The 68742-nt window shown below is 62.2% G+C and overlaps 1 protein-coding gene across 2 annotated transcripts; it reads right to left on the bottom strand.

Moving 5' to 3' along the window:
- Nucleotides 1–42187: 42187 nt before the first annotated feature.
- Nucleotides 42188–63645, bottom strand: CPZ (carboxypeptidase Z). 2 transcript variants are annotated; one of them, XM_079154007.1, is made up of 11 exons: nt 63458–63645; nt 57530–57562; nt 56365–56739; nt 54032–54244; nt 52085–52281; nt 51558–51719; nt 50749–50907; nt 47543–47678; nt 45941–46080; nt 43029–43128; nt 42188–42639 (listed from the first exon to the last, which is right to left on the bottom strand). In XM_079154007.1, the coding sequence occupies exons 1-11, from the start codon at nt 63546–63548 to the stop codon at nt 42272–42274; spliced, it is 1974 nt and encodes a 657-aa protein (XP_079010133.1). In that variant the 5' UTR covers nt 63549–63645; the 3' UTR covers nt 42188–42271. The 2 variants fall into 2 exon arrangements, with proteins under 2 accessions (XP_079010133.1, XP_079010134.1); XM_079154008.1 differs by lacking the exon at nt 57530–57562.
- Nucleotides 63646–68742: the final 5097 nt, after the last annotated feature.

Raw genomic sequence — 68742 nt, 5'->3', positions numbered from 1 at the left:
TGATCTCGTCCTGTGCCTGATTTATAAACGGAGCTCCTCCCAGTGCCGTGTGTGTAGGGCAACAGCCCACAGGGCGGTGCTGCGTCTGCCGGGGGCTCGAACGTGTGCTCCCTGGATGAGGGAGACCCCTCCATGGGTGCACGTGAGACCCTCGCGAGGCAGGGCGAGGCCACGAGGCTTCCCAGGAGAGAACTGGTCTGCGGGACGGAGGGGAGGGTCTGGACAGGTGGGTCCAGGAGAGGTCCAGACGTCCAGGGGCCAGGCCCGCGGCCCTGCGTGCTGGTCTCCCACAAGGTTAGCAGGGGCCCCTGGACAAAGGGACTCACTTCCCTGGGGCTCAGGGCAGCAGCTGGAGGACCCCCAAAGGCTTTCCAGCCAAGGGGTGAGGGTCCCATGGCAGAGCGTGGGCCTGGGAATGCAAGGAGGGGGGCCAGGGCCTGCGGAGGTCAGGAGAGGCCACCACTGGACCCTGCCGCAGGAGAGGAGGAAGCGCCCAGGTGATCACGAGCGTCCTCGCGGTGCTGGACGCGAGGCTCAGTGCCTAGGAAACCGTTTTTAAGGAGTCGCGGAACTGCTGCTTTTAAACAAAGGACAAGGGCAACCACTTTGGAAACCAAACGCTGTTGCTATCGGGGCCGTGTTCCGGCGAGGGGGCTGAGGCCTGCCCGGGGGAGGTGGCCGTGACTGGTCAGGGTGCTCAGGACTAGACGCGGGAGTGCTCCCTGGGGGAGCCCGGGCTGGCTGGAGGAGGGGTCTGGAGTCGTGCAGGCCCCGGGAACCAGGCGGGGGCCTTGTCTGCGCAGCCAGCCCACGCCATCTCTTGACACCAGCGTCTCCCCGGGACGGCGTCCTGCGGGTCTCCACAGCCCAGAGTCCTGCAGAGCCTGGCAGTCAGCCCAGGGCCGGTGGTTCTCCGCCCAGGAGGACGTGTGTTTCAGTTAGCTTTTCTGCTGCTGTGACTAAAAGACCCAACCTGAACAGCTGTAGAGGAGGAAAGGTTTACTCAAGGGCTCACGGTGTCAGAGGTCCCAGGTCATAGACAGCAGGCTCACTCCTGGGGGCTGGAGGTGAGGCAGGACACCGTGGAAGGGCGTGGCAGAGGGAGCAGCGCAAGGTGATCAGGAAGCGGAGACTCCACTCACCAGGTGCAGAGAGACACCCAAAGCCACGCCCGATGCCACCTCCTCCAGCCACGGCCACCACTGCAGCCACCACTTAGTTAATCCCATCAGGGCTTCGTTCGCTGATTAGGTTAAGGTTGTAACCCAATCATTTCTCCTCTGAACCTTCTTTCATTGTCTCAAGCGTGAGGTTTTGAGGGAGTCCTCACATCCAAACCATAACAACTACAGAGTTCAATCCACCACCTGCAGCACTGGGAAGGGGCACTCCAAACCTTAACAATGCAAATGTACAGGGCAGGACTCAACCTAGAGCAATCCGGGAGGGCTTCCTGGAGGAGGGGGCACAGGCCCTGAGCTACCGGGGAAGTATGTTCAGGACAAATCACTCCCCGTGGGACTTTGGGAAACCACTTACAACTCCTCCTACTCCCTCTGTGGCAGAGCTGATTAAATTAGTCGTTTTTTTTTCCCCCTTTCTAATTGGATTTTTAAGAAGCAAATGGTTTAGGGGGAAACCTTTCCCTCCCCCCTTTAGAAAGCGTTTGCATTGACAGAGTGAGAACAGTGGGGTGCCCTGGACTCACCGGGTCACCGGCTCTGAGGAAAGGAGACTGCTCTGCGGGCACACGTGAGCTTGTGTGCGCACACACGTGTGCGCCGTGTGGAACAGCCAGTCCTGGACAGATGGACTCCTCTCGCTCCGCGGACCCCGGACTTCCCATGGCTCCTGCACGCTGGGGTGGGCGCTGCTGAGGCTCCGTGCGCGTGCACAGCCCCTACAGGGGCAGAAGCTCAGGTCTGGCTCTCGGGCCTCACCCCTCCCCGCCCTTCCCCTCCCGTCTTACAGAGAAGAAAACCAGGGCCGCTGTGGCAGATCGCCTTCCGTCCCAGGTCCCAGGCGCAGGCGCAGGTGAAAGGTGGGGGAGCAGCCGGCTGTCCTGGGAGGGCTTCTCACCCCACCAACGCCCGGCCACAGCATTCCTGGGTGCCTTCTCCTTTGAAGTTGGCCATGGAACCCCAAGAGGCTTGCTGCAGCTCCCTTCCCGCTCGGCTGCCTGCCTCCAGGAATCAGCCCGCGGCCAGCAGCGACCGGCCCGAGCGGCCAGGGCTGAGGCTCCATGAAGCCGCGGGCGTCCTGGTCCCTGTCCAGGCGGCCTGGCTCAGGACTCTCGCTCCTGTCTCTGTGGCCACCCGAGCCACTTCCCTCTCAAATGCTACCCTGCCAACACCAAAACTGGCTCCTGGCCCAGGGCCATGCCTAGTGCTCACCTTAGGAGAGAGAGCCCTCTGGGCACCTCCGGCCGTGGCCCCTCAGGCTCCACCCCAGGCTGCCACTGCCCTGGGCATCTCTGCCATGTCCAGCCGTGTGCTGGACTCTTTCACCCGGGGTCCCACGGGCCTCTCAGTTCTTCAAGTGTAAAGCAGCGTGAAAGGGGTCATAACTGGGGTGGGCTGTGCCCAGGAAGCCAGCAGTGCCACCCGCCCTGCAGAGCACGGCCAGGCCACGGTTCCGAGGCTGGGTCCTCACTGCCTCCTCCAGCCCTCCCTGGCGGCGACAACCTGTCCCTCACGATCACGGTAGACGATGGTGCGTGCCCACTGCCCTTGCCCAGTCCCACCTCATTCTCCAGAGTGTCCCCTCTGGAGACACCAGCCCCACCGCGTGCCCTGCCACCTGCCGTGCGCCACAGGCCTGTTCGTCCCCGGGAGCTCTCCCTAGCGTCCTGCTCCCGCTCCCCCCCGCCGGCCCCCGCTCCCCAGGCGTCCTGACTGCAGCCTGAAGGAGGAGCGTGGTGACGGGTGCTCCCAGGACAGCGGGGAGCCCTCTCGGGACCCAGCCCAGCCCTTGAGCCTCCCGGGCAGGATCCTGGTGGAGTCAGCCTCTCTGGGCAGCCTCCAGATTTCTATCTTTAATATTTTTGCAGCTGTAAGGGACACAGTACCCTTATTCACGTTCACGTGTGCTGAGGACCAGACCCAGCACCTCCACCAGGAGCCCCCGCCTCAGCCTCCCAAATCTTTAAGCCACTCGGAAAAATAACCAGAGGAGAAGCCTGTGGAAATCAGTGACTTTGGTGCCACAGGACTGGAGAGTGACATTTGTCGTTCGAGGCCCAGAGCAAGAGCTCCAGGAAACACCCGAGTTCTCAGTCGGTCCCTGCTGAGATTGACTCTGGAAGCGGGTGACCCTGGGAGCAGGCGAGGTTTGCGGAGACGCCGCCCAGCCTCCACCGCTGTCTGGGCCGCGAGCCACCTCAGCACCCAGAGCGCCCGAGGGGGCTTCGCCGAGGTTCATCCACAGCCACCAGCAAGGCTGGAGGAGCGTCAGGAAGAGCAGACCAGAGCCACGGGCTCAAGGAGACGCACCACGGAAGGCCTCTGACGAAGGCGTTCGAGAAAACAGAGCACGCGGCCTGAGGAGCAAGATGGGGCCGTCAAGGGGCAAGGCAGAGGGGACTGAAAAGGGACAAGGAAAGGAAGCCGTGTGTCTGACTGGGCCACTGCACCCTAACCCAACACAGGCACCGCACAGGGACAGGACTCCAGCGGGATTGTGGGGATGGCCATCTCCTAGGCCCCAGGGAGGAAGAGGACACAGGCGGTTTACTAGTGTCCTCAGGGGCCCTGCCCCATAGTGTGGGGACCCATCTGCACCCTGACCCCCCGGCAGCCAGTGGAGCCAGAGAACTCTGGAGCTGTCAGCATGGGGACACAGGTCAGGGCAGGGCCTGCAACTGGACCTGGTCCCAGGGCCTGTGGGAACTCGGGAAGATGGGGGCAGGCAGAGGGCCCTGAGTGACCACTCCTCCAGGGCCACAGGGAACTCACCCACAGAGAAGTGGGCAGCACTGGGCAGAGGTGGGCACCCTCCTGCTCCCCCAGGGAGAGAGGGGACCCCTTCCTGGGCAGGGAGGAGACAGTGGACTCCTCCGGGGCCTCCGGCACCCTGGTCAGCACTCCCTGTCTGCATGCCCCCCAGGTGCCAGCCGCCAGGGGAGCCGTCACCAACCCCGTTTCACAGAAGAGGACCCGGCCTGGGGAGGGGAAGGGTGACTCCCTGGCGGCCCAGCTGGGCAGGATGGAGCTGGACCCGAGCCTGGGCCCACCGGGCATCTCGCTGTCAACCCCACATCTGCGCTGGCCACCGTTGGCCTGAGTGTCCCCACGCACTCCCGCTCCCTGGGCCTTTGGGCACCTGACCTCGCCCCTGTCCTTCCCTGCTTCCCCCGGCCGGCTTCCCAACCCGCCTGCTTGAGGATTCAGCCCACATCCCTGAAGCCTGGCTGGCCTTGTGGGTGGGAAAGGGCCTCTCACGCTGCCGGGGGCCGAGGACCCTGGGACTGGGCCGGAGATGTGGCGACTCCTCTGCTGTGCCCTGCAGCTGCCCCCGAGCTCCCTGGCTAGGTCCCGCTCCGTCCCCAGCACACAGTGGGTCCTCAGGAAATGACTGGAGTGAGTGAGATCAACTCCTCAGATGCCTGTGTGCCTTCCTTGTGGGCAGGTGCACCCAGATGCCAGGCTTGCCCTTCCAGCCACACTGGCAGATGGGATCTTGTGGTGCCGGGCTGCGCCAGGTGCCAGTGCCCCCAAATCCCAGGCTGCTGCCCAGACTGCTTCCGGCCTCCCTCCTGCCTCCAGGCCCCAGCAGAGAGGTCCCCCAGCCGGTCGGAACCAAGCCAGAGCCCTGCTTGGATGCCCTTCCGCTGCCAACCACGAGGAGACATGCCCCTGGGAACTGGGAAATGGACGCAGCCATTTTGTCTGGGGAGTTTCCATCCTTGTGTTTTTCAGTTAGAGGAACCTGAGCTGTACTGGGGACAGGTGGGAGACCCTGCTGGAAGGAAGGCTGACCCGCCTCTCTCCTGACAGCTCCCGCGGGTACAGGGTGCGCCCGGAGGCGTGCAGCCAGAGGCCGCCAGGAAGGGAGCCAAGGAAGGGGACTGGGGACAGGACGCCCCACAGAACCCCACGCTCCCTCTCTGTCTCTCTCTGTCTCTGTCTCTATCTCTCCCTCCCTCTTTCTCTCTCTGTCTCTGTATCTCTGTCTCTCTCTCTCTATCTCAGTCTCTCCCTCCCTCTCTCTGGCACCCTCCTGCCCGCTCCGTGTGCGTGGCTGTAGCCAGCGCAGCCCTGGGCGAAGGGTGGGCAGAGCCGGCAGGCAGTGGAGGAAGCCGCTGCCCCTCCTCCGCCCACACTGGGCGCCTTTTCCTCCCGCCCCACCTGCCCCACCTGCCCGGGAAGAGGCTGGGAAGGGAAGGAGCTGCCAGTGCCCGCCCTAGTCCTTCCTCCTGCCACAAATGCACGTGGCAGGCTCCGGGGCCGCCTCCCTGAACCTCGGCTTCCTCCTCAGGGGCGGGTTCTCCTGGACGCACAGCTGGGGTGCAGGCGGCTCCAGGCTTGAGGACGACACCGAATCTTGTGGTGACGCCCCGTGGGGGACGGCGGGTGAGCGTGTCAGCGTGCACACGTGGAGAGGACGGCAGAGCTAAGCGTCCACACGCCGGCCGCACAGAACTGGAGAGGACGGTGACCCACGCGCTGGCATCCTGGCCAAGCTGTCCCCTGCGTTCACAGAGTCCCGTGGGCAGGGCGGATGTTGCACGCCGTTTCCAACCGCTGCCCGTGACCTCAAAGCAGGCAAAGTCACACAGCTGTGGAGGGTTGGTGCCTCTGGCCGCTCCTGGGTGGCGTCTCCAGCCGTGTCCCGAGGCCTCCTGGAGGAGTGTCCTAGGTCTAACGGCCAGGCACCGCGCCCCATCTCGCCGCACCCCAGAGGGCTGGTCAGCTGGTGGCCACCCCGCCCTCCCTGGCCGCTCGCCCGCCTGCACTCCGAAGCTCCACATTGGGGTTCTCCAGCTGCAACCATGAGGGCTGGTGGCCTGCTCAGCTGGTCTCCTGGAGGACGAGATGTCACAGGCTGCAGGTCGAGGACCCAACTCAGGGGTGACACTTGCCTAGCACGAGCATGAGGCTCCATAAGGATCCCTGCACTACAGAGAAAGAGGAAGGGAAACACGCATCCGGGCCCCACAGGAAGCCTGGGACTCAGTGCAGAGAAGAGGCAGGGAGGCCGAGCCTTACACGTGTTCTGGCGAGTCCCAACGCCCCTCGGGTGGGAGGCAGTGGGTGCTGAGTGGCTCAGCGGTCCTCCAAGCTGTGCCCCCACTGACAGTCACTTGCTGCTTCTAGACAGAGTGGGGGAAGCCCTCCACCCAGGTGGGGCTGCCTGCCACTCTGCGGCTGGGCCGCTGCACCAGCCGGGGACTCTGCAGGGCTGCAGTTTGGCCAGCCTCAGGGCGTGTCCAGCAGGGTCAGGCAACTGCAGCCTGTGGGCCACACCCGCCTGCCCCTGCTTGGTGAATAGAGCTTTATGGGAACACAGCCACGCACGCTCCAGCCCCGTATGGAGGCAGAGACCCTTGGGGTCCCAAAGCAAAGATGGTCGCCAACCCCTGCACAGAGGCTGGGGACCTGGTCCAGGGACGTGGGGCCTCCAGCACATTCCTCTCCTGACTGTGAGAGGGAGGGCCGCTTGGCCACAGTAGCCATCACCCTGGCTTCCCGTCTGGCCACTGCAATATGAAGAAAGATGAAGGGAGCACAGGCAGCCTTTCTGGGACCATGAGGAGAGCTCAGCTGGTGGGTGCACTTATGATCTGGGGACTGGATCCCCAAACAGCGCAGAGTAGGCGGGCGCCACCCACCTGCCCGAGCTGCAGAGTGAGGGCAGCGAGACGTGCCCCGACGGCCTCCCTCAGCAGGTGGTGCTGCTGATTCCACGTCGCTTAAGGTGCTCGGCTTAGTACCGCCCACATAAAGAGCCTGCGGGACTTCGGCCCGTGGGGCCATTACACCCCCCCACCCCCTGTCGTGGCCTCCCAACAGCCCGCGGGACAGGGTGAGCTGCAGCGGCCACCCCTACTGTGTGGCGCGCCTGAGGTCCCTGTGATCACGTCCTCCCGTGAGTGCTTCTCTCTAGGGTCACTGTGAGCCATACTTGCTGGGGACTGTCAGTAGGCTCAGGTGCCACATGGGGCACAAGGACAGATGTCAGCAGGCACACGCTTCTCACAGGGCTGAAGGAGGGTGGCCCAGAAGCAAGGTGGCAGCCAGTGGGCTCCTGGCGAGGCCTCCAGGCGCAGAGGTGGTGGCCCTCCCGCTGTGTCCGTGAGGCGGAGAGAGTGCTCTGGGCCACTTCTTGTCGCAGGGACCCACCCCCACGAGGGCCCCAGCCTCAGCACCTCGCCTAAGTCCAGCTGCCTAGTCAAGGCCAGCCCCACAGGCGCACGGCACAGGGCCTCAGCACATGCCCTGGGGGCCACGCATCGGTGGTTGCAGAAGAGCCACGGGGTCAAGGCCCTTGCCCACTGCCAACCAGGGGCTCACCCCGGTTCACAGGGCAGCTGTGCAGAAGCCCAGTCTGACGCCAAGCCCCTGCGTGTCTCAGGACATCACACTGGCACCCCTGGCCTCTCGGACCTCTGCCCTGGTGCCCCTGGGAGGGGCCAGGACAAAACGCGTCGTCACCCTTACAGAGAGGAATTCCCTGTGCCCTTGTCCAGAAGCCAAAGGAGGATGGAGCCCATCCACCACGGGAGTGGACCCCTGGAGCCATCTGGTGACGATGCTCTGGGCAGCCGCCAAGCCCAGGCCTCCCTCCCCCACCCTGGTGCCTGCCCCCGGGTCTCCACCTCTGTTCTGCCCGCTGGGCTGCTCCTCAGAGCAGGGCTGCACCTCTGGGCTGCCGTGGGGCCACGGTCACCCGCTGAGGTCTGCGAGACCTGCTGGGAGCTCTCTCCCTGGAGCAGGTCCACCTCTGTCCCCTGCAATGTCCCTGCCTCCCGGGCGCTCCCAGAGCCGGCTCGCTCCTGGAGGATGGGCCGCCAAAGAGAGGAGGAGGAGGCCCTTTCCTTCCTGCTCATGGCTCCGTCTGCCGGGGTCTGAAAACCGATCTTCCACAAAGGACGGCCCAGCCGAACTCAAAATGGAAAACAGACCCTCAGCGGCTGGAGAGTGGCTGGCCCAGACGGCCGGGGATCAAAGGCAGCCGGGCTGTCCACGGGCCCCAGCACGGTGTCTGGTTATCAAATTTGCACTTGGCAACGCATCTCTTGCTCACACTCCTGGAGGGAAGAAAGACCAGTCAAGCACAGGTAACCCCACCCCCGGTCGGGGCTGGGACGTTGACCCGCCTGACCGGCCACCTGCCGGCCCTGCCTTCTGCAGGGGCACTGCTGAGGGGCCTCGGGGCCAAGTGTGTGCCCACCGCTCGTCTCCAGCCCACATGACCTGCACAGAGACCTGGCGGGAGGTGCGGCTCAGCAGCCAGGAGACCAGCACTGCCCTGGTTCTCAGAGTGGCCTGAGGGGAGGTGGGCACGGCCTCAAGCCCGGTGTCTCTGGGGCTGACGGTGCCTCCCAGTGCCACTTCCCGTCCTGGGTCGGGCGGCGTTCAGGGTGGCGGAGTCGGGAGGGGCGCGGGACCGCGGTCCTCGGTGTGATGGGGGAGCAGAAGGGGCCCAGGCGGCGCGGTAGGTGCTCTCAGCGGCTTGTGGACCACTTAGTTTCTGCTGCTTAACAAAACTGCCCAAATCCACAGCACGGGTCACTCACCAGTCATTGCCTGTGTGTGTCCAGTCAGCCAGGCCTCGGCCAGGGCTCCGCAGACCTCCGCTGGCCTTAACCCAGATGCCCTGGGGTTTGAGGATCTGGTCCTCCCGCAGCTGGTTGGGTGCAAGCCAGAGAGCAGGTGGGACGGCTTCTGCAGGCGGGGGCCCGGCCTGGCTTCGGTCACTGCCACTGGTCCTACTGGAGAAGTTCAGCCAGGGCAGAGGGACAGGCAGGAAGGTGCCACCACAGGGGGGAGAGGGCATGGCCATGCTGCAGTCCACCAAGGCGCCCGTCCCTAGGGCAGAGGCAGACTCAGGCTCACCCCTGCCCAGACAGGCTCCAGCCCGGCCTCCCACTGTCGGGTCACCTCAGAGCCCATCGCGTCCACTCACATGAGTGTCATTTGCTCCACAGCGCCCTCCAGGGTGGGGCGGCCCCAGAGTCCTGCCCTGGCAGGCCTCGGGGAGTACCCGCTGTCCGCTCAGTGATGGCGGCTCAGCAAGACGGATGGCAGCGGCCGGGCCTCGCCTCCCGGGGCCGTCCTCGTCCATTACAGGCGGGGGCTTGTCATCACGCTGCGGGTGCAAATCGGAATCAAATGCAGCAGATGCGCCCACAAAAATGCTCGGCTTCCCATTTGCACAAATGCTGGGGGGTCGGGCCGAAGCGCCAGCGGTCAACTTGAAAGAGAAGCCGAGGCTGGAGACGCGAGGGGCCGCGCTCGCTGGAACCTGTCTTCTCATCCCCGCCCGCCCCTCGGCCGGAGAGGACACAGATCCCACAAGAAAGCCGCCGTCAGGCCTAAGCGAAGCCACGTGTCCGCAGCTCCTCAGATGTTCTGGAATGTCTTCCAGCGTCTGGGCCCCGGAACACCCCAGTGCGCCGGCTGCGGAACGCAGCTCCAGGTGGGAGCACCAGCCTCCGCTCCCCAGCCAGCTCCTGGCAGCAGCGCAGGCCTCGGGCGCCTGCACCCTGCACCTGGCTGCCTCCTTCCTCCCCTGCCCGCAGCTCCAGCCCCTGCTGACCCTGACCACGGCCTCACCTGCCCCACCTCTGGACAGATTGCTCCCCCGACAGCCCCACCCGCCAGCAAAGGCAGCAGCTAGGGCAGCGGAGGGTCCCCCAGGCCGCATCCAGCTCCCCGGGCCCCTCGCCCACGCCTTTCTGACCTGGACCGTGGATGGAGCACCTGTGCTCTGCTCGTGGGCATCCAGGAGCTGTGCCTTCCAGTGGGTCTGGCCAGGAGGAAGGGTGGGGAGGGAGGCAGGATGCCAGAGCCCTGGCTCTTCCTGGGCTGCCATGGGCCAGAGTGCCCCTCACTGCAGGTGGCTGCCTGTCTCTGTCTCTCTGGCCTCCCCCGGGCTCTCTGTCTCGGGCTCTGTCTCCGCCCGTGTCTCTCTCTTCGACTGCTCTCAGGGCAGCACCCAAGGTGGGCGCAGCGTGTCCTTGAGCCCTGTCCTCCCGGGGCCTCTGTTCCCCTGTGCTCCAGCCCTGTCCACCCTCCTGCCTTACAAGTATACCTGGTTCTGTGGGGACCCGGACATCCCTCAGTAATGTGCATGGTCAGCAGAGAACCCTGCGGTGGCCAGCTGTGGGGACCTGCTCGGCGGCTGCCCTGACAGAGCCAGGCTCAGAGGCCCCGTCAGCCGTGTGCTCTGCAGTCCCCGACCACGGCCGCAGCCCCCGTGCCTCTCAAGCACAGATGAGGGAGCTTCTCAGCCACGGCCCTGCAGGTGAGACCAGAGGCCCAGCCAGGGCGCAGGAAACCAAGGCTGGCAGCAAAGCCCACCCCGAGGCAGAGGCACCACCAGGGTGAGTCGTGGCTGGGTCCTCACCAGTGGGGTGGCAGCTGGGGTCCGGTCTGTAGTGTCCCCAGCACCCATGTTGGAGTCTTGGTCCCCAACTCGGGATGCTGCTGGGAGGTGGTGGGACCTTCAGGAGGCGGGGCCTGTGGGAGGAAGTCGGGCTCGGGGCACGTCCTCGAGCGGACCGGCCCCTTCCGGCCTCTCTCTGCAGCTTCTTCTCCCATGTGCTCCCGCCACGATACGCGGTGCGGCCCCAGCCCACAGAAAAATCGATAAATGGAACCATATGACAATTCAAAGCTTTGCCCTGCAGAGACCGTTAAAGAAAGTCAGAAAGCAAGCCAGGAGGAGATGTCCGCAGCACACGCCTGGGGAAGAGCCGGCAGCCGGGACGCGTAGGTTCAAAGTCTGGCCGACCAATATTAAGATGGCTGGATTTAAAAGCGGACCAGAGATTTGAACAGGAAAGAACCACAGAGGCCAGAACCGGAAGAGAAGCTCTCGACCTTAATCACTAAGCACATGCCAGTGAAAGCCAACGCAAGGCCCCGGCACTGCCGCAGTGGGCTGAAATCTAACACACCAGTAATGGAACCCGTGCGGTGGCCACACCTGCCTTCCCAGGGACTCAGGAGGCTGAGGCAGGAGGATCGCAAGGCCAAGGCCAGCCTCAGCAACTTAGGGACACCTTGGCTCAAAACAAAAACTAGAGGGCTGGGATGTGGCTCAGTGGTAGGGTACCTGCGTCCGATCCGCAGCGCCTCGGCCAGGGCGCAGAGCGCTCTTGCCCCCCAGGAGGTGTGGCAGGAAAACTGGCCTCTTAAGAAGGAATCTTGGCAGTTTCTTATACGTCGAACAGATTCCTAAATGACCCACAGCAGCGTCCTCTAAGTGGTCAATAAGCACTTTTAAACATCACCTCAAACTCAAGGATTTCGACTCCATCTTTGCTGATCACGGCAGCTGCGACACCCGCTGCCCTCAGGGAAGCTCAGACTTCCATATTCCTGTGGGAGGACCTCGTCTGTTGGCCTCCGAGTCTTTTGTCTTCAGTGTCTTTGGTGTGATGTGTACGCACAATCTGCCATGGCGACCGTGGTCAAGTGCAGATGTCCACACACCCACATCACGCCGTCACCCAGTGTCACCCAATCTACCTCCTGAGCTCTTTGGCTTTGTGTTACTATAACTAAAACGGGGGATGAGCAATTGATAAAGAAAAAGAAGTTTATTTTGACTCACCAGTTTGGAGACTCCAGCCGGAGGTTCCATGGCCTGTTGGCTTTGGGCCTGTGGAGAGGCAGCTCTCGGTGCAGGAGCACAGGGCAGGACAGAAAGGACTCAGGAGGGGCTGGGCGGGGTCCCGCTCTTCCCTCCTACAGCATCCTGCCAGAGACCTGAGGACCTGCCTCCCGGAGGCCGCGCCTCCCAGACTCCAGCCTCCTAAGTGCTGCTCTGGAGACCAAGCCCTCCACACATAGGCTTTGGGGACGTTCAGGATCCTGGCCTCAGCATTTTGGCAACATAAGGCTCTGCCCACTGCATGTCAGCCCCCAGCCCTGTGGGCCCCATCCGCTCTCCCTCTCTGGACTGGCCTCTCCTGGACATTTCACGGGCAGGGAGTCCAGCAGCATGCAGCCTTTTGTGATGGCCTCCCGGGGCCGAGCCGCAATCCGGGCACACTCAGAGCAACAGATGGCCCCCCTACCTGTGTAGGCTGCGCTGTCCACCCATCCGCAGGTGGACACGGGCTGCTCCCATTTGGCAGCCTCGGGGACCCATGTGTCGGGAACATGTCTCCGCCTAGCCGCTCCTCCCATGACGGCAGGCATGTATCTGGGAAGGGCTGCTGGTCACTGGCCACTCCATTCTCAGTGTTGAGGGACCACTGAACTGCTTTCCACTGCAGCTGCGCCCTTGCACTTCTGCTCCGACCCGTGCGAGGGCTCCCCCGGCTGCTGCACCCGCTCCCCAGAGCTGCGGTTTCCGGCTTCGATGGCACGGTCCTAAAGGTGCTGGTGGCCTGGGCCTTTCTGATGTGACCTTCGTAGCCTGGACACCACCCCCGCCTACAGGCCAGGCTCCCGCTGTCCTGTGCTGCCCAGCTGGGCGGCTGTTGCGCACGTGTGGGGCATGGCATCTCAAACCTCGTGCGGGTGTGGGACTGTGGAGGAGCTCCGGCCTCCCTGCCTGGCCAGTGGACGGAGGGGGAGCCAGGAACTGAATCCAGCAGAGTGGTGCCCAGGACAAGGCCCGAGAGGCCCCAGAGGGGACACAGCGGGCACTCCTTGGTCAGGAGTCTCGGCCAGGAGTCTCGGCCAGGAGAAGCATCTGGGTGGAGGGCTAACTGGTGGGGAGCCGGGGGGACCTAGAGAAGAGGTTCCAGAATGAGGCCGCAGAAGAGCAGGCTCCCTGCAGCACAGAAGGAGAAACACAGGAGGCCAGAGGTGCAGGGCCACGCAGAGGAGTGAGGGGAGAGGCCCCCCGGGGAGGCACTGCCGGGACTTCGCTGCTGCCCTTGGTCTGCCAGGGGCCCCTGGGTGCCTAGCAGTGGGCCAGGACCTGGCGGGGCTGCAGGAGGCCCCTGAGCCTCCGTGTGCAGAGTGTCTTGGGGAGCAGAGGCCGGAGGGAGGAGAGTGAAGGGGCCATGCCCATCTGGAAGTGGGGGATGCGTCCCCAGGAGACGCCATGCCCAACGCCATCCACACGCACCTCTGTGAGACAGGTGCTGTCCTCCCGGGGCCCAGATGGGCGTCTGAGGCGACCAAGGAGGCGATCATCCCGGGGTCCTTGTGGGATGAGGGGCTGGATGCGGGGAAGGCCTGTTTCTAGTGACTCCGGGGAGCCCAGGCGCGTGGAGAACGCTTCCGTCTGAAGCCAGCGTTCACCCTTCGCAGACCCCGCCTTCCAGGTGCTTCCTGTGTGGTGACCGTGGACCTTCCGCTCTCCCCCAGGGTCTTCGCGGCGTTGTTTGTTCTTCTCCACAGATAAGCAGCCAGGGCTCAAGGATGCGGCTCAAGATCAGCCGCAGAGAGTGTTGGAAGCAGGCCTTTGGACTGAGAGGGGCACCAAATTCAAACGTGTGAACACGGGGAGCCAGGAGGAGGCAGAGCCCTCCAGTGCCTGGGGAGTGACCGGCGCTGCTCTCAGGCACGAGATTTCAAATGAAAGAGCAGCCGAGTCAGGACACCCGTGGGAGACTCAGTCTCGCCTCCTCGAGCTCTGACCCCGCCTCCCAGGTCACCGGGCCACTGAGAGCCCAGACCCATCCTTCCCTACACACCTGCCCTGCGGCTGGCGACGGGCTGTCGGGCTGGCATGATGACGCTGAGCAGGGGAGGGAACCGCGTGTGGGATCAGGAAGAAGGCAAGGCCCACAGACGTGAGGAGAGAGCGAAGGTGGGGAGGCAGCTGCCTGGCTGCCGGGGAGCCCAAGGTCAGCACCGGGGACAGCTCCCAGCACCGCCCACCGTCAGAGGCCTGGGGCCCCAGAGACCGCAGGCAGGCAGCCCGGGTTCTGGTCTGCGGGGGTCCCAGTGCATGTCAGAGGTCACGTCCCCTTTCCAGGAGGACTGGGGTTCAGCTGGTAGGTGCCCATCCCCAGAGGCACAGGGAGAGGCAGGTGGGCTGGAGGTGTTCAGTGGCCACAGCTTCTCCTGACACAGGTGACTGAGGACCAGACCCACCGAGGCAGGACCACCTCTACCAAGAGAATAATGTCTGGTGCGGTCAGGGGCTCCATCCCGGCCTGACCTTGGGATGACCTTGGGTCTCAGAGCCAAGACCCCACTGGCCACTCTGGAGAGTTTACTATTCTCCCTGTCTGCCCAGCCACCTGCAGTGATGGACTAGGATCCAAACCCGGGTGGACCTGGAGAGACTCAGCAGAGAGGGGGGCCGTGAGCCAGCTCTGGTGAGGGCCTGGGTCTCCCTGCTCCCTTTGCTGCTGGGCAGCCCTGGCACAGCCCACCTCTCTGAGTCAGGCTGATTCAGCTGCAAAACAGGCACAGCTACACCCAGGGCACCTTGTCACCTGAGGGCCCTGAGCTGGCCTCCTGCAGCCAGGCTCCCTGCCTCACCCTGGTCCCAGGGCTCCTGGCCGCCAGCTCTCTCCTTCCTCCCAGAAGAGCCTGCCTGGCCCTCTCCTCTCCCACGGTGCGCCTGCTCCCCACCTGCCACAGGACAGGACTCTGGGGGTCTGAGGAGTGGTGGCAGAGGTGGCAGGACTGTGTCACTGTGCTCTCTCTTCCCAGAAGTGTTTCTGACCCTACGCACGAGTCATTTCTTTCTGACCAGCAAGGGGATGCCAGTAACCACAGCAGCTCCCGGCAGGGCCGGGGCGGGAGGGGCCAGGTGGCCCCGCGCTGCCGCCCCAGCAGGCAGGCCCTGCTGATCGATGGCTGTCGGGTTGTTCCTGGAACAGGTGGGCAGAGAGTTCCTTTAAACCGCTTGCTGTCTGTGCCCGCCTCCTCCCCACACAGGAAGCCTCGTCCACCTCAGGAGGACTTGGGGAGACCACTGACGGGATTCCGGAGCCTCCTGGGCAGCTGGCCTGCCTGTCAGGCGGCGTTGGCACTGTGCCCGAGCTCTGTTCCTGCTCAGACCTGCTCCAGCCTCACCGATGCCAAGAACCCCTTCCCTGCTAGGTTCTATCAGGACACAGGGATGTCTGGGTGGCTGCCACCAGTAAGGTAGGCATCGCCTGCCTGGTGACTGGCAGCATCTTCATACTTGAGACAGACCCGGAGGGCAAATGCTGGTCTGCTTCTAAGCAAGCTCAGGCTTAGAGAGGCAAAGTAACTTCCTTTGGGCCACAGCAGAAGTGGCAGAGTGGGCTTTGTCCAGGCCTGCAGGGCGCCCATGCCTCCCTTCTCCCAGGATGCCTCTGGCTGTCCTCACAGCACCTGTCAGGCCACAGGCCCTGTGGCAGTGCCAGGGTGCAGCCACCAGTCGGAACGGCTCATAGCCCAGCGCAGGCTCTGACTAGCAGGGCTGATGAGTCTGGAGCCTGAAGGAAGAGTTGGCCCGGGTTGAGGGGCGACCCCGGTCCACACCCCCCTGGAACCTCAGAATCGGACCTGCCTTGCAAATAGGGTCTTTGCAAATGCAGTTAAGACTCTAGAGCTGAGGTCATCTGGGATTGCTCTAGTGGACCCTACAGCCGTGACCGACATCCTTACAAGAAGGAAAGAGGCATGAGCGGGAGGAGGCCCCATGGAGGAGCCAGAGACCTGAGTGACGTGCCACAAGCCAAGGAGGCCTGGAGCAGCCAAGTGCCATGAGAGGTAGGAAGGGCCCAGGCCTCTGAAGGGCACAGTCCTGCCCAGGCCCTTCCTGTGACTTCTGGCCTCCAGAACTGTGAGAGGGCCATGCCGTCTGCAGACCTGTGGCCACCACAGGAATCTGCCCCTCCTGGAATGGGACCCAGCCCAGCTGCAGGTCCTGATGGACAAGCTGCCACCACAGTGACAGAGACAGGGTGGCCGGGGTCCTGTGCACTGCCGTGACATGGAGTTTCTCTGCCTCGGCGCCTCGGGACCCCAGGGGCCTTGGGACCCCAGGGGCTTTTAGAATCAGACTGCAGGTCCAGACCCGCCAGCTCTGGAGGGACTGGGTCTGCATTTCAGCAAGTGCCAGTGGATGGGGAGAGCAGGGGAGCGAGGCCAGTGACCCTGAGCGGCCCTCCTGGACCCTTTCCCTGGGCACCCAACCCTCCCTACAGCACCCTCAGCTGCTGGAGACCTGGCTGCAAATGCTGGAAGCCGCCCTTTCTCTGAACTCCCCCATCAGCCAGGCTGCTCCTGGCCCAGAGAGGCCAACTAGGCCCGCTTCCCTCACCAGGGGTCTGCAGCCCCTGCCCACTGACACCCAGGCTGGGTTGGCCCACTGCCCAGGACAGCAGCGCAATGTGCGTCCTCCATCTCCCGAGCGCACTCACACACTGTCCCCGTGGGCTCTCCCAGAGAAGGGCACATGGCAAATCTGTCCCTTCCTCTGCTCACACCCAACAGAGGGAGCCGGGAGGTCCCAGCTGCAGTAGGCTCCAGCCTCCAGTGAGCACGAAGATGGAGACAGCGCTGTCGGCGGGGACGACGCAGGACCCTGCTCACTCAGCTGTGGCAGCGCACGGGGAGCAGCTGGCAGGGTCTGACGAGGGGCCGAGCCTGTGGGCAGAGGCCCGCACAGAGGCCAGGAGGCCCAGGGGGTACAGAACAGGGCCTGCGCGGGCAGAGCACCGGCCACAGGTGACTGCGCTGTGCCCCAGAACGCTGGGTGTGTCCCTGGGGATGGGACCCAGCTGGTGCTGGGAGGAGCACGCCCTCCATGAGGGTCACTGTGGCCAGGAGGCTGGAGACCATCCGTCATCTTGCAGTGGGCTGCGGGGTCGGCTTTGGGGGGCTGAGATGTCCTTTCTGATAGGACACGATCATTGAATTTGGGGTTCTCCTGGTTAGTCCAGGAAGTGTGGCCCCAGGTAGGCCATGGGGTGACTTTGGGCAGAGGCTGAGTTGTGTGGGTGGAGCAATTGGGGACAAGGGGAGAGTGTCCTCCAGGCATGAGAAGGCACCAAAGGCCACCTGACTGTGCCCTCCCTGTGCTCTGGGCCACGCCCGTGCGCAGGCCGAGGGCTGCTTTCCGGGGGGTCTCCGGAGCACAGGCCCCGGCTGCCCCAACCTTCCCTGTGCAGCGCCCCGTCCCACCCCAGCAGGTCCCCTCTGCCGCCTCTGCTCCGTCTCTGCTTCTCTACAGCGACCACACCAGAGCCGGCACCTGGGTCACGGCCCTCTTCTCTGTCCGCCAGTCAGGCTCCACCCTGGCCACCCCAGAACTGGCCTGGACAGGGCCCAGGCTGCAGCCTTGGCCACCTCTCGTCCAGGACGCTGTCTGTGCTGGACCCAGGGCTCCTGTGTGCTCCGCCCTCCTCCTCACCTCCTCCTTGAGGGTCTCAGGTCGCCGCCCTTCCTCCTCTGCAGAGGGGCATTTCTGGGAGGCTTATCCCAATCCCAACCCCCAGCCTGGTCTGAACTCAGACCCCTGAAGCCAGTTGACCTCTTGGCCTCTCTGCTGGGTGCCCAGGCTGAGCTTGGACCTTCCTGGCCTGTGGCACCTGCCTCTGGGCACCACCCTCAGAGCTGCCCAGGAGGCAAACCCAGTTCGCCCACTAAGTCTGCTGGCCTCTCATCCCACAGCCAAGCTGCCAGGGGCCCTGCAGGCTTGGCTTCCAAAACACATTCAGAAGGTGTGCTGCTCACCGCCCTGAGCACTCCCAGCCAGGCCGCCCTCATGCCAGGCCAGATCAGTCCAGCGTCCCTGCTCCACACAGCCTCCGAGCAGAGGATGATTTTACTGCCTCACTTCTCACTCCTCTACCCCTCAGGGAAACCAGTTCTCTCCAAGCCTTCCGAGCAGAGTATCCCCAGCTGGCCCGCCACCTCTCCCACTGCACCAGCCCTCCGGCCCCAGGCATACTTTACCCCAGGGCCTTTGCACGGCTGGTCCCTGCCACTCAGAATGCTCCTCCCCAGGTACCTGCAGGGCCAGCGCTCTGGCCATCCAGGCTGCTCAAGGCCTTCTCAGTGAGGCTGCCCTGGCCATCTGTCACACCCACCTGAGCACCCTTCCCTGCCGTGCACACACTCTTCACGTGTGACTTAGTTGCTCATTTATCCGCATCGTCCTCTCCTGCTGATGGGTGCGCTCTGAGGAGGGCAGGCCATGGTCGTGTTTGGGGTGCCTCCCCAACTCTCAGGGCAGCAGGGTTGCAGCCCCCCGAGAGTGCACAGAGAGCGGGAGGTGCTGGCACGGTGGCCGAGAAGGTGGCGGTGGGAGCAGCAGAGTGCGTCCCACCAGGGCGAGGCAGGGCCAGCCGGGACAGAGGTCCCCAGGGCAGACGTCGGCTCCTCTCGCGGTGCTCGCCGCCCACCATCCCTCCACGCCGCACCACGCTGCCGTCGGTGCCAGGGCTGTGGGGGATTCTTGATACCCAGCAAGGGAATCCCCCCACCGCCACCTTCTTGTGCAGAAGGATCTCGGCCGACCGTGACCGTGGGCTCTCCAGTTAACTTCTAGATTAGTGTGCCAAGTTTTATGCAAAGGGACTCTGTCGGGGCTTTGATTGGAATTGCAATACATTTATAGATTAATTAATAGTGAACAACCTTTCTGTTATACTGAGTCTGGCAATTCCACGAGCATGATAGACTCTCTGTCCACTGCATCTTAATTCCTATGTCCCAGTAATATTTATGATTTTGCACCATGTGATCCTGCTCAGCTATTATCAGGTATTTCCCTGGATGCTCCTTTTTATTGTTATTGTAAATGATATTTTGATTACAATTTTAAACTACTGTTGAAATATAACTGTAATCGACTAGTTTATTGATATTATATCCAGAAATTGCTAGATTCTGTCTCTGTATCTAATAGATTCTCTTTCATTGTTTTGGTTTGCTGATGGGAAACCGTACTGTCGGGAATAACAACGCTTCTATTTCCTCCTTTGCCACTGCTCTCTCTTATTGGACTGGCTCATTGGACTGGCTAGCATCTCCACCACAAGGTGACCAGCAGTCACGGTGCTGGATGACAGGCCGGTTTTGAATCTGATTTTAAGGGGTTTCTTTTACTGTTGCACCATTAAGAATCACACTCACAGGAGATCTCATTTGTTCTGGTTTCATTTTGTAAATATTCTTCATTGGGTTATGAAATTTCAATTTTTAATCCTCAATCTAAAAGAGTGAGCTTTTTGAAAACAAACAAATTTTCATTATGAATTCTTGTGAAATTTTAAAAATATCTATTAAGAGGATCATGTAATATTCCTCCATTTATCTGTCATGAATGTTATGTTAACATTTTGAGGGTGGCAATATTGCATTTTTGGAATAAATCCCAATTGATCACAATTTATTATCATCGCAAAACTTGCTTCCTTATATTTGTTTTTCTTGGACTTTGGCATCTATGTTCATGAGTGAAGTTGCCCAGTTGGTCTAATTTTTATATTTAAATGAACTGGAATAGGTTTCTTTTTTTTTTTTTTTTCTAGTCTCTCAAAGCATTTGTGAAATATTGGAGTCATTCGTTCTTTGAATGTTCAGTAGTATTTACATGTAAAACACTGATATCTTCTTTCTGATCTTTTCTTCCTGCTTGATTGCTGTGCATTTCCCTGCAGTGTGGTCACAGAGTTTTGTCTTTTTGATAACCATTCTTTGAAATTTTTTTGCCTGGTAGTATTTTCTTATACAGTTGCATAGGTATTTGAAAAGTGTGAGACTCTTTAGTCATCGAATGCAGCTTTCCACAGATATTTATTAGATCAAGCCTATTAATTGTGCTGGGAAAACGCTATCATATTTTTTTCTCCAGACTCCATCCATCACTACAGAATGTGCTTTTAAACATCCGCGTGTCAGTTTTCTTTGTGGTTCTCCCTGGAGGCTGGCAACGTGCACATTGTGTATTCTGAAGTTTACATGAGTTTAGAATTACACTGAAGTGGCGACTTGCGTTTAGATTCAGTGTCTCTCCCCACCTGGTAGAATTTTCCCTGTATGAGTTGATATTATCACAGCTGCACCGGAATTTGCTTTTCTGTTTCCTGAAGCCTCTTTCCCTTATTTCTTCCTGGCCCTCTCAGTCCCTAAGTCATAAATGGAAGCATGAGGAGCACACAGGCTTTGTCCACCTCTTCTCCACCTTTCGCCTTGGCATTTCACCCTTGCCAAGTTACTGTGTTAGTCCATCCTCCCTGTCTTCCCTCTTTGGGAGGCGGAGGTGGTGTCTGCAGGGGGTCACGGGTTTCTCCACGTCTTGACTCCCATGTTTTTCTTGTCAGTGTCTCGGGCTACACCCTGGGTGATTTCCTTGCATCTCCTTCACTTCCACTGATTCTCTCTCTAGCTGTGTTACCCTGCTGGTTAATTGTCGTTCCCAGTTCAGTGTTTACACGTTTCGCTTCTAGAATTCCATTTGGCTCTTTCAAATCAGATGGGTCGATCTTGATAGTTGCTTCTCCTGAGCCAAAGCTCCGACATCATTTCTCGACTCTTTAAGTGTATGAAGCCCCTGGTTTTCATCTGCTGCTTCTGTGGTTGCAGCCTTAGGGGTCTAAGTCGACAGGGTGGTGTATTCTGTGACTGCTCCTCAGGCAATGGTTTTTATTGAGATTTTTTGTCAGTTCTAAGTCACTGTGCAGAAGCATCTGACGACCTGCATGAGGATTTCACTAAATGTGTTCCCTGGACCCAGGACTTCCACCTGCCCAACGCCTGGGTCATCAGCCCAGAGTGCTCCCAGAGTGCTGGAGGACACACAGAGCCACCCCACTCACCGCTGCCACCAGCGCCGCTGTTCACTTCCACCCAGCGCTCAGGACGCACAAAGCAGCAATGGTGACGAAGTCCCCTCAGGAAGACGCAGCCAGCGGGTGGCCCAGGAGGCCCTGGGTGGAGCCGCACCATGCTCTGCTGAACTTTAGGGGCCTCCTTGTAGGAAGCGTCCATCTAGCAGCAAGGGGGAGGAGGGGCGGGAGGAGGAGGCTGCTGGCCGTGGAAACAGCCGTTTCCAATTCCCATCTCATTGAACTTCAGGTGATTTACCGGCTCTCAGTAAGGGATCGGATGGGCCTGAAGAAAAAGCCACACTGAGCCCACTGAACAGCAAGGGGCAGTTCAGGGCACTGGAGACGGGTCCCCTGGGTGGCCACCCACCCTCCCTGTGGACAGCTGGGGCCCTCCATGAACACCCTGGGACACATGGAGCCAGTGACTTAGCTGGAGTTGGCTGTCACTTGGGCCTGGTAGCCTAATAAGGTGGGCAGAGCACAGGGTCTCTGGAGGGATTTGGAAACCTTGTGGTCACCTTGAGCAGCAGCTTTGAGCTTGACCTTGATCTTAGGGGCTCTCGTCCCTCCACATGGAGAAGCACCCCCTGTGGTCCGTCTGGTGTGGTGCCTGGGGGTGGCGGCCACGATGCAGGGCACTGGCTCATTCCCAGCAGGTCATGTGTGGGGGCGTCTGGGAACTGCAGAGCCCACTGGTGTCTCCACGCAGCGGCTCTGTGGACAGTCGCTGGGCCAGGGACACACCCTGAGGCCTGGGCCTCGGCAGAAATGAGCCTGAAGCCCAGGCCTCCTCCCTTTGAGCAGCCGGACCGGGAAGATCATGCCCGAAGGCCTCCTGGGCCGCTGGGCTGGGCTGCAGCTTAGTTAAACTCTGTTTATCCTCCATAAATCCTCAAGCTACTCTCGGGCTCCTCAGGCCCCTCGATTGCCATTTAAGTGTTTTTTCTGCACTAACTGCTTCTTGTTAAGTAGTTTGACATTTATGCGTCTAGACTCCGGTTGTTTTGATATTGATTTGGCCGGGATGATAATGGAGGAGAATGTGCCTGGCTGTCCTTGGCCGCGCCGTAGATCTCTGTGGACGGCCTGCTTTCCTATCTGCCCACGCCGGCTCCACGGTGAAACACCCCAGGGTTCAGAAGGGGTTGCACCCCACAAGGCGGCTGGGGAGACCGGTAAACACCTGGCTGCGGGTGCCGCTCAGAGAGGCCTCCTGCCCTCGCTGGAGCTGAAGTCCTTCTCTCTGCCGGGGTGCGGGGTGCTGGGGCCCTGGGACGGGGTTAGGCCCTGGGGCTGGTTTGCAGGCTGCTGACTGGCCAGGCCCGCTCTAGTGCTGTACCCCTCATAGGCGTGCCCTCCTTTCCTAGGTCTTGCGAACTCCTACTTGTCCCTCAAGACCCCAAACACACGCCCCTCCTCAGGAGGTCTTCTGCAGTTTTCCAATGAACCTGAGAAGATGAAGACACCCAGGACGCTCAGAACTGTCCAGAGTCGGCCAGCCCCTCCTCGCAGCAGCACTGACCTGCCTGAGGCCACAGGCAAGTCTGAAGTGACACTGGGCTTGGGACTGGGCTCTGGAGTCCCTGGCCCAGCCCTGTCCTACCGCCCCGTGTGTGCTCCTGCCCAGCTCCGCCAGGATGTGTGTGGACCCCCCAGGAGCTGCGGCTGCTGAGCGGAACCTCCAATCAATACTGCAGAGCGAGGACCTGGCCTGCGGGTCTCGGCCCCGAGGGGCGGGAAGCCCAGCACCGCCTCCCCTCCCTCCGCCTTCTCCTCTCCTCCTTGAGGCCCCTTTTCCTCCTGTGCGTCTTCAAAACAAATTAAAACACAGAAAAGTACAGAGAAAGCTCCCACCCAGGCCCCCACTCCCAGAGCAGTGTCCACCGTCCGCTCGACGTAACCGCCAGGTCTCCCTGGGAGGCCCTGCGTCTGCGAGTGTCTGCGCCAGCCTCTGGCCGCTTGCCGCCGGGCTCGGGCTGCTTCCCTCTGCGTCCAGTGACAGGGGCTTTCTGCTAACTGGAGACCTACCTGCTCCAGGCACCGCGAGAGTGCCCGGGGCTCTTTCTCACGGTAGATTTTCTACGCCTTAAACTAAAAAAAAAAAAACAAAAACGTAGTTGTGAATGGACAACATGCCTTTATTTCACGTGCTTGTCTTCACGTGGCGCTGTGGACGGGACCCAGTGCCCCACACGGGCGAGGCAAGTGCTCGGCCCTGGAGCCGCAGCCCCGCTGACTTTTTTGATGACATAGTTTTCCTGAACAAAGAAGCAAACCTGTTCCTTCTAGTTCCTTCCAACTGCTGGTTTGCCAAGCTGGCCGTCTTCACTCGTGACCGTCTGGTGGCCTTTGTTGATGTGATATTTTTGAGAATCGGGTTTGGGGTTTGGTATGGTCTTTGCTCCTTCGCTCAATTGCTTGGTCCCTGCTGTGGCTGGTTGGCACCGCGGCACCTGCGGGTCCTGCCTGGCTGCTCAGCAGCCACCTTCCAGGGTCGCCAGCATGACAGCAAGGCACAGGCAAAGAGTACAAACTCAGTTCTGGACGCAGCTTGACCAGACTCGCCGCGCACGGAATGCAGGACGGGGGCGGGCGCGACACCAGCCGCGAGGTGTGAGGGAGGCTCCCGCTGCCCCAAGCCCCTGCTGCCCAGCTGTGGGGTTCAGTTCCTATGGTGGCTTCAGTGCATTTGCAACCTACGGTGCTTCCAGCTCATGGTGGCTATGCCGGCAACCCCACCATAAGTGGAGGTGCATCCACAGTTACCCATAGTTAATGGCCTGGGCTCTGCCGCTTTTGGCTGTGTGACCACAGTAAACAACTTGACTTCTCTGTGCCTCTTCTACACAGTGATGAGAATCATACCCACTTCATGGGTTTTTGTGAAGAGATACACCAATTTGCATAGAGTCGTAGGTACTCTTTCAACACCTAAAAGACAACCACTTAAGTCGAAGGGAGAATTTCCTTAACCGACCCTGAGATGTACCACACCTATGCAGACCGTGAGCTCGCAGGAGAGCCAGGAGCAAGGCAGGAGTGTCCGCCTCTGTCACAGTGACCGGGAGGTCCCACCAACTCAGCAAGGTGAGAAAAAGAAAGAAAAGACAGGGCGGCTGGAAGGAAGCCACGTGTCCTTGCCATGTGGAGACTCTAAAACAGCCAGAGATTAATTACTAGGATTAATAAGAGATTAGCAAGGCTTCTAAATACTACATTTATCTACTTTTAAAAATAGACCACTTTAAACCAGTCACAAAGAGAAAATCTAGGTATTACAGCAGCAGCAAAATCTATGAGCAGCTCCAGAGGCTGAGCCAGGAGGATCGTGAGTTCAAAACCAACCTCGGCAAAAGCGAGACCCTAAGCAGCTCAGTGAGACCTGTCGTTAAATGAAATACAAATAGGGCTGGGATGTGGCTCAGCAGCTGAGTGTCCCGAGTTCAATCCCTGGAACCAAAAAAAAAAAATCAACAAATATAAGACAGCTGGTGGGGGAAGCGGCCATGCCGGCAATCCACCACTGGGGAGGCTGAGACAGGAGGACCACAAGATCAAGGCCAAACTGGGCAACTTGGAAAGACCCTGCCTCAAATTAAATAACTGAAAGGGCTGGGAGTGCAGCTCAGTGTAGAACACCCCAGTTTCTAAAATAAAAATAAACAACAAACAAACGTAAGAAAGGAATCGAAAGATCTCCCAAACAAAGGGGAGTGTGCCAGGCCCCAGGAGCCTGAGCCAGCGATGTAGGGATGTCCGTCCTCCCCTGCCCACAGACTCAGCACAGCATCACCGTCGGTGTGCGTGTGTCCAAGAGCTGGGGGCCCGGCGCCCTGGGAGCAGCAGGCTCAGGCCTCCCCTGCAGGCGTCGGCACCCGGGGAGCCGCGGAGAGGGAGCCCCGCCCACACGCAGCCCGGGCCCGCAGGCCTGCGTCTGCACAAGCGCTCCGACTCGAAGGTCCACGGCACCCCCGCCAGGGACCACCGGGCGTCCAGGGGTGGACACCTGCCTGGGCCCGGGCGGGTGGTCACTGCAGAGGGACTGACGCCTGGATGACGGGTGACGGTGGAAACAGGATGTGCCAGCGAGTGAAGCCAGACTCCCAGGGCCACCGAAAGCCTGTCCCGTTCAGCGTCCAGGGCAGAGAAGTCCATGGAGACGGAGAGGCACTGAGGGCCGCAGGGGCTTTGGGCGGGAGGAAGGGCAGGGGACGGCCAGTGGCTGTGGGATTTGAATTCGTTCATTTTATTACTATGACAAAAGAGCTGGGGCCAATACTTTGGGAAGAAAAGAGGTTTACTTAGCTCACCATCCTGGAGTCCCAGGGACATGGTGCTGGCTTCGGCCTGGCTCTGATGAGGCCCCTTGGGAGCGTCACGGGTGGATGGCACCGTGGCAGAAGTGTGTGCAGGAGGAGTGCGTGGCGGGACAGGCAACCCGGGCTGGGCGCCACTTGGTCTTCAGTCACCCTCCCTGGAGAAGTAACCAGGGCCCCAGGTCCCATGAGCAGACACTGATCCCGGGCGTGGGCAGTGCCCCCAGCGACTTCTACCCTGCATCCACCTTTTCCCCCATCCCCACACCACAGCAGAGACCAGCCTCCTCCGTCCTCAGAGGACTTCTCCGGGCACTGGAAACGTTCCCAGGACAGGTGTAGAGGCGGCCGGCTGCTCCGTGGGCTCCGGACGCGTTGGGTGGCTCTGAAGGGCCGTCCGTGGTGTGTGAGTTACAGCTGCAGAACTTGAGAAAGACTTTGGTGCAGAATTCAGCAAATAGACCACAGCCTGCGCACAGGGCAGGTCCTGGGCTTGACCCGCCAGGCAGACCCAGTGTCCGCCCCGCCCAGATGCTCGGGGAGCGTGTCAGTCAGGACCGGGCAGGCCCAGCACGACTCGGCCTCCGCCCTGGCCAGCCAGCCAGGGGAATGGAGAAGCTGGGGCCGAGACCTCCTCCCTCTGTCCGCAGGCCACCTGGGCAGCCCACCCAAGGAGGGAGGCCAGGGAGGGAACTGGGGAAGCTGGGGAGGAGTGGGGAGGCTGGGTGGGGCAGGGGGTAGAGCAGGACCAGCCAGGGACAGTGCAGCCTGACCTGGGAGGTGAGCGGGAGCTGCAGCAGGTCCAGCCCCGCAGTGCCAGCAGATGGGATGAGGACCTCGCTGGGCACCTCTCCTCCAGACCAATGCAGGCGTCTTGGCGGCCACAGGAGAAACCCCGCCGCACCTCTGGGTGGGGGCTGGTACAGCCTCCCGCCCTGGCCCTTGGACTCTGTGCCTCGGTTCCCTCGTCCCAGTCTCCTAAGGACCCGCCCTGCCTGGGCCACCCGGGCCGCCTGTTGTCCAAGCATGATCAGAGGCAAGGGCTTCCATCCAGGGAGGCCTCACGGGCTCCCTGCTGGCCAGGCTCAGGTCCCAATGGGCCGATGTAGTTCAGCCTGGGCTCAGGGTGGGACTTGGGTGGATTTGAACCTGGAGCAGCCCATTCGAGGTCTGGACAACCAGCAAGGTGTGCGTGGTGCGCCTGGGCCCTGCCCCGGCCGCCAGCTGCCACTCCCCCTTCTAGGAAGGGGCTCCTCCCGGCACCAGAATCGCAGCCTCCCAGGCCCTCTGGGGCCTCTGGACAAAGCTTCACCTGCAGTCGGTTCCGACTACATGTCAGTCCAGCCAGGAGGCCTGGCACCCGCACCAACCTGTAGCCTCTGCTAGCCTGTGGGTGCCCACCACTGCTCCTCTGCCACCCACACCCTGGGCAGCCTTCTCTAGCACGGCTGTGGGCTGCTGCCCCCACCCCCCGCCAGCACGGTATACCCAAGCCTGTTGAGCTGAGGCTCACCAGTAAATCTTTCCCAAAGCCCCGTAAATTTCTCCCCATGAAGGCCGTTGCCAGAGCGGCCTGACGCAGGGAGCCTCCCCTGCAGGATGGATGACCTCGCCAACTGGTTGGTCACTTCGGCCAGGGCTCACAGCACTGTGAGCAGCAGGCACAGCCCAGAGGTGGGCGGACTCGTAAGAAGAAAGCTTTCCTAGCACGTGAACAGCAAGGAGAGGGGGCTGCAGGCTTTCAAAATCGGCCCCAGAGGCAGCCATCCATGCGGAAGTACCATCGATCCCACACAGACAGCTGAGGAAACCTGGTCAGAGGTGGTGACGGTTGGGCAGGGCTCTGAAGGATGTGTAGGAGTTCACTGGACTATGGATTTAGGAATGAGCAGAGGCAGGAAAACTCCTTTTACTAGCTCCGCATGGCTGCCGTCACAGGTGGCCAACACAGACGTGTGCTCTCACGAGTCTGAAGAGCAGATTTGAAAAGACCCACGTGAGGATGGAATCGAGGACCAGAGGAGCCAGCTCCACTGGAGGGTCCAGGGAGACTCCATTGCCTCTTCTAACTTCAGAGGCTACAGGGCTCCTTGGTTCCTGGTCACGATGCTCCGAATTCTGCTTCTGTCGCCACTTTTTCTCCTGCCTCTCTCTTCCGAGGACACTCGTGGCTCCAGCCATCCCTTGGCATCTGGAGTACAGAGGTTCCTGGGTCCCAAGGCATTCAAGTCCCAGGTGCCTGCCCTGTGTGTGACTGGTCAGTCCCTGCGACACTGCCTCACCCCAGGTGAGTGCATAGCAGTCCCACGATGGGGGGAGAGCGACCGACATCATCTATACTGCTGAGGACAGACACACCATCCCCGCCACCACCTGGGACAGGGTCAAGACCTGAGGTGATGAGCTCAGACGTCCAGCCCTGGGGACACAGCCTGGGGAGGTGGCATGGCCATGTGGCATGCCCACGTCACCTGGTGCACGTGGCGTACTGGGTCCTGTGGCCCCCCAGGACAGCCTGTCCGGCTGTTGGTGAGGCCTGAGGCCCCCTCTGCTGCCAGCACACAGGATCAGGCGAAGCTGGTGCCCCTGGGTTCCCAGCCTGGAGAGCCACCACAAAGCCCCCGGCTGTGCCCTCTGCCCCGCAGGACTCCTCGCGCTGCCTCCCTGGGAGGAGCTGGGTGCGCCCAGCCCGCACGGCTGGGAGGCCGGCTGCTCCCATCTGCCTTCCCTGCGCCGCCCTCTCCGCTCAGTCTACTGGAGAAGTCTGCTTTCTATTTTGGCAGTGGCGGAGCGGGGCCGCAGGCAGAGGGGCGTTCTGGTCAGTGGACAGGAGGTATTCGCCCACCGGCGGGCAGATGGCTTTGATGTGTCCCAAGGGCGGGAAGACGGCAGTGCGGGCGGGCCTGCAGTCAGGTCCCGGCACAGCCGTCAAGCGGACATCGGGGCAGAGTCGCCCCACCCAGCCCCCACCAGCCTCTCACCGGGCAGCACCACGTGCTGGTCCCAGAAGGACGGGGCTGGCCCTGTCCCAAGGGTCCATGTGCTTGGGTCTCAGCACGTCCTGGGGTATAGCTCCAGCTTTGAGCCCCTCCCTCCGCTCAATGCCCTGGAGAGTCAGGGAAGCAGGGACGGCCCTCACAGGGCAGGCCGGGGCGGCGGCCACCTCCCCCGCGGCAGCAGCCTCCTCCCACAGGAGGGGTGTTGGGAGACTGTCCACGTGCAGCTCGTGCCCCTGTTGCTCATGCCCCGCGAGCCCGCGAGGTGGGCTTCCCCTAGATGTCGCGCCGAGGGAAGCAAGCCCATTTCCGCCCTGCAGGACTTCCCCGGGGCTCTGACCTGTCATGTGGCCCCGGGACTCTCCGAGAGCTTCTTGCGCTCACTTAGCATTGGACCCAGTGTCACCCGGAGGGGCTCCCCTGCCTCTGCCCGTCCCCGCTGGCCTGGGGGGCAGCATGCTGACGCCCCTCGTGCTCTGTGGCTGTGCCCCCTGCAATTCCCTGGGGGTGCCTGGAAGCTCCCTGCACTGCCGCCTCTGGGAAGCCCTCCTACGGAGGGCACCTGCCCCAGCCCAAGAGGCCCTCTTTCTTCCGTCCAGTCAGTGTGTCTGAGAGCGTGCCCTCCGTCCGGCTCTGCGCCTCTCCCCCTCACCCCTCCTTCGCTGCCACCACGTGCTCTTAGTGTGGGTCCACGCACCTCCACACATACTCAGCTCAGTGACGAATGAGCTCGGAACGGGGGACAGACAGACATCTGCACAGAGGCAGAATCAGGGGTCTCAGAAGGCCCTGGAGAGGTGGCCAGTGTGACCACAGCTCAGCTGGCTCCTGCTCCGGCCTTCATCAAGCCTGAGGCCTCGCCAGCTTTGAGACTCAGGCCAGGACTCAAGCTGGGTGGCATGGCCAAGGGGACACCTGGCCCTGCTCCGTCACCACAGAGTCCCGACCCTTGGCCATGTTCAGAGAGGACTGAGAGCCAGTCAAGGCCCAGTGTGTCATGGTGGTCAGGGGTCCTCAAGGCACCTGGGAAGTGGAGAGTGCAGGGTCATGGGTGGGGCCGCCTGTCCTGGGCCACCTGTCGGGGACATGGTGCAATGGACTCCAGCTCCCTGGCCCTTCCCGCTGATGCCCCGCAGGCCCTCCCCTCCCGACGGTGGCAGGTGGGAGCACTGGAGCCAGCGGGGCCAGAGGCGGCGGCCAGTGGGTGGGCAGGGTGCTGATGCTGATGCGCTCAGGCAGCCGAGAGCAGCAGTGGCCGCTTTCTCGGCCTTTCCAAACAGAGTCCACTCTGCAGCTCCCCGCCCCCCAGACGCCGCCGGAGCCAGCCCAGCCTGGCCTGTCTGGGCTGCAGTGTCTGACCCGCCCCCCAAGCCCGTCCTCACACCTCAGGAGCAGACCTCTGACCCGGCGTGGAGAGCGTGGTGAGCGCCTCCGGGCTCTGTTTATCTTGCGTATTAATTCTGGCAGCGTGGGCTTGGCCCGGAGACCCCCGACCCTGACTCTGGGGCGATAGGAGCAGGTCTCTCTTCTGGCTCTCTGCCCTGTCTAGGGGCAGCCTCGTGGTGGTGAACAGTGGCACCAGCCTCTGCCTTCCCTGGGTACTGTGGACTTGGGCGGCTGCACTGGACTAGGCCTGGTGCCCACGCCTGGTGGTGAGCCATCTGTGCAGAGGCAGGCGGACCGCGGGCTGGGACCCTCCCTGTGCACACTGTCTCCCCAGGGTAGCCCTCCAGAGCCCACGCTCTTATCACAGGGCGGCTGATTCCCCCAGGCGACTGAGTCAGTCTCGGGCAGCAGACGCGAGTGGCCCACAGAGCCTGGCCTAGCCCCAGACCACGCCCGACCCACGCCACGGAGCCCTGGAGCAGGGCATGCGGTAGGCCCTCAACAAGACCTCCTGAAGATTTCTCTGGGCCTCAGGAAGAGGACGCCCGTCTCCCTGTGGGGGGCGTGTAGGTCCTGTGGACGCTGGGACGGGTGGGGTGACCACGCCTGTTTCTGGAGCAGGTCCACCGCCTCACGTGTGTCCAGGACGCTGGCTGCGTTTGTGGGCCACTCTGTCCTCTCACTTGCTCTTCAACTCGGGGCCCCTTCGCCCAGACCCTCGGACCAGTCACACGACACTTTGTGGATGGCCTCAGGATGTCTTGAAAGCCCGTGAACACCCTAGTGGGCGCTGAGGTGCCATGACAGACCTGGGTTAAAGGAAAGCAGTCCCGAGGAGGCCTGGAGCGTGGCTGCCGTCCCCCTTGGAGCCTTCACTGGTCCTCTCCTGCTCGGGCAGCCTGTGGTGTGGTGTGACGTCCCTTGGCCCAGCAGGCGCACAGCCAATGGCGACTGCCAGGCTCTGAGGCCAACGGGTTCCCTTCAGTAACTCATCCACTTTCCGGGCCCACTCGGTAGAGGAAGAACCTGAGGTTCAGAGAGAGCAAACTCCCTGGGCACATCCCAGAGAGCTCAGGGCCTGGGTCAGCCTGAGTCCTTCCCGGGCCCCCGGAACCAGGCCCAGGGCTCCCGCTCTGCCACGACCAGGCTCTGCCCCATTGCTGCCTTGCCGAGACGGTCAGGGCTGCAGGCATCGCCCGAGGGCCTCCCGAGCCAGCAGACGGGAGGAGGCAGTCCCTCGGGCGCTGCCAGCGGGCCCAGCTAACCAGCCCATCATCTTCCTGGTTAGAGCTGCGGCCCACGTTCCTCTTAGAAAGCCAGAAACGCTCTGCATACTTCGAGGAGTGTGTGGCCATGGGCAGAGGCCACGCTGGCCTGCCCCGGGCAGTGTGCCCCGACTCCTCTCTGTCTGTCTGGCCTGGGGCCCTGTTGCTGCAGCCCCAGGGAGAGGCCTTTCCTGCTGAGCCCTGCGGTCTCCTGGGTGTGCCCCTCCGGCCGCCCTTCTTACTCGCTGGGGACTCCTCGTACAGGGAGGCCGCTCAGGCCAGGTGCCCGGCCTCAGGGGAGAGGCAGTCACAGACGGCTGCCATCTCCATTACCGTGGGCACCGTGGGCCCTCCTGTGGGACACTGGGTGCTGGCCTGAGTCACGCTTGCTGCGTGCTAAGCGTGCTCCTTGCAGGATGGCGGCTGTCCTGCCCCTGCCTCTCGAGGTCCCCGATGCCTCTGCTCAGGAGGCCCAACCAGGTGGGCACATCTTCTGCCCCACGGCTTGTCGCTCAAGGACCTGGCACTCGTGGGGCACAGGTGCCAGGCAGCGCCAGCTGGGCACAGCCAGGGAGTAGCCGGCTGGCACGGGGCTGCCACCACCAGCCCCACAGGGATGGCCCTTGGCCGCAGCAGACCTTGTCCTCTGACCAGCCAGCAGCCGCCCAGCAACAGCCCGTTTCCACGGATAAATCAATTTGTCTCCGCTGAGGGGAGAGAATTGCAAAACAAACAGATTATGCCGCCCCATCGAGCCCGGCCCGGCGCGCTCAGGGCTGCGGAAGGGATTTCTTCTCTCATTAAATGACCCCCCGGGGGAGCAGGAAGTGCTCCACTCCCAGGAGAACCTCCAAATTCGCCTCCCCCACAGGCCCTCCAGGCCCCTCGGCAGAAGCCACGCAGGGGACCGCGTCACATGGCAGGCCCTGCGGTGGCCTCCGGGGCTGCCGCAGCCACGTCCCCCAGGCTGAGCGGGGCTGTGACATGACGCAAGTCCACTCCCGCTGCTGGGGGCCGGCATGGGACCGAGGCATCCGCGGCCCGCGCCCTCCGAGTCCTCTGGCCCTTGCAGGCCTCTCCCAGCCTTGGCGGCTGCTGTCTTCCTTGCTCTTCCTGGGCCTGTGGTCCCACCCGTGCCACCTCCTCTGTCCACACACTCTGTGTCCCTGTCCCTCTTCTTCTCATGAGCACCCCCAGTCATCCTGGATCCAGCCGACCTCACCTTAATGACATCTGCAAAGACCCTATTTCCAAATAGGGTCACGTTCACAAGCACCTGTGGCCAGGGCTCTGGCCGATGTGTTCAGGGACACAATGGCACCCACACAGTCCAACCACGCGCCCCTTCTGGGAGGCTCAGCGGGCCTGGTACATTTCCAGGACTAAAAACGCCTTCTCCTTTAGTCTCCCCAGAAGTGGGCGAGATGGCACCTCATCTCCTGCAGACCAGGTGACATGGCGTGCAGGGACACAGGACACCCAACCCAGCCAGGCGCGAGACCTGCTCCATGACACTCAGCCTGACACCTGCGCCCTCAGTCGCCTCTTTCCCACCAGGGCGGGTCCCTGCCCTGCTCAGGTGTCCCAGCCCGCCACGGGGACCTGAGGCCCAGCAGCTGCATGTGGCAGGCAGTTAGGGTGGCCAGGCTGCACTGCAGCCCTGCCCTGCCCTGCCAAGCCCTTCTCTCCTGTAGGGCAGACTGTCCTGCAGAGGAGCCCAGCCTGCGGGCCTGTGCACAGCACACAGCTGACCTGGAAGATGCGCTGGGCAGAGACCCCTACTGGCCACAACAGGCCGTGCAGCTGTGGCAAGTCTCCCAGCCGTGACATGAGGGGTGGGAGAGGCCAGGGTCTCCCAGGCCTCCTGCCAGCTCCACCTCAGGGGCCTCCAATTCCAGAGCCTGCAAGGAACTCCAGAATCAGGACACAGGCCTCCTGGGGATGGAGGTTAAGGGGAGCAGTGGCCAGTGAGGAGTTCCAGAAAGGCTGTGACCCACACCTGAGCTGCCCCTGGGCTGCTGGAGACAGAGGGAGGCTGGCCCTCATTCGGCCCACACATCACCCGTGAGGATGGTTTCCCATCGTCCCACTTCCCGGGTGAGCGAGCGGCAGCACCTGAGCTGACACTCGGAAACATCGCCTGGGGCCTCTCCACCAGCTCCCGCGCTGTTCCAGGAGCGCCCAGGAGTCGGGTGTGGGTGCAGGACCAGGACCCTCCCCGGGGGTGCGTCAGGAGGCCACGCCTGCTCCTGTTAAGTCACTGCCGGGCCGACGAAGCCACTGCTCGTGCAGAAGGACCCCCAGAGTGAGGACAGGAGCGTGGAGTGGCCCCGGCCCTGCAGGCGATCTGCCCACAGCCTGGTCCTCAGGAGGACCAGGGGACCCCAGGAGCACCACTGAGGCCGGTCGAGAGCGAGAAGATCTGTGGGCGGCCTCAGGGCCCAAGCAGCACCCAGGGCGGGTTTTCTGTACAGGGTGTCCCGTCTTGGCTGGGTCCAGCCTTTGTACAGGGCGTGGCTGTCCCTGCACTGGGACCTTGTCCTGCGAGTTCTAATCCCACTGCTTCCTGCAGCAGGTCTCAGCAGCACCTCTGATCCCTGGCCAGGGGTGCCATTCTCTGTCACTCGAGGCCAGAGTCCCTCCCTGACAGAGCGGTTCCTCCAGCGCCTGCAGGTATGTCTCTGTCTCAAGCTGTGGAGAGGCCGCGGGCCACGTGCTCTCTGGTGGTTCGCTCTGTGTCCAACCTCCGGTTCACGGGCACGTCTCTCTTGAGACGGAGCTAACGCCCTCCCTCCTGACGGCTCGAGAGCTGATGCCATCACTCAAGAATGCCAGATGGACTCAGAAGTGCCTTCCAAGGACCGAGGGTACCATCGAGCAGGCTTTCCTCAGGGGACATGGGGTCGGGGGAGCATGTGCATGTGCTACACGTGGGGGACTGGTGGGCGGGTGCACAGGCGTGCGACATTTCAGCAAAGGGTCTCAGATGGCCCCTGGTCTTGTGGACTAACATGGAGACACACGCCTGCAGTCAGGTGAGACCAGTCCATGAGAAGGCCACCCCACAGCGACAGGCCTTGGCTGTCAGGACAGGAGCTTGGTGATGGCTGGGTCCTCGGGTCACGCTGCAGCTGTGGAGACGGGGGAATTGGCCAGGAGGTTCCCTGAGTCCCCAGCACATAAGGCCGGATGGGGAAAGAGCAGGCCACAGGGAGAGAAGAGCAGCAGAAGGCCAGGTGGCCTCAGAGCAGCCGGGAGGCCGCCGCTCAAGGAGGGGAGAGAGGTCAACACGAGTGCCTCAGGGAGGGACTAGCCGCTGCCCCTCGGCTGGCAGCGAGGGGCTCCTGGGTGGGGCCAAGCCATGACAGGCAGGAGGCCGAGTGGGGCTGGGGAGGTGACCTGCAGAGCCGAGCCCCCTGCAAGCTCTTGCTTGCTGGACTGGGCAGGTAAGATCCTGAGCATCCAGTGCCCAGGCCATGCCCTGGGTCAGGCTTGCCCCAAACAGACTGGAGGGATGAGCCAGTAGCTCCCTGGGGCAGAAAGCAGCCTGTTCGGAGGAGCAGGTTCCCCTCGGGTTCCCAGGCATGGGGACCTCCATGCACGGGGTGGGCCTGGGGCAAGGGAGTGGATGCCAACAAGAACCCCGTTGGCAGTGTTCTGCGGCTCCCCAGGAAACCTGTCTTCTGCCAGCATCTGCGGAGCAGTGGCAGGTGAACGTGGCTGGTAATGGACAGGGCACCAGTGAGGCCAGGTGAGAAGGCAGAGCTGCCAGCAAGGGCTACTCTCTCGAAGGCCCTCATGGAGCCCTGATGCTCTGGCTCTGGGCCGGGACGGAACAGAGAAGCTGTGACAGGGAGCGCCACCACCTCGGGCACTCCAGGAAGACGTGACCCTGCGGGCTGGGAGGTGACGCTGCTGGTCCACCTCTGCCTGCTGCTTCTCCTCTTCTGTCTCGTGGAATTCACAAAGAGGTGCCAGCCGCACCCGTGGAATTAGTTCTAGCGAGGTTGGTGATGTCTGCACGGAGCACTAGACTCTGCCCTGGGTCCTGAGGACGGCCAAGGGTTCAGAGGACCCAGACTTCCAGCCCGTTTTCACAGGAAAGCAAACCTGGCTGCTGGCAGATGCCTCCTGAGCTCCCAGCACTTGGGGCGGGCCATCTGCCAGCTCCAGGAGCAGAGTGGTGGTCAGTGCTGGCCTGGCAGCCCATCCGTGACCCCACAACTCTGCTGACCGTGAGCCCACCATGTTGCCCAGCAGGACCATGGTGTGTGGCGAACACTCTGGACAGCACAGAGGGCAGCTGTGGAGGGGCCCAGCCCAGGAGCTGGGAGCCCGCTCTCCCTGGGCGCGGCCACGGCCTGGGCCAGGGCCCACGGTTCCCAGCCTGGCCATCGCTGCCATGTTGGCAAGATGTCATGGTTCTGTTGAGCTGAGGGACATGCGGACCAGCCAGAACAGGCGCTGCTTCTCTTTATTGAATTCAGTGATATTGGATTCATGGAACTCAAATTTCTGATGACAAAAAATTATCTGTGGGGCCAAATAAAGACGGACGAAGCTCCGAGCCAACTCAGGAGGCAATTTCGGCCACTAATCCCCCTTGCAGGCGGCTTATCGCGTCCTGGGGTGGTGTCATCCGTAGGGCTGGGGTATAAAGTGCCCTTTTGGATTTTTCTTAAGCTAACATTAGTAAATTGTGTACAAATCTAATCTCAGCTAAAAGGTAAAGATAGTCCACAGCCAAAGGGCAAGGCCACCTCACACGGCCTCTGCCGCGCTCACGTCCAATCAGACACAAGCTGAGAGGAGAAAATGCGGCTCTCCCCACTAATCAATTACATTTGGGTAATTGATCGTATATCAGTATTGATGAAAGCCCGTAATATGTGAGTTACAAGGGAGTGGGTTCTCGGAGATTAGATTGTCTACGAAAATGGAAGGGAAAAATGAGTCTCATAAAGTCGTCTGAGAGTGGTTTATGGTTTAATGCCTGGGCGGCCATGAGGCTGGCCCCTGGCTTCTCTCCTCTCCCTGCCTACTGTCTGCCTAGGGTGGGGACCAGGACCACTGGCAGAGAGGACAGTGGCAAGGCACAGCCGCCTGAGGCTGGAGGAAGAATTCAGAGGGAAGGAGGGTTTGGCCAGGTCGCCTGGCTGGCAGGGGACAGTTTTAAGAAGACAGGGACCCAGGGAAGGGCCCACTCCTCCACAGTGAGACTCGCCCCCCAGCAATGGCTTCCCCGCAAGGGCTATCGCCCCTCCCTGAAGGCCATGCAGATAGGGAGCCCCCGCCAGGGTGGGGGCCCAGTCTCTGGGTGACCTCTGAGGTCGTGCCTGTCACGAGTCCAGGGTTCTGGAGAGCCCAAGCCAGCACCAAGGGTGGGGGCCGGGAGGGCTCCAGCACAGGACCAAGCACGTGACCAGGGCCTGTGGTCGCCTGCTCATGCTGGCTTGCTCAGTTCCCCCATTTCCAGGGCCACCCCCTCACCCTCTCCTTCCCTCCCTCTCAGAAAGCCGCTCTCCCCACTTCACAAGGGAACAGACGCAACAAGCAGCCACCCCATCTCACCAGCTCCCGCGGCCTTCCCTCCCCCAACCTCTGCAGGGCCAGAGCCGACCTCCACTCCTCCCAGGCAGCGAGCTCTTGGCAGCCACCTAGGGAGGCAGGAATGAAGAACCAGGCCAGCGGCACCTCCCACCCTCAGCCACCCTCACCCCAGTTCCTCCCACTGTCCCGACAGGTTTCTGTGGTGACCACAAAACATCAAGGCCTTCTCATTCATTCCTTCACTGCCCAACGAAGCCTGGCCAGGCTTCCTGGGAGGACCCAGGTGCAGAGCGACCAGGACACCAGCCCCCCCAGGGGGCTCACAGGTCACCCAGGACACACAGGGCGGAGCCTACTCGGCCAGGGGAGGCCCAGGACCGCCCCGCAAGGCCCTCTGCCACACCCTGCCAGCACGGCCCTGGCCTCACCGTTCACCCCACCTCCCTGGCCTCCTCTGAGGCACTCTGAATCCTCTCCCCCGCTGAGACCCATCAGAACAAAGAGTCACCCTTGAGCCATCTTTAAAGTGACAGTGGTGCAGCCTCTCACGGCTCCCACCGCCCGCAGCCCCCGACCCTCTCTGGACCACCACCGTCCACAGCACTGGCCGGGTCACCTACCTCCTCCTGGGGTCGCTTTTCCCATCTGTATTTCACTGTGATGCACTTAACCCGTGGGATTTACACGTTCCTAAGAGGCCCTGTCTGATGCTCTAGGTCTTCAACTTTACGTAGTTATATAAAGTGAAATAGTTAAACGACATTTTCCTTAGAAAATAGTTTAATTCTCTTCTAATTTTCTAGTTGCATCACTTTTTTTTATTCTTCACTGGGTCTTGTTTGCTCTTTATTTCTTAATCAAATTTATGAGAGACGTGTCCATCTGGTGAGACTTTTTAAAGAAGCAGCTCTGGGTTTATTATACCTTCTACAGTTTCAGTGGCTTTACTTTCTCTTTAACTCATCTTATATGTCTGTCATTTTCATCTGTTAGTCAGTTCTCCATCTCTGTGACAAAATACCTGAGAAAAGCAACTTGAAAGGAAGAGGGTTAATTGGGTTCACAGTTTCAGACACGTCAGTCCTTGGCTGTTTGGTCCCAGTAGGATGGGCCTGTGGAGAAGCAGAGCATCATGGTGGAAGGTGCGTGGCAGAACCGGGTTGCTGGAGCAGCAGAGGGAGAGGGAGGACATAGTCCCTAAGGGCATGTCCCCAAGGACACACTCCCTTCAGTCCCGCCACCCCCCAATGGTTCGTTCAGCTACAAATCCACCAAATGGCTTAATCCATTGATATGAGGTCATATCCACTCACTTTCCATAAGCCCCACTGCTGGACACTGGGGACAAAGTTCTGGATGCAGGAAATTTTGGGGGACATTCCAATACCATAACTGTCTCTTTCAAAACTCCTTTCTTAGGGTGACTGTTTAACTGCCTGTCTTTGGACTTCCTTTATATTTCTTTCGATCTGGCGAGTGTATTTGAGGTTTCCTGTGGTGCCCCGTGAGGAGTTCCCTTCCCATGCTCTCAGATCAGTCTGCAATTTCAGTGTCCATTTCTCCAAACCCCGGGGACGTCCAAGAATCTGTCTTCCCAAGTCCACTGCCTTCTCCACAGTAAGAGAGCCCTGGGTTTCTCTGGGTGTTCTCGCCCCCGACAGGCCTCCAACCACAGGGCCATGTGACCCTTCTGACCAATGGGAAGCGAGCAGCCGTGCCGGGAGGAGCCTGTTGGATCCAGGTGTGGGGAGCCTGGAGGGAGGGCTCACTCAGGATCACTGGGCAGGACCAAGACCTGGGCCCTCGCAGGCCTCCCGCTGCTGACCACACAGTCCAGACGTCCATGTTGGGAATGAGCCTCAGCGTGCGCGGCTGGGCTGGCCTCTTCTCCGAGATCGTTCATGACTGCCTCTTACTTTCCAAGAGGAAAGGGGCTTGAGGAGGGGAAGGGAGAGTTATGATCTCCGACTTTGCTGGACTATGATGGGTAAAAGCCTCTACCTTTTACATTTTTCTGAAGGTTTTCTTTGTAACCAAGTACATCACCCATATTTCATACTGCTAAATGGGTCTTTGAAAAAGTCTGCAATCTACTTCAAGTGTGAGGTGTTTTATGAAGGTACTGAATTGAATCTGCAGACGCGGGGCTCGGGCTCTCTAACCTGACTGATTTTTTGACATCTACCGATTGGTCCGGTTCTGAGGACAGGCCTTGCCGTCCCTCTGGGCCTGCCTTCCTGATTCTCCCGCTCCGACCTTGGCTGCACAGCTGACCAGCACGTGGCACAGACCTACCGCGTCTCCTGACTCGCGCTGTTCTTGCCATTGCTCTCCATTTCTTGCCCATTTAGCACTGGCCCCATCCCCGCCTCCTGTGCTGACCACGCACGCGACCCCTGCTGCATGCCCTGAGTGGCGTCCCTCGTCTGCAGCACCTTCTCTGAAGCTGGGTGTGGGGGCGCCAGGCAGAGCCCCTTCCTCTGAGCGCTTTGTGGCCCCAGCCCTTCACCTCTGAGCTTCAATGACAGATGGCACGCCACAGCCGCACAAGCTCCCAGAGTCTGACGAGTGGCCCCAGAGGCCTGTGCGTGGTGGATGTGGCCTGGGAGGTCTGTTGGGAGTAGGGTCTGGTGGGAGGTGCTTGGGCACTGGGGTGCGCCCTCCAGAGAGATGGTGGGACACTGCTATGCTCCTCTCTCTCTGCTTCCTGGCACGAGATGTGACACCACTGTGTTCTTGCCACTGCCACTCGCCCACACCAGAGGCCAAACCAGTGCCCCCGCCTGGTCTTCAACCTCTGCAACAGTGGACTCCATAAACCTCTTGTCTTCACAAAGCCGCTGCCTTTGCCCTTGTGCTGCAGTAACGTCATGCTGCCCAGCACAGGCACTGAGAAGAGTTTCTCCTCCAAGTTTGGAGATTCCGTCAGCTCCCTGCACAGGCCTGGTCTGGAGCTGCGGTCCCTCCCAACCCCAGGCCTGGTCTTGCTCTTACTCTCTCTTCCCCTGTCATTTCCACCTGGGGCTCCCTCATGGCTCCTCTGGACAGAGGTGGGCTCTGCATTTCGAGCTGTTCTCCCCACACGAATTCAGAACCAGGGACACGAATCTCTCCTGTGGTTCAGCAAAGGCACACGGTCCACAGGTGAGGGTTTTCAGCTCCGGAACTTTTCCTGCGCTACTGGATGTTGGCGTCTGTGTTCCAGTTCCTGTCTCCTGGGGCGCCTGCTCTGTGGTGCCTTCTGCCTGCACCTCCCCCCGTGCTGGGGCTGCTATGGAGGGGCTGGGGGTCTTTGCTGCCTTTGCAGCATGGTCTCCCCGCCAGGATGGGGAGCAGCTCGTTCTGAGCCTGTGTCCCCAGCGGGCCTCCTTCCAGAGCAAAAGCAGCTCCAAAGCCACAGCAGCCGAACACTGGAGCTGCGCTCAGGGCCGGGGGTGCTCCCGTTGGTGTTGCTCTGCGGCTGCTCCGTGTGCGGCGCCCCAATCCTACTGCTCCTGCCTGCATGGGAAACTAGGGCTCTTGGGGCAGGAGAAAGGCAGAACTAGAATCAGAAGTATTCGTACCTGTATTTTCCCTTAAAAAAATATGTTATTTTCAGGTGGGGCACTGTGACATCGGCCAGTAATCCCAGCAGCTTGAGAGGCTGGGTGGGGCAGGAGAATCAAAGTTCGAGGCCAGCCTCAGCAACTTAGGGAGGCCCTAAGCAACTCAGCGAGGCCCTGTCTCTAAATAAAAAATGAGAGGAGCTGGGGAAGCAGCTCAGGCATTAGGCACCTGGGGTCAGTCCCCAATGCCAGAAGCGAAACAAAAACCAAGCAGTGTTATTCGCAGGTCGCGTCCAGCACAGGCCTGGAGCCCAGTGCACAGGCTGTCTTCAGACACGGGTCCCCACACAGGGGGCTGGAGACAATAGAGCAGAGGGACCGGGACGCAGTGCCCTGTGGGTGGCAAGGACTTCAGCAAGGACAGCTGAGACTCTACCAAAAGGACACAGGAGCCACCAGGGCCTCCTGCCGGCCACCTATGGGCTGCGTGAGCATCAGTGAGGGATACTGCCCAGAGCATGGCACGACTTGTCATCCCCACCCGTACCCAACTCTCACCACGGCCCCGGGCACAGCCCTGCCCCCAGCTCTCTGACCAGCTCCTCATCCTGTCTCCTCCCAGGGCCAGCCCTCCATCCCTGACTTGAACTTGGGACTCTGCTGACCCTCCAGCCTGGTCTGACAGGCTCTTCTCTAGATAGCATGAGCGGGCAGGGCGGGCTGCAGGGACTGGGCTGCTGCCACAGGCTCCCAGGTCCAGGCAGCCGGGCCGGCCTCTCTGTTGCAGCCGTGTCTGTAAGGCTGGAACCCGGCCGCAGCTCCGTGGGCTGGAGACCTTGGCACAGTGCCCATATGCAGTAGGGCCAAATAAACACTCACCTAGGCGACAGCAGACACCTGCGTAAACCGGCAGAGGGCCCTGGGAGTTGAAGACCTTCACTGAACACCCAGGGCACTCTTAGCTGGGAGCTGCTGTCCAGTGTGACACACAGGGATTCATGACCACAGGTCGCCACCCCGGTGCCAGAGTGTGCCTGCTCCCCTGGGCCTGGGCCGTGCACCCTGAAGCCCTCTGCATAGTGCACAGGCTGCCAGGAGGCCATGGGGCAATGCCAGCTGGTGCTGATGGGGATCGTGTTGGTCACTGCTCCCTGTGGGGTGACCTCGCCCAGGCCTGGGACTGCAAATCTAGGGTTCAGTGGCATGGCCAGGAGCAGGCAAGGGGCCCACAGCAAGGCAGATGACCTCTGTTACGGGCCAAACTGTGTCCCTCAAAGTTATGTGAAGTCCAAACCCCCGACCTCACAGTGTCCTGAAGTGGGATAATCAAATTACAATGAGGTGATCAGGAGGGCTAAGAAGAGATTAGGACCCAGAGACCCAAACAGTGGACACAGTGAGAAGGTGACCATCCCCAAGCCCAGGAGGGGTCTCAGAAGGAGCCAGCCCTGCCCACAACTAGATTTTATGGTTTCAGCCCCCAGAGCCACGAGACAACTAATCTCTGTTATTTAAGGCCCAGATCTGGACTTTGTGACACAGTCCCAGCTGACTGATATGCTTTCTTTGCCAGCATTGTCTGATGAAGTCACATAACTCCTGCCTGGTAGACTCAAGGACTGACAGATCCCCTGATGGGGACCGGGAGGAGGCACCTGTGGGGAACATGGAACCAAGGAGGGTCCCTGGACCCATGCCGGTGGCTAACGAGGGCGAGGTGGAGGAAGCCCATCCTGCTGCAGTCAGGGCCCACAGCAGCCTGTGAGCCTTCCCACGTGACCCTCTTGGACAGTGCTGCATCCCCACAGCTCTGGCCAGCCCTCCTGCCCTCAGGCCACCCCTGTACTCCCAGGCTACTGTCCAGACCCCACCTTCCTGCTTTGTACTCCAAGACACTGAACCTGCAGAGGCAGGATCCAGTGATCTGCTCCTGCATGGCCAGGCACCACCTCTGTCCCCACCCCTGCCCTGCTCGGTTTCCCCTGTGAAGCCAGTTCCAGTCTTCATGGTCTGGGAAGGGCCAGCACCCAGTGGCCCAGCAAAGTGGCCTCAGTCCCAGCCCTGCTGCCAGGCACTCAGGGGGCAGAAGGGGCATGCCAGACCCTCACCAGGTCCAGGCTGCATGCCCACCCTCAGCAGGGCCCGGTCCCTCCCTCCCTGGACGGGCCGCCTGCAAGCCTTTCCTGTGGTAGGTGGTGAACACGACCCTTTAATGAAGCCGCGGCGGCTATGTGCCACGTCTGTGCCAGGTAAAATCAAGAGCCAGGCCCAGGGCACCGAGGGGCTGGTCTGGGTGCCGAGGGCAGGTGCGATGGGTGCCCTAGTACTTGAGCAGCCAGCGCGGCCGGTGCGGGCTCAGGGAGGTGAAGTAGGACCACCACCAGGGCTTGCTGCCGCTGGCCGTGGGCTGCCTGCGGGCGCCGGGGGGCTCGAGTTCCAGCGGCAGCGGCTCGTCCTGCAGGCCGCCCCGGCCCAGCGGGTCCCGAGAGGCGGGTGCCGTTCTCTGAAGCTCTCGGAGGAACTTCTTGGGTCCTGTCCCCAGAGGCTGGAGAATGAAGTCCACACGGCCAGCCCTCTTCATGCGGAGGGGGATGGTGACCCTCTTCATGACTTTGGAGTAGCCAGGGGCTTGGGCAATGACGATGTGGGAGCCCGGGGGCAGCAGTCGCCAGTAGTCACCGTCTGGGGCTTCAAAGAGAGCGAAAGCAACCACGGGCTGCGGACCAGCGTCAGGAGGCCGGGGCTGGCGCGGCCGGTCAGCGCAGGGCAGCGCGTGGACACACATCCACACTGTGCGTCTCCCGGGCACGTCCTCCCGCTTTCCGGTGGAGCTCCTATTTGACCTCAGAGCCCTGCCCTGTACTTCTCTGAAGACGTCACAGACCACCCCAGCTACGTCTGCCACACTCCGTGACCGTGTCAGCGAGCTGGACGGTCAACCAACGTGAGGCCCCTGAGGCCATCAGAGCCCACACTGGCCTGGGGTGGAGACAGCGCCCAGCCCCTGGGAACCAGCAGCCGCTGCAAGGCACCCGTGGGCAGACGCGGCCCCAGGTGGAGGCCAGGAGGATGCTCACCTGTGGTGATGTCGTGGCGGATGCCTTTGACCAAGATGCGGGCGTTCTTGACTGGCTTGCCAAATTTGTCCATCACCACACCTTTGATGCCCCGGTGCACCTGAGGAGCAGGAGGCCCGGAGATGGCGGTGCATGTTCCCGGGAAGCCCAGGCAGCCACCCGCCAGCCCGCCCGCCTGGCTCTGGGGTCTGGGGTCTCTGGGGAGCCGCCTGCTGGCCCTGCTCTGCCACCCTTGTGTGGTCATGCAGAGCTCACTCCTCCCTGGACTTCAGCTTCCTCCGCTGTGAATGGGGGTGACAGGCCAGCTGCCCTTCACCTGCCTGGCCCATGAATGACCCGCGGTCCTCCACCTCCTGGCCCCCACACGGAGAAGACCTTCCCTGCTGGCTTCCCGGCTGCCGCCAGGCCTCCCCAGCTGCACGGGCCTTCAGCTTCCCCAGGAACAGAGGCTCCTAAGGCTGCCTGGGCCCCAGCGCAGACACAGAGGGGGTCTTGGGCCCTGGGACAGCCCGGAGGACCCCAACTTGCTCCATGACGCTAGTGAGCGCCTTGGCACTTGGCGCTGCCTGGATGACCCCACCCGTGTTGCTGAGGATGGGACCTGGACTGCGGAGGACAGCCACAGAGCAGGGCAGCGCCTGGCCCTGGGCATGAACTGGCCCCCGTCCCGCCCTCTCCGAGAGGCCCACGGCTCTGGGGCTCTCAGCCTTGGGAGAACCAGGAGCCCCGTCTGCCTCAGTTTCTCAACTATACAATGGGGGTCAGTGAAGCAGAGGCGCCGGCAGGCTGCAGGCCCGCCTGGGACCGTGCCGTCCTGACAGCAGCTTGTGGGGACCCCAGCCCAGCGCCACCGCCCAATCTTCATACATGGGAAACGTGGGGCAGGGGCCACAGGGCGGCCCAGGCCGGGGCTCACACACTCCTGACCCTCTCAACTCTTGGTGGCCTCGCGGGGCCTAGGGAAGACCCAGATCCCCGTCCGAAGGCTCCGCGAGTCCCATCTGCCTAGGCTTTGGCCAAATCCAGTCTCTGGAGAAAACTCAGGGAAGGGCACGTGGCTCTTGATGAGCGTGTGGAGGGTCTCTGCCTCCTGGTCTGCTCCAGTGGGCTGTCCCTACTCCGCCCGCTAAGGCTTGGCCTACCACGTGCGCCAACTGGCCACAGCTGGCAGCCTAGTGGGCCTGGACAGGGTCAATCCCATGTGGGCTTGTTTAGGTGACTGGAAGTGGGACTTCAGGTCCTCAGGGGTGGGAGGTAGGGAAAAAGGGGATCATGGGAGAGGCCACCATGCCATGCAGCCTCTCTGAGGCTCACAGGGGGCCCCAAGTCCCCCACCAGGCTTTCGGGGTTCAGCCTACCTGCCAGGTCTCCCCTCTGCTCTGCGGCATTCCTTGGCTCTGCACCCCACAGTGCCCCCCAGGCCTCCACCCAGGCCTCCACCCACTGTCTTTGCCCCTCCCCTTCCAGACGCAGTTGCTCTCCTCCTCCAGGAAGCCCTCCCTGACCACTTGCTACACGGGGCCTCCTCACTGTCCCCCAGTCCCGGGCTTCTGGTCTCCAGGCCCTGGCCTCACTGAAATGTTTGTTCTGCCTCCCCGACCCCAGGGCAGAACAGGGCTGGGCACGCGGCCGCAGGAGCGGCCCCACCCCTAGTGCGCCAGGCTTTCTCTCCCACCCAGCCCTCTTCGGGCGACGCGGGCGTGGCGCACTCCAGGAGAAAGAAGCGCCGCCCTGCACCCCCAGGAGCAACGCAGACGCCCCCAGGCCTGCTCAGGATCACCAGGCAGACAGCCTCAATTGGCCATGACAGACTCGATCCTTATCAGAAGGCTGCGCCGGCCTTCCGGGGGGGTCGTCTCGAGAGCAGCAGAGCGCTGGCCCTCTGAGCCGCACGCGCCATTAAATCTTCATAGCCCGAGACTTCACGTGCAATATCCACCGAGAGATCCCAGCTGCTCTGAGGCTCCTTAAAACTCGTTTTCACCAGACAGACATCAAATGGAACCAGCACCCCAGGGCCCTTATCTCAGGAGAAGACAACCCTGGAGCAGCCAGTGTGGCCATCAGAAAGGCACCTGAGCAGGCGACGTGATTCGCTGTCATCTGGAGCTTGGCTTCTTCCTCCTGCCCTAGTGCTCCTGCCTAGTGCTCGCTCCCCTCTTACCTGGAGGAAGGTGTCTAGAAAGGAGAGGGCTTGTGGACAGAACAGGAGTTTGGGGACAGAGATCTAAGCCTGAGCTGCAGGCAGTTGCTGGGTCACACTGGACCCTCTGTCTCCTCCTCTGGATGTCTCCAGACCCTGGGGCCCCACAGCAGCGCCATGATTCTCCCAAGCCCCACCTATAAGTGGGTGGCCCCGCCTCCGCCATGCGCTATGGGCGCCAGCTGTGAAGCACCCTGTACTCCACCCTGGCGATCATCTCTCCCTGAGGGCCCACGTCTTATCGGGACACCTGGGACAACATGGGATCTGGGTGGTTCTGGCAAGTGCTTGAAGGACATCCGCCGAGTCCAGGACCCGCGTCGTCTTCCCTGAGGCCTCGTGAGTCCCCTAGAACCTGCAGTACCTCGTCCAGGCTGTGCTGGGCACGGCAGGGGCATTGGGCACCCAGTCCCCCAGGCAGTGTGGGGAAAGCCTTGGCTCTCTTGGTCCATCAGGGTCACCGCAGCTGTGCTCTCAGCTGTCCCCGCTCGCGGCCCACCTTCCTGTGTCCAGGTGGCCTTAGTCCTGACAGTGGCTGTGCCTCGGGCAGGCCTCCTCTGACCCAGCCTCCGACAATCCATGCCAGCTGGTGCTGCTCACGTGGGCCCCGCGGACACTCGGCCTTGCCCCTTCCCTGCAGCCCCAGCCCGAGGGCACGGGAGGTCTCACGCGTGCCCATCGTGAGCAATGGCCACCCTGCCCGGCTCACCATCTCCAGGAAGCTCAGCAGCGGCTCCTTGTTGTGCTGCCAGAGTCCGTAGAGGGCCTCCTCGGGGGGGAACTTCACGCAGCCCAGCTCCACCGTGATCTCAAAGCAGTTGCTGTGCAGGTAGTTGAAGTCGGACATGCCTGCGCGCAGGGCCACAGTCGTCAGGCTGGGAACGCAGGCACGCAGGGCGCGGGGGCTCAGCCCACCCTGCAGATGAGCAGCAGGGGCAGCGGGCACAGAAGGCATCCCAGGACCACAGAGCAGGACTTGGAGCCCAGGCAGGTTAGTGGCCACGCCCACTGGCGTCACACCTCCCTCCCCATCTGTGTGGATTGTCCAGGAGAAGCCAGCACCTGGGGCCGCACAGGCCACCCCGGCTGCTGGCCTGCCCCAGCCCAGGAGTCTGACAAGGACAATGCATCCATTTACCTGGACACTGCTCCAGCAGCAGCCCAGGGATGCTTAGCATCTCCACTTTCCAGGGGCAACATGGGCCTGGGAGGGTTGGACGTCCAGCCAACCCCACAACTGGCAGGCTGGGAGGACAGCGCTCTCGCTGTGCTCTGGGCTTGAGTCTCCAGGCCAAGAGAAGCCACTGCCCCCAGAGCAGGCCTGGGCGAATGGAAGGATGTCCACCCTGGCCAGGGGCAGCTGGGTGCCCCCTTCAAAAGCTCAAGGTCTCCTGGGACCCCATGGTGCAGCGCTGCTGTGACTGTCACTGTCCGGTTCCAGGCAGGGCCTTGCCACCCATCTGGGACCCATCTGGCCCTGCTACCTGCCCTGTCAGCTGCAGGAGGGGAGCCCAGTGGCCTCTGTCAGCCCCAGCCTGCCCTGCAGGTCCTTTGCAGACACCAGGAAGGCAGCCATGACTCAGGCTTGGGGCCTCTGCCAGGGGTCGGAAGGCCCACACACCTGGGTTCTGGGAGGAAGTGAAGCCGCCCAGCCCAGGGAGAAGAGGGCCTGGGCCACATGGACAGCGAGGGACAGGTCACCTGTACAGAGCTCCTTTGCAGGAGGATAGGGGTGGGGAGACCAGCTCACAGCCTGGGTCCCAGCTCCCACCTGTGGCCCCCAAACGAGGCAGTCTTTCCCTTGTCCATATTCAGAGCACACTACAAGTTTGGGGACCCCAGCTATGGGGACACTGTGGCCAGCCCTGTGGGTGCCCCACACTGTCCCTGTGGTCTTTCATCTAGGGCAGTACCAGTCAGCAAAAGTGCAGGCACCAGATAAAGCTCGTCCAGAGAAACGACCCAGTTCTTGCAGTTCACCCCGAGTCCCTAGTGCATGGACATCCCGCACTGGGGTGTATACTACTCCACAGTCTGCTGTCTCTGCAACGCCGGCTGCACCGGGCCCAGGGATCCTCCCTAACCCTGGGGCAATGCGTATGGTCAAGCGTGGCATCACGGGGTGGGCACAGGGGCACTTTTCACCACGTAAGCAACAGGAGCCGCCTCAGCAGGAGGCCAGCCTGGCTCCTCCCCTCCCACCACTTCTCAAAGGCCCCGGCCAAACTCCAGCCAGACTCCCCCCAACGGCCCACCCAGACCGCCCGGAGAGCTCCCGGCCTCTGGGGCTCCGCCCCCCCAGCAGTCGCACCTCCCGTGAAGCTGTACCAGTCGGCCCCGTTGATGATGCTGCCCCGCTTCAGGAAGTTGCCCCCACACCTGTCCTCCGACCTGTCCATCATCATTGGGTGGACATCGGCATAGGCTCTGGCCAGCAGCTTGAACATCTGGAAAGGAGAGAGAAGAGTTCTCCACACGGCCAGGCTGGGTGGGGTCTCTGCAGGGTGTCCCAGCATAGGTGGGGCAGTCGGCGAGGACAGGCCCAGGGCACAGGCAGGAGAGGGACGGTATCTGGTGGAGGGCATGGCCCAAGCCCAGGCCCGGGAGGGTCACCGGCAGCCTCTGGGCAGGTTGCTGGGTCTGTGGATGGAGCCCAGGCACACCTGCTCGACACCTGCTTTCTGTGGGGAGGGGCACACTGTAGAGCCAGTGGGGCCCCGGGGTCAGCCTGGCACTGACAAAGCTCTCGCAGCCGGGCAGGGGTGGCGGGTGGAGGCGGGGGCGGTGGGGGCAGTACAGAGAAGAAGCTAGCCTTCACATCAGAGCAAGCTTGGTGGGGAAGGGTCGTTGTCCCCACCCCAGGCTGACCAGGACCCTCCCTGGCCACCGCCAGCTGGCCGAAGCCACGCGGTTGGAACACTGGACTCTGCCTGTGGCACCTCCCTCCCAGCATGTGTGGCCTGGACACCTCCCGGCCCAGAGCGTCCCAGACGGGCCCCTCCTCTGAGGCAGTCCAGGTCCTCCCCTGGGGCGGGGTCTCTGTCATCCGTCAGTCCTTGGCTGGGCATGGGGCCGGGCCCAGTGAGAGGCCCTCCAAGTGTGGGCCAGATGGATGAAGGGACGCCCCTGCACTGGACACTTCTGTCCTGGGAGGGGGCTACTCTATCAGAAAGGAGGACACCAGGAGGGTGGGTGGGTGCAGGTCCAAGTGAGGCTTCTCCCTGGTGGGGCCCTGAACCCAGGACCCCCACAGGGGATGCTGTGTGATCCCAACCTGTGCTCATAGATATAAGCCAGGCACCCCAAATCCGCCCCCTTCTGTCTTTTGGCCCCGAGGTTAGCAGGCCAGGGACTGTTGCCACCGGCAGCCCCCAGCAACTGTGGGCAGGTGGCCACCACCTGAGGGCATCTGCCTTGTCCTGCAGGGAGGGTGTGTCAGGGAGAGATGCCCTGGGAGCTGCAGAGTCCCCTGCCACCCACGAAGCAGACACGGGCCTGGGGGGCTGGCAGCTGGGCTCTCTGCTCCCCCGGCACTCCCCAGGCCTCTGCCCTCGCCATCCCTGCGCTGGTGCTAACCCTGTCCCCAGCCCCAGGCAGGGCTTGGAACAGGGGCTCTGTCTGGAGGCCGAAGGGGACAGCAGGGCACAGCCAGACGGGACTGCAGGTAGAGGAGGGCAGGTGCTTCCTGGAGAGGGTGACGTGGACCGGCACGGGACCTGGCGTGGTCCAAGGCCATGGAGAAGCCTTGCTGCTGGGCCTGGGTGAGCTGCTGCCCATCTCCGTGGCTCCGCCGCAGGGAAGGTGGAGGTGGGGGGTGCCGCCCAAGGGACTTCGCGGCTGCCCGTCCAGAGGCGTTATGGAAGTCCTGGGAAAGCCCACCTCCGGACCCCTGTCCGGCCCCTCTTCACGCTCCCCACCCACCCCTGGGATGCTGGTTTCCACAGAGACCGCGCAGGCTGCAGGGCTGAGCCATCGATCCGTGATCAATGGCTGGTGGGACAGCTTCATTTCTCCTGGCTCTGGCGGGACTCATTGCGGTGAGCCTCACCTGAGGGACAGCTCTACCCTCTGAGGCCGCGGAGCTGAGCCCACGTGGAGGGTTGCCTGCTGCCCCTGCTCTCTGAGGGCACCAGAGCCCAGGCAAGGCCAGCCCTGGAGGCCACCCAGCCCCCGGGGGCACTTCCTGAGGCCTGAGCCCAGAGACCAGCACCCGCTTGCCCTTGGTTTGTGCGGATGTCAATCAATGAAGTGGGGAGCGAGGGAGGGCGTGGGGCTGGAGGGGGCGGACCGATGACCCGCAAGCTCGGACACTGCCCTCGGCTCCCTCTGCTCACAGGTGGGCTGGGTGCTCATCCTGTCCCCTGCTGCAGGTGGCCCTGATCCCTGGCTCTGCACATGCTGCCTCCCGTGCCTCCAGTGTCCCTGGCTGTCCCTCATCTGGAAATCTCCAGCCCATTCTCAGGCCCCACTGAGGAGCCCCTCCTGTGGAAGCCCCTGAGCCCAGGCCAGGTTGGGGGTTCAGCACACGCACACGGGCTCGGGGTCCCCGTGACACACACCTGCCCCCCTGCACCCTGGGCGTCCCTCTGCTCCTGTCTACTGTCTGTCCTCTCTCATTTCTGCCTCCATCTGCCCCCACAGAGCTGCGTGGCAGCAGGGACAGGGGTGGAGGGCAGCTGGACCCACCCAGGGTCTGCATGAGCCAAGGCCTGTGCCCTGGGGCTCTCAGTGCCCAGAGGAGGGGCACCACATGGTTACCCTGGCCTCGCCACACGGGATGCAGGGGCTGCCCACCAGGAGGGCCTGCATGGTGCCCTCCGCAGGGAGCTGGGGCCTGGCTCCCTGGACAGGGCCCTGCCTCCCCTAAATACCGCCTGGACTGGCCCTGTAATTAACCCTAGAGGTCAGGTGTGCCTGGGCCACAGCTGGGGCAGGGCCAGCCTTCCAGCTGTCCGTTGTGTGGATGGGGCAGGTGGAGGGCTGAGGGGTCAGCAGGGGCCGCAGGTGTCTAAGCTCTGTGCACTGGGCTGAGGGCTGCAGCCGTCTCAATCACCACCCCGTGCCCAGACTCAGTTCCCTCATCCATGCAGCAGGAAGGAACAACTCCCACGCCCTTCCCCGATCAGCAAGAGCCTCGGTGCTGCGCACGAGCGCCCACGGGAATGGCAGGGTCAGAACTGCTGCCCACTCCTTTGTATCCGCTGACGAACCTGAGCCCAACGCTTGATGAACTCACAGGGCCCCAGGCAAGGGGAGGGCAGCCAAGGACCCGGGTGGGGCTGCCGTGCACGCTGCAGCACTGCCCTCTGCTGGCCGTGTCCGGACTCGCACCCTCCCCTGGGCGAGCGGGAAACACTGGTGGCCACTGGACGTGGCCCCAGGAGCGGGGGACTGCTTCCTGCTGGGCGGGGGTTTCCCGGAGAAGGGGGCTCTGGGCACAGAGGCTCCTGAGGGCCCCACTGAGCTCAGGGCAGGTGGGCACTAGCGGCCGCCCCTGCCCGGGGTGCCTCAGCTCACCTTCTCGTCGGGCGTGGGCGAGAACATCTTCTCCTCCAGAGGGTGCTTGGAGAAGTCGAAGGGGTAGGACACCACCAGGTCCCCGCCGTGCAGGCTGGCCGAGAGCACGAAGGGAGCCGTCCGCATCCACTTCATGATGGCCTTCGTCTCAGGGGCCACCTGCCGGGGGACGCGCCCTTCAGGGCTGGGCACCCACACCTTCCCGGGCCCCGGCACCCAGCCTGCCCAGGGCTGGCCTTTCCTGTTCCGTCCAGCCTCCGGCAGGCTCAGGCAGGCCCCTGCCTGGAGCACGCACCTGCCCCAGGGGAGGCCTCCGGGCAGCCCAGGGCCTCGGCAGGGCCAGACGCCTCCTGGGGCCTCTGCAGCTCTTAACTGCACTTTGTCCCTGAGCTGAGTAGGTGTTGGCTGCTGTGTCCCTGCCCACAGGACAGCCAGCCCTCGAGGAAATGCCCAACCCCACTCAGCCTTGAGCACCTAGGAACTCAAACAAGCCTGACAAAGAGCACGTGAGAGGGCACTGGCAAAGGTGCCCGCTGCACCGCCCGGGCTGGCCAGGGCAGCTTCAGCCAGGTGCAGGTCTGTGGGGGCCGCTGGGACCAGGTGCTTCCAACACATTCTTCCCTGATTCCCCCAAACCAGGGAGGCACTCTCCCCATTGCACTGGTGGACACTGAGGCTCGGGGGCCAAGGTGCTCTTGCCCCAAGGGAAGGACATTCCACGAGTCCCGGAGTAACCCGGGACCCAGCAGAGGCCTCGGCCCCAGGCTGGACTAGAGCCCCGGGCAGGCAGGGGCAACAGCGGCTCCTACCTTACCCCACCAGTAGTGCTCCGGGATGGGGATGTGGTCACTGCGCGCGCCGCGCACTGAGGCCAGCCGGTAGTACTCGGACGTCAGGTCGGGGAAGTTGCGATTGAGGTCCAGGTTCTGTGCATTCTGCCTCCCGCTTGTCCATCCATTGTAGCCAGCACCCTGAGAACACCGGACAGCCCCAGGGAGGGTCAGCACAGCCCAGGTCCAGCGCAGGTGGATGCCCCACAGGCCTCCACCTGTGGCCAGAAGGAGGCCAGAGCCAGAAGCCGCGGCTTCCTCCGCTCTCAGCCACGGGCTGGGCAACGTGGTCAGCCACGCCACCCTGACCTCCTCCACCACCACAGTCTTCTCTGCCAAAGGATCTCCTTCCCGGCCACCATAGAAACACACGTGCCTGCCCAGCCCCCAAAGCAGAGACACCTCCTGCCGAGCCCTCGTCACCTGGAACGGCAGGCACAAGCAGGCCCTCTGCAGCAACCAGGCACCCAGGCCGCGTCCCGGGCAGCAGCGACAGGAGCACTCACCTCGGCCGCGGCCACCTCGTAGCCGTCGGGGTTCATGGAGGGCAGCAGGTGGATGCGCGTGGTGTTGAGCAGGCGCTGGATGCGGGGATTGCCCAGCAGGTACTCGGAGCACAGGTACTGTGCCAGGTAAATGAGCATCTCCCGCCCGGCCACCTCGTTGCCGTGGATGTTGCCAATCAGCTTCACCTCGGGCTCCACTGCAGGCAGAGGTGCCAACTTGGGGCATCATCTCAAACCCTTGGGGACCCCACTCAGCAAGGGCAACCAGATGTGCCTGGGCCAACCCATACTTGTTTTGACCCAAGAACCTCTGCACAATGAGGGTCCCTGGAGGCCAACACCCACTGAGCTGATTTCTTATGTCCAGCCATAATTCTTAGCGTGACAAACCAAAGACACTGCTAATGTGATGGGTGTCATCCATTCCTGTCACCCATTGAGAGCCACTTTCCACATTTGCACAAGTCAAGCACATAGGTGCTTAGCTGGGAAGCCAGTTGGCCCTGGGAGGGATGGGGAGAGGGTTGTGTGGAGGGCTGGGTGTGTGGATGGGCAGATGGCTGGGTGGATGGAGGGATGGATGAATAGACGGAAGGAAGGATGGATGGATAGAAGGAAGGACGGAAGGAAGGATGGATGGATGGAAGGATGAAAAGATGGAAGGAAGGAAGGATGGATGGACAGAAGAAAGGATGGAAGGAAGGATGGGTGGATAGAAGGATGGATGGTTGGATCATGGGAAGAGGAGTCTAACAGGCCTGGCGGCTTCATTGGCAGCACGACGGTGGGAAGTTGCCAGTCCTCTGGGAGCCTCACTTTGCTCACCTGGAAGAGGTGTCTCTTCCCAGCACTATGTGCCCAGTCCTTCAGCTTTGAAGGGAACACTTATGTCCCTGAACTCCAGAGCCCAGAGTATAATGGCCAGGGTTCTTGCATGCCAGTCACCTCCCTTGGCCCCCTGCAGGGGTGGGAGCAGGGCAGGTCTTGGAGATGAGAGCAGCCAGATGACCTCGCCCTGGTGGGAGATAGGGCTTTGGGCTCCTGCTGGCCACACGTCTAGGCCAACAGGATGAAGAGAAAGGCCCTGACTCCATTTGCTCGATAGCTTGTGAAGCCCAAGGGCTGAATGGGGTTGGTTCTGACCAATGTGGCTTGGGGACAAGGATGGGCACAGACCTGGACTCAATGACCCCCTGGGTGTGCTCAGTGTCAGAGCGGGGGCACCACAGGGTTGCCCTGGCCTCACCACATGGGAGCAGGGGCTGTCCAGCCAGGAGGCTGAACCTCGGCCAGGACAGCCGAGGTTTCTGCATGAAACCAGCCGGCAAGGTGGCACTCTCATGCTGTCCTCTGCTGGCCCCGCACAGCAGAGCCGGGCACACGTGCATGTACGTGCACAGGGGTGTCCAAGAGGAAAAGCCGCACCTCTACTGCCCTGCTGGAGGCACGCTCCCTGGGCAGTGTGACCAGGCAGAGCCTGGATAGTGGCCAGGACGCAGGGCTGCACAGACCTAGCTGGGGCCTGGTGCTCAGGGCAAGGCTGGGGCAATGAGGACACGGGGTGCCCACCCACAGGTGAGGCTGAGTTCTGCAGCCACCACGCTGCCCCCCAGGCCCACAGCTCCTGGGGACCTGCCCTCGCTCCAGCTCCTGGAGGACGGGCCTCCACCTCCCCAAGCCTCCAGGGCTGCCTGTTGTAAATTCTGCTTCGTCCCCCATCCTTCCCTTCTAGGCTGGGTCCCTGTCATGAACTAGCCTCAGGTCCCATCCCCCAAATGCTCAAGTGAAATGGACACTCAGGAGATTACCTCTGGACGTGACCATGCACCAGGCAGAGCCCCGAAGGCTTGTCCACACCCTGAACCCCAAATACCCCCTGAACCTGAGGGTGCACCCCGAGGCCCAGCAGCCCAGACCCCTTCCACAGTGCCCTCGCTGGGCACTTACTTAGCTCATGCTGGCCAGGGCGGCCTGAGAACTCGATGACCAGCAGGTCCTTGCCGTCGAAGCTTCGCCCAATGCTGTACGTCTTGGCCACCTGGGCACAGCGAGTCGCTGTCCGCTTCAGCACCCGCACCATCTGGGCGTAGGAATGGTGGGCGAAGCGAATGAAGTTGGGCGGCAGGTCCGAGGGCAGGGCCTCCTCGGCCTCCAGGTCCCCTGGGGAAGAGGGAGCAGGGGGGCGCTGTCAGCCTGCCAGCGGCCGTTCTGCACCCCAGCCTCCCCTGCCGCTGCCCAAGGACGCGTCCTCCCCCAGCGCCCTCACTCCCCACCCCCACATACCGTGGCCACCTGGGGTGGGACCGGCACGCGCCCCTGGGGTGGTCCTGCCAAGCTGCTCGTGTCTGTGGTTAAGATCCTTGTGCTAAGACTAAGCAGCAGAACAGCAGAGGACAACGCCACAAGGTGTACGCAGCCGGCCGCAGTGTGCTCACCAGCCTGGGCACTGGGCTTGCGATGCAGCCAATGGCAGGGACTTGGGGCGACACACGGGTGTGCCTCCGCCCTGCACCCCACTGTCCACCGACACCCACTGCTCCGTGCGCCGGCCCACTGGGCACGCTGCTGCTCTCCCTGGTCAGCGCCCGCGGAGTTAGCGGGCGCAGCTCTGGAGGCTCCTTCCGGCCCATGGCCCTGCCGCGCCCGCTCCCAGCTGTCAGCCACCAGCACCTCCCCCAGGAGGGACAGGGAGCACCTGGGCAGATGCAAGCAGGACCCTCACCCGCTGGCTTTCCCAGTCAGTCACGGGAGCAGAAGCCACGGGACGTGGGACGCGGGACACTGCTCAGTCCCAGGTGACCCGGCCCAGCAAAGCACGGGCAGCTGCCTGCAGGCCTCCTGGGGCCACAAGGAGCTACCACGTTTCCCTGAGTGGCTCTCTGGCCTGTGGTTTTCTTTCTGCTCAAAATGGTTGGTGAAGGGGAGGAGGGCAGATGGAACCAGCAATTTAGTGGTGGAGCTGCCCAAAATTATCTCTCTGAGCCTACTCCTTGGGCTTTCCCAGGGAGTGGCTTGGCCTGCCGTGGAGACGTCTGGATTCTTTCCCCAAAGCCTGGGCCTTACTGGCTGCTCCACCGCCCTTCGAGCAGACAGCTCCCCTCCACCAGCATGCTCCCTGGGCCAACGGCTGCACACTGAAGCCCGGTCAGCCCTCCTCGGGGAGCTCCAGGCTCAGAGCACCAGGATCGGCCCTGAGCCCTGCACGCCCACTGACGCATTACCAGGCACATGTCTGTGTCCCCTCCCCAGCCGTCCACCATGTACCTGAGTGGAGCCCTGTGCACAGCAGGAACTCAACATCTGTGAGGAATGGACAGATCAGTCCATTCACCAGTGACTGGCCAGCGTCACCCCAGCAGAAGACCTTGGGCCTCTGGCCTCCCATCAAGCCACATCCACAGTGGTTACAGCGGTGGACAGCACAGGAGATGGCACCCCTCCCACAGGAGGCCCCACCAGCCAGGGTGGCCACAGGCAGCTGATCTCGGAATCCTCTCCTCTTACCATGAGGAGCACGTAGACTTGGGGTGAAAGGCAGGGCCTGTGGCCTCACAGCATCCCAGCCATGCAGCCTCTGGGACCCCAAAGGCGCAGCTCACTGTCCCCAGAGCAGCCCATCCCTCGCCTCCAGCTGGTTCGCAGGAGACAAGGCCTGTCTCTCTGCAGTCCCCACTGCCCCCTGGAACCCCCAGGGCACCCAGGTCCTGCCGCAAGGGCTTCTCTCCAGGACGAAATTCCGTGTGTGGCTTCTAGGCCCAGCAATGGCAGGATTGCCAGTGGTCTCCCGGAGAAGCCGCTGCTGGAAAAGCCACTGCCACAGCAGCCCAGGTAAACGGCCAGTGCACTGCAGCTTTCCAGGGGAACCCGCAGCCAAGGACTCTGTCCCCTGGGCCACCATGCACATGTCCCATCTGCTTCCTGAGTGTGGCCGCCTCCACTGGGAGGCTCCCTGTCCGCCTCACTGCAGCAGCCGCCCGCCCCGTCACTAAGCCCCGTCACTAAGCCCCCTTCTCTCCAAGCCTCCATGGGCTGGGGTCACGACGAGGCTGGAAACTTTTGCTGGGGGCTCCTCCTGGTACTGAGAACGTCCCTGTGCCGCCCCCGTGGTGCCCGTCTGGGAACAGGGACACTGCAGGGAGCTGGCTCTTCCTCTGCCTCTTGCCTGCCACCCCAGAACACAGTGCCACTGTGCCTTTCCTGATGGACCCCTGGAGCCCGCCGCCACATCACGATTCCCAGAGCTGCACAGAGCCCAGAGGACCCCACGGGCCTCCCCTCACCCCGAAGCTTCTCCAGAGGGTCGTGGCAGCCTTCCTCCTCCCGGGCGAAGTAGCGGGCGCAGTCCAGAAAGTAGGGCCAGGCCATGTCGATGGCGTCGAAGGCCGGCTGACAGGCCTCCCGCAGGCCCTCGCAGACGTGCCGGCAGGGTCTGCGCACACGGCCGCCCTCGCAGCGGGGGGCCAGCACGGCACAGCCCAGCAGCCGCAGGTCCGGGTTGCACTGGCCCTCCAGGAGGTGGTGCAGGACGCTCAGCAGGATGTACTCGGAGCTGGACTCCACCGCCTCCCGCGACCGCTGCTCCAGGAGGGTGGGAAAGGCCGTCTGGCTGTAGGCAGCGTCCGCACAGGAACTGAGCTGCAGGTCCACGCAGGCGGCTGGGGGAGCAGGGCCAGCATGTCACACGAGGACCCCAGCCCAAGGGCTCCACCCGGGGCCGGGGCCTGCAGGGGTGGGGCAGCCGTCGGGCGCCAGGCAGAGGTTTTGCCTCTCCCGTGTGGAAGATTAGAAAGGACAGGCCATTTCTGTTCAGCTTTTCTCTGCTCAAAACTGTGCAGAGAAAAGTGTGCACTTTGACTTTCGAGCTGGGAACTGTTTTCCTAGTTCTTTAGAAGTCTGGTCTCTCCATGTAGAATGTACCAGACTCTGAAGCACAGTCCTGAGCACTTGGACACTGTCCCAACCTCATTCCTCGAGACGGCCCTGACCCACCCTGTTTCTCAAGAGGCAGCTGGGACCCTGGGGCCCACCCAAGCCCACAGGCTCAGCAGAGCTGGGAGCCCAGAACTGCACTGGGTGGCGGGGGGAGGGTAGCTCAGAGGTAGAGCATGTGCCCCCCCCCCCAAAGAAAAGAAAGCCTGTGCACTTCAAGGCCTGCCTCAGCCCTCTGGACGGGCCACAGTGGGGACCAAGAGCCAGCAGCTGGCGGAGGGAGCAGACGTCTGCAGAGCGCAGACGGAGTTGGATGGACGAGGTCACAGGCTTGGGCAGGTGGCCCCGGGCTTCCTGAGCTCCCTCAGCCACTGGGCAGGGGCTCGGATCTGACTAGCGACACTGTTATCTTCTACCCACTTTGGGAACCGTGGGCTCAGCTCTCTAAAGGTTCTGGAGGCATGCGGGGCAGCAGCATTCCTATACACCAAAATGAGGGGCGTCCAGGCACCGTACCGCTGTCTGCCACCGTCGGCCTGCGGCATTCACCTGCGGAGAGAGGGCGTCGTTAGCGTCCTGCTCCACCACCCTGCGCATCCTGTTAAGCAGCCACTGGACCCGGTTCTGACCATAGCCCACCTTCGCCCAGTGCTTACTGGGGACCCAGACCTGCTGTCCACCCCAGCTTCATCTCAGTCCGTACCACAGCCCAAGGACAGCAGGCGCCCTGCTATCCAGGTGAGGAGACTGAGTCTGAGAAGTCTTGAGACCTACCTAAGTAAGATCCCTAGTGGCACGGTAGGTCCCAGGGCAGCCTCCGGCCCCACAGCCCGGGACTGGCCAGCAGTATGCAGGTGACACTGTTATCCAGGCTAAGCAGCCTGACCTAAAAATGCCCACCGTGGCCAGCATCAGCTCCCCAAGGTGCCACCCAGAGCACTGGGTCTTTTACAATCAGCCCCAAGGGCTTGTGACCCCATGTTACTAAAAGTCCTTTCCAGAAGGACATCCAAGCACAGGCTCCCTGTCCCCAGAATGGCACAGGAGCCTGGGATCTCACGCATGCATGAGTTGGGGCCCATTCCCAGAAAAAAGGGCCAACACACGTTGTCCTTGGAACTGTGGGGCTTCAAGGCCTCCTCAAGCCAAGTCATGAGGACCCAGCAGCAAGACTCTGGCAAGGCCAGATGAAACTCATGCCAACCAATGTCACCTGCTAAGGCCCCTGTGCAAGCGGGGCCGGGTGCTCTGAGCCTGAGGGAGAAGGGACTCTGAGGAGGGAGCTCGGGGTCAGACCGCAGTTGAGCTGGCCCTGGCACCTGGCCCGGAAAGGAAGGGCAGCTTAGTGGGAGAACAGGCAGCCCCACGAGGAGAGGGTACCAAGCAGGTGTGGGCATGGGGCATGGGCAGGGAGCCCAGGAGCCACGAGGAGACTGGGACCAGTGGGATCTGGATGCCAGCCAGGCCTGACCGTGAGGCTGGCGAGGGTGCAGCCACTTCCCGCTGTCTCAGACCTGGGGGGCGAGAGCTCAGAGGAGCTCCATGCTCCAGCGCCCATGTGGCCCCAGCGGGGGATGCCCACGGGTTTCTGGGCTTGCCCGCTGCAGGAACCTCCAGTCCCAGTGGACAGGCCACCACGGTCCCCATGATCCCCACACACACCAGCTCTCCAAGCCCTCACGGGATGGCAGCATCTGGGACAGGACACCTCTCCCAGGCCACACAGACACGGCCACTTCCACCCTCACTACTGACCAGAGGGCACACTGGCGTGTCCACAGGGGGACCTGGGCCCTCAGGAAGACGCCTGTGACTCACAGTCCCTCCTCATCCTCTCCTGCAGGAGAGAAACTGAGCCATGAGGGCAGGCAGGGCCGGGCAGGCATCCAGCCCGAATGTGGGCGTCTCGGGGTCCACCCTCCCGCACAGCAGGTAGCCTGGCAAGCCCCTCTCTGCTGCTTCCCCAACCGAGGGGGCTCTTCCATCCACTTGCAGGCACACTGTGAAGACACCCCGTGCCCAGTCCAGGGCCAGCCTGGAAGACGCTCCGTGCTTGATTGCTCCTGTCCTGTTACTATGCACCAGCCTTAATAGTGGCCAGAGGCACCCAGGGGTCCTAACTGGCTGGCATCCTGGGGAAGACAGCAGCAAAAGTGTCTGGAAACAGCACAGCTGGGCGCACGCTGGCAGAGGGCTGCAGGGTGCCCCCTCCCATGCCCTGGGTGCCCTGCCTCACACACTGATGGGTAAAAGAAGTTTCTGTCTACAAGCACAAAAGCAGGCGATGGGGCTGGAGACCACCTGGTCAGCCACCCGCAGGGCACAGCCCCACCCTGCTCTCCTCACACAGGCAGGGCCTCTCCGGGTATCATGGCTTCACACCATCACACCACTGCACAGTGACAGAGGCATGGCAGGGCAGACCACCAGTGCATGGAACAGCCAACTACTTGGGACATCGCAGCATCCTCCTGTCAGCGCAGCTGAAGACAGCCAGTGATGTTGGAGAAGAAATGGAAGGGTCACAGCCAGGCAGCGATCCACGTCAGCATCCTCCAGGGCGGGGTGTGAGCATCGCACTGTGCAGGGCCAGGTGTGAGCAGGGCCGGGTGTGAGCAGGGCCGGTGTGAGCATCACACTATGCAGGGCCAGGTGTGAGCAGGGCCGGGTGTGAGCATCACACTGTGTAGAGCCAGGTGTGAGCAGGGCTGGGTATGAGCATTCATCTCATGCAGGGCCAGGTGTGAGCAGGGCTGGGTGTGAGCGTTCATCTCATGCAGGGCCAGGTGTGAGCAGGGCTGGGTGTGAGCAGGCCTAAGTGTGAGCAGGGTCAGGTGTGAGCATCCATCCTGTGTGGCCAGGTGTGAGCAGGGCTGGGTGTGCGCAGGGCTGGGTGTGAGCGTCATCCTGTGCAAGGTCAAGTGTGAGCAGGCCTAAGTGTGAGCAGGGCCGGGTGTGAATATCCATCCCTGCAGGGCCCTGGAAGCAACTGCATCTGGCGCTACACTTTTTGGGTCTGTTCTGGTCCAGAACTCACTCTTGGCAGATTCACCATCACGTCCCATGCTGAGCTTGGACCAAGGCAGATGCTGGGTCAGCTCAAGACGAGGCTCACCAGATGGGCAACTGGGCCTCACGTGCCTGGCTTCCCCCTTGGCCCACACCCCCAGGTTCGGGTCAGGCACCTGCCTCACACTGACAACCAGCTGAGTGTGGGGATCTGGAGATTGACCCAGAGACTCCACAGATGGTCAGTGAGTGGAAGAACCAACTTGGCCTTGACCTGGGGCCTCTGCTGGCCTCAAAGGAACTCAAGGTGAGGACCCCAGGACCAAGCAGGCATCCACCCAACACCTGCTTCTCAAGGCCAAGTGCCTGCTTGGGGACTCGGACCACCCACAGGGATCAGATGAGAGGACGCGTCTGGTCTCCTATGCCTCAGGTCTCCCCAGGCTGGAGTTAAGAACACTGAGGCCTAGGGAGTAAGCCCCCTGCCTCGGTCTCCTCACTGTGCGTCAGGTAATGCTGCTGCCACACCAGAGCTGAGGTCCCACAAGGTGAGGGCCAGCAGTGCCTGGGCCCCGTGAGTGCTCAGCACAGCCGCTCCGGGGGCAGCGGGAGGAGGAGGAGGAGGGCCCACCCGCCACCATGACCCTCCCAGGCCATGTGGTCCTCCTGGGGCTCACAGGGCAGTAAGGGGCATCTGCCAGCTGACCACCAGCCACTTCCAGGGTGCCCAGCACATGAAGGCCAAGCAAGGCCCCGTGAACAGGGCATTCAGACATCAGACTCCAGCCTCACAGTCTGGAGGCCAAGAGTCAGAAGCCAAGCCGTGGGCGGGGAGGAGCCTTCCTGCCTCCTCCGGCTCCTGGGGGCTCCAGGGGTCACTAGGCCTAAGACCGTGTCACTCTAGTGTGAGCACATGACTCCTCTTCCCTGTTTGTGTCACTGTCCACATGCCCTCTGCTAGGGACACCCGTCAGGGACCCAGGGCTCCGTCAGAGCCAGGTGTCCTCTGCAATGACCTGTTTCCGACGGAGCTCACTTCCTTGGGACTGATACTGAGGGCTAGGACTTCTTTTGTGCAGGACACTCTTCAAGCCATAACAATGAGCAAGCCCCAGTGGGTGCTTCTCCAGCCCTGGAGTGGGATGAGATAGAGGGGCCCAGAGTAGCTATGCTACTTGCCCGAGACACACAGCCAGTTATAGGGTGATGCTGAGCCTCGCCCAACTGGCTTGGCCTCTCTGGGCCTCCAGTTTCCATCTACAAATCATGGATGGACCTGACGGCCTGGAGCTCACTCTGTCCAACTCAGCACCCACTTGCCTTCGGAGCCGCAGAACGCAGAAGCAGGAACACCCAGACAGCACTTTGCACCACACCCAGCCACCCCAGGCAGGCCCTGCACACGCGACCCTCAGCAGCCTTGGAAACTGAGGGTTGAAGGGCAGCCCCAGAAGGACCTGAACCTCACTGTCCAGCCTGGCCGCCAGAGCCGCACGTGGCTACCAAGGGCGTGAAAAGCAGCGAGTGAGAGGGAACCTGCTGGAAGGACGAGGCACACCCAGCGTGGGAACAAGAGGAGAAGACGCTTCGTTAGCGATTTCTATATTAATGACAAAATATTAGGAGGATCTTTTGGATGTGATAGATTAGAATTTTTGTTTTCAAAACTGATTTCATTTAGCGCCTCTTTCTCTCGGCTGCCAGAAAATGTGGCGTTCATTTGAGCGGGCATGGCGCTGCTGCTGGTGAGCCTCTTGGCCACGAGGGGGCAGCGTTTCCTCAACCCGGGATGGAGACTGAACTCCTTCCTCCCTGGCGACCTCCCTCTTCATGGGACAATAGGTGCCTCCTCCCAGTCAGGGCTTCCTCCAGCAGAGGACTCCAGGTCCTCCACAGGGAAGGCGACCAGGAGCCCAGGCTTACTTAGAACCCCCAGAGGCAAGAGTCAGGGTCAGGGCTGCCTCTGACAGCCACACTGCCCGGGCCCACCCACATCAGGCCACCATCCGTAAACTCCCACGCTCCTGTCAAGAGGGAGCCTGGAGGAGGAAGGAGGTCATAGACACCATCCCTGATCCGTGTCCTCAGCCCCAGAGGGACAGAGCTCACCCGCCCATCCTGCGGGAAAGGAAGGGGCGCAGGCACTGAGCCCAGACGGGGGTGGCCATTCTGCTCCTGGCAAGGCCAGGGAAGGCTTCCTGGAGGTGGGGGCAGTGTTCCCTGATGAACTGCGACCCGGGACCTTTTCTGAGCATGCAAGTTCTTGCAGCATCTCATAGGCATGCACGGTTCATCCGGACACTCGGCAGATGCTCAGCAAGTGGAAGAACCCACTTGGATTTAACCTGGGGCCTCTGCTGACCTCAGAGAATTCGAGATGAGGACCCCAGAAGCAAGTGGGCATCCACCCAACACCTGCCTCTCAAGGCCAAGTGCCTGCTGGGCACTGACCCCAGGGGTCAGATGAGAGGATCCGCCCTGGTCTCCCCAGGCTACACACACATTCACTGGAGAGCCACTTGGGCTTTCTGCAGCAAAGGGGAAGAGAGAGGTGGGGAGGAGGGCCAGAGGGCAGTCCTGGGCAGAGGGAGGGAGTGGGGAAGGGAGAGTGCCCGTGCTTGAAAGGGGCCTATTGTCCTGGTGACCCACCTGCCAGGTCCAGGCAAGCTCTCAGGTGTCCACAGACCCCAGCACTTCAGAGATCCCAAACCTGACACTCCCTCATATGGAGGCCCCTGGGGACCCAGCCCTGCAGGAGGAGACGGATGTCTGCCGCTGATAAGGACCCAGCAGAGGAGGACTGGATGCACCCTCCACCCGTCAATGGCCAGGGAAGTTGAGGACCAGGTCCTGGAGAGGAGGCGAGGGAGGACCTGAGCCCTGACTCCAGGCCCAGCCTTGAGGATCTTCCCAGGTGAGGTCACACACAGGCGTGCCTCCCAGGTCCCTGAGTCCTGCCCCAGATCCCTCTAGGAAGACCGCACCCCCAGCCCACTTCCGGAGACGTTGCAGTCCACATCACGCGGATCGGATCGGGAGGGAAGGATGAGAGCTAGCAGCCGCCAGAGCCCTCCCTGTTCCTGGAAGGACGCGGGACCTTGGACGGCCTCTTGCCCTGCGAAGTCCTGGCACCTGCTGGGTGGGACCCGCCTGCGGGGTGCCCCGCCAGCTCGCTGTGGCCCCTCCGCCAAGGGCCTGTGCCTGACCTGGCACGGTGTCCCTCCGCTGTCCCCAGCCCGCGGCAGGGGCGCCGGGTCCCAGCCTCCAGGTGCTGGGGGAGACCCGCGTCCCCTCTGGGCAGAGGTCCCTCTACTGGTCCGAAGTCACAGAGTCCGCTCTGGGACCTTATCGCTGGGCCGGCCGTGGTCTAGCGAGGGGCGCGGAGTGTTCCCGGGTCGGGCGCCGCGCTCTCCCGAGGGCGCGCGGGGGCCTTACCCGCGGGGTCGGAGGCCGGCTCGCAACCCGGGCGCGCGGCGGCGGCGGCCAGCAGGGCCAGCGCGGCCAGGAGCGGCGGCGGCGGCGGCATGGTGGGCGCGGGCGCAGCGCGAGGGCGCAGTGATGTGGCACTCGGGCCGCGGCCCGGCGCTGCGCTGCTCGCCCCCGCCCCGCCTCAGGGGGGCCCGAGCGCCGCAGGAGTCGGGTTACAGCGGGCAGCGAGGCTGGGCTGCGAGGAGGGCGCGGAGGAGGAGAGGCCGACGACCGCCCCGCCCGCCCCCTCCTCGGATCGCTGCCCCACCTCCCGCCCCGGGGGACGGTCTGACCAAATTCCCTGCTGAGGCTGCCCGCAAACCCTGAAGCCTGGACGCGCCGGTCTGGAGGCCGGTCCCGCACCCCAGCTAGCCACGAGCCTGACAAATGGCCCCAGCGAGGCGCCGGGTCAGACGAAGAGGGCAGAAGGGTCCCCACGGCCCCACCCCGCCCCCCTCAGGGCACATGTGGGTGCACCGGGAAGGTCTTTGAGGAGGAAACACTGAGGTGACAGGAGAGGAGGGGCGCCCCTCTGCGACTCCTTCCTCTCCAGCTGTCTTCAGAGCGGTCAGGCAGAAGTCCCTCCTCCAGATCCTGCTCTCCCACAGGGCAGAGAACTGGCTGCAAAATGTTGGAGGCTGGATCCTTTCTTTAAATGGTGGATGCCTGGCCAGGAGGTGGCCTGAGGGCCCTTCTGCCTACCCCTAACCTAGACCAGAAGCCAAAGCAAGGTCATGGTGGGGAGTGGGGAAGAGACTGCCAGGTTCCCTCGCAGCCCCTGGGTCTGCACCCAGGGAGCGGGAGTACTCTGCGGGAGTACTCTTCCCACGTTCCTTGCTCTCCTGTTCCATGCACTCACCACCTTGGAGCCACCCAGGCAGGAGAGTCCCAGGGGCTGGGAGCTGGAGACCCAGAAGCAAAGGTAGTCCTTAAGCTGTGGACTCGCCGGGCTGAAGCCCCTCCCTTCCGGGAGGAGATCTGTCCACGCATCTGGACAGACTGACCACCTGCTGGCCCCTTCTCACTGCCCCACTGCTGTGGTCCAGCTGGTGTGCCCAGTGAATGCACAGCTGAGCCCCGGGGCTGCGCTGCCCAGATGCCAAGGCCCACAGCCCTGCAGCGCTCCCTGCTGGGACACTGAGCCCACATGAACTTCAGGGGGCATGTGCCTTTACGTGCATCCTTGGACAACTGTCGTGGGCAGCTGGGAGGCCACAGTGCAGAGGTCAGTGCATGGATCCTGCAGTCAGATGCCACTCAGCTTTGGACAAGCCACTTAGCCCAGAGGCTGGGTGATGGTGGTACCCGTGTGGTTCAGGTGCATCTGCTTTCCATCCTGGGACAGGACCTGTCCATGCAACTGGACAGACTCTGACTCTGCTGTGCAGATGTGCGCACGTCAGCACCTTCCAGGTGGGGCATCTGCAGCTCAGCACTGCCCTCTGTCTGCCTGGACTCTGCCTTGCCCTACTGGGGACTCCTGTGCTTGCTCTACCAGCTCCTGGCCCCCACCTTGCCCTGAGTGGCAGCTGGTGCTGTGTAGTCTGAGCCTTAGTTGGTTCCATTCCTCACTGAGTGCCGGGGGCACAGGGGTCTCTGTCTCCTTCTTCCAGCAGGTGTGCTTCTCCTGTATGCAGCATGCAGCCTCTAGGGCCTGGCTGAGTGCAGGGAACCCTTGCAGTCCTCACGTCCCCAGTGATGTGTGACAGTGACAGCGCAGCTAAAACCCATGGCATCTTAGCTGATGGCACAGGCTACAGGTAACTGCTCACTTCTTAAGACCCGGTAAGAATGTGGGACTTCCAGGGAACATGCTGTCTCCCCACCTAGTTGGAAGAAACCAAGTCTAATTCAAGATTCCTCGGCCAGGTAGGCCAGCCCACTAAGTGGCTCAAAGGGGAGGTCACAAGGTAGGGTCACCCCCTCCCAAGGGCAAAAACGAGTTCATCTTCCTCATCCTTCCAAATTTCCAAGCCCAGCCGCTGCCCACATGCCTCCCTCTCCTGTGACAGTGGGCCTTTGGGGGGGGCAGGCAGACCTGCTGTCAGGAGGTGCCAGAGTCTTCTGAACTCAGAGCCTGGAGCTGGGAGTCGTGGCGCCTGGGAGAGCACAGCCCTATTCCATCTTGTCACTTTGCCGGTCAAGGTGAGCCAGCAGCCGCCGCAGGAACCCACAGGTGGTGGAATGCTCCCAGCCGAGATAATTCCTGCATCCGATACACTTTCTACAGGGCAGGTGCCAGGAGCATGGGCACACCCCCTGGGGCAGGGCAGCAGGAGAGGGCATCAGGCTAGAGACCCCGAGGGGACAGGGTCCCATCTGCCTAGGCGGGGTTGGAAGCTGGACTTGGCCGCACATGGGAAGAAGAGTCAGTTCGTTCAGAGGCCCAGAAGCATGAGCCCTTGAGGAGGACCCAGAGGCCGGGCCCGCGGACCTGTAGCTGGGGCCAGTGGACAGAGTGGAGAACTGGAAACAGGAGCAAAGCCGGGTCTCGGGCCCGCACAGCGCAGCCTGCATTTGCTGTGCTCCAGGAGCTGGAGCTGCTGGTAGAGGGTGGGTGCAGGGAAGGGCCACCGTGCTGGGGACCAGGACCCAGAAGCTCAGCCATCAGTGGATGCCCAGGTGAGGCCCAAGGAGGGCGGGAGTCAGATGGGCCGAGCGGGCAGGGAGAGGGCATCAGCACTCAGTCACTGTGCCATCAGCTAGAGACTCAGGGACCCCGGAAGGACGACAAGCCGCGTGGGAGGACTCTACCGCTGGGCTCCCAGGGCCTTCCTCTGCCCACCCCTCACTGCAGGCTGCTTCCAGTGAAGGGCGGGGACAGTAGAAACCCTGGTCCCCAAATAAATGAGCACTGTGTCCCGCAGGCTCCCTGAGAGCCTCAGAGCCCCGGTGGCCTCGGCTGCCGCTACCCCTGGGACAACGGCTGCAGCTGCAGGCTCGGAACAACCGCTGGCAGACGAGCCAGCCCCGCCCGGTACCTGGGCCGAGTCCACATGTCCCAGGAGCCCAGTAGGGATGGCTGGCAGCCCAGAAAGTAGCCAAAGCTCTGCCTGCCTCCTGGTTCAACAGCAGGCCTCCGGCTAAGGCAAAAGCAGCACTTGCCCCTTTTTAGGGAAATGAAGACGTTGCCTGAAAGGTTTGTTGGCTCATGTGACCCTGGGCCCGGCACAGTTCTGCAGCACGCAGTTCCTTGAGCGGAACTGAGGTTGTAACTGGCGTTTACCGAGGGGATGATGTGGTGATACTGAGGCCCAGCTGGCTGGCGGCTTCCCAGGACAGAGAGAGGTTCACGCTGCAGACTGCTGGCCTGGGCTCTGGAGAAAACATAACTTCCCTGTGGGAATGCTCCCTCTGCAACCTCAGGGCACCAGGGGACAGTGGGGGCTCCAGTCCACAAGCCCAGGGCATGAAGCCCCCAGCCGATCTAACACGGGGACCCCACAACTAAGGACAGGAATGGGGGCATTCCATTGTCTTGGTTGGTCTTTGATTGACCAACACTGTCCCACTTGGCTGTGCTGGCCCGTTTTGATTGTTAACAGCTTCCTGGCTGCATACCTACATTTACTATTAGTCCTAAGAAAAACTTACTCTATTTGCGTTACACTTCATGATTTGCAAACACTTCTCAACACCCTTTTGGAGGAAGGCTTGGAGAATCCAACAATGCCTGGTCACTTGCAGAAGCATCCGTCCAGTTGACACCACCAGGTCTAACTGTGAGTTCGCTCACGGGGATGCTGTGCACCAAATCTCTGAAGAGCGTGGCCCAGAGGCAGGATTGAGGGCACCCTCCTGCCTCGCGTACGAACCTGGGGCAGGTGGCACACCTGAGGCTCTCCTGCCTGCAAGATCCCTGGTGAGGCCCTACCAGAGCCTGTGCCACCCGTGCTGAGGTCATGCAGCCCACCAGAAGACCCCTGACCAGGCTGGAGGAGGGCGGTGCCATGCCTGCACACGCCTCTCCCTCTCCATCTCAGTCCTTCCTCCAAGGGCGCCACGTGGGCCGGTGCCACCCCTTTCTTCAACTTTGAAACATGATGGCTGTCCACAAAGTTCCTAGAGACTCCCGTGGGAACATTCGCCCACCCTGGCAGCCGGTGCCCCCCAGGAGCGGAAGCCCGCAGCTCTGAGACTGGGGACCCTGCCCGCTGCTCTTCCTGGGAACCACTTCTGCACCCCAGGGCTGAGCAGTGGGGAGGAAGGCTCTGGCCCTCTTGACCCCCACCTTACTGGACACCTGAGCCCTAACTGCTGCTGACATGCTCAGGACCATCTGATGTCCAGAGACTAGCAGTGGACTTTGCAGGAAGGAAGAGAGAGGAGAAGGCGTTTCCTCTTGCGGATCTTCCCCAGAGTCGGCTCTGGGTGCACAGACCCTCCTCCTTCCCAGGCAGGTCCCCTCCTCCTTGGAAGCCCTGAGAGGGAGTCGGGCTGCAGGTCCGTCCACCTGCCCTAGCCGAGCATGACAGTGGACAGAAGTGGAGCAGAGGTGTCGGGCTTCTCAGAGGCGAGACTGGCTCTGCCCGCCCCCGCCACGACTGCCCAATACCAGGTGTGAAACCCAAGCAGACCCACCTTGGGGCTCATCCTCCAGCCTGAACAATGCTGCCAGCAAAGGTGGGCCATTCCCAGGCTGGGTGACAGTCATCGGGGCCCTAAAGGACCTAGGTAGCCCAGCCACCGTCCTCAGAGGTCCTCCCAGGGTAGCCACGGTGCAAGGGCCAAACTGGTGCTTCCCTGCTCAGTATTTTGAGGAAGCTTCCAGTAGGCCACCCAGCCCGACCCAGAGCCTGCACCCTTCCCTCAGCCCTGCTGCCCCCACAGTGCCTGCCTCCTTCCTCTCCTCCTTCCTGGGCTGCAGCCTCTGCACAGCTAAGCTGACAGTTTGTGGGATCCCAAGTGTCATGTTTGCAGCAGACCGGTGTGTGTGCACGGGCCCCGCAGGGTGTCCTCAGTGTGTCTGCTGCAGGTGGAAGTTATTCCCAACATCCAGAGAGCTGCTGGGGCAGCCCCCGAGCGTGCCTGCCTCCCAGCCATGTGGGCCACGCCGCCCAGCCAGGAGTGCCCAGTGAGCGTTCAGGGTGATGAAAGGTGCCAGCTCCACCAGCCTGTGGAGAAGGGGAGCAAGCGACCACACGGGACAGTGCACACCCACGCTCAGCTCACGCTCTGCAGGGGCAGGAGTTCCCAGAATGGCAGGCTGGAGAGCTCAGCACAGCCTGATCCCTGCAGCTGGGGGCTTGTAC

Source organism: Sciurus vulgaris (assembly GCF_902686455.1).
Source record: "Sciurus vulgaris genome assembly, chromosome: 9".
Taxonomy (NCBI): domain Eukaryota; kingdom Metazoa; phylum Chordata; class Mammalia; order Rodentia; family Sciuridae; genus Sciurus; species Sciurus vulgaris.
Note: the sequence above shows the minus strand (reverse complement) of the source record. Positions and strands in the feature narration are given on the sequence as shown.

Coding starts and splice junctions, on each gene's coding strand:
- CPZ (XM_079154007.1), bottom strand. CDS start 63,548: ATGCCGCCGCCGCCGCCGCTCCTGGCCGCGCTGGCCCTGCTGGCCGCC. Junction 50,908..51,557: donor AGCACTACTGGTGGGGTAAG/GTAGGAGCCGCT, acceptor GTCCCCCGGCAG/GTGGCCCCTGAGACGAAGGC. Junction 46,081..47,542: donor CTGGTACAGCTTCACGGGAG/GTGCGACTGCTG, acceptor CCCTGCGCGCAG/GCATGTCCGACTTCAACTAC.